Consider the following 72,089-nt stretch of genomic DNA (forward strand, 5'->3'; position numbering starts at 1 on the left):
ATCTTTGAAAAAAAAGGTCTAGTTAGAAAGCACATTCAACTATTCCAAAATTTGGGTTTCATGGTGAACTAAATGTTACAGGATAATTTGTTAAACCTATTTATGGGAACTTTATAGGGAAGCATCCAACATGACGTGCATTTATTTCAACCTTAATTTCTAGATCATGCTTTAATTCTAGAAAGGAAAGTTTTAAGTAAAAATATGGCCACTAGAATACTGGACGTTAATAATTATAGAGAAAATAACTTCCCTCTCATATATGGACAAGGTTGAATCCTTAGAAAATGGATGAAAAAAAAGCAAAGGGACTATGTTTTAGGTTGTGATAGCAAGTAGAGTAAGGGGAATAAATGCAATGAGAATATTTTTCTTTTCATAGACTATGAAGATGAATAATATTATGAAATGGAACCATTATAAGATCTAGAGCAAAAAAAATCCAGCTCCGATAATATCTTGTCATGCATTTTCCAACATCATTACTCCACAAACCTTCAAGATAAAATGATATATCAAAAATAAAAAGGTAGCAATTTTGATTGATTCAAGTGGTACACATAACTTCATCATTACAAATTAGAATAACTTATTAATTCCTTTCTATATCCAACATTAAAATTTCAAGTAATGATTACAAATGGATATACCATAAACCATTTAGGGAAGTGTCATAGTATTAAGATGAATATGTCAGAGTATTTTCTTTACATGATTTACAATCCAAATGAGTGGTGTTGGTGTTGTATTAGGGGTCCAATGGCTACAATCATTAGGAACAATGGTCCTTAATTTTCAATATATTTTCATAGTATTTTCCTTGGAAGGAAATTAAATTGATCTTAGAGGTATCCAAAGGGAATCCAATAAAGTGATAAGCTCTAATAGCATAAAAAAATTAATGAAAAAGGGACACAAATTTGTAATTGCACAATTGTTTTCATTATATGTTCAAGCATCTATATCCTCTAATCTATTGGATGTACAAAACATTATCAACACGCATTCCAAGGTATTTGAAGAGATTCATAACATTATTACCTCTCCTCCATATCATTCCCACACTGTTCATCTGCAACTTGGAAGTGTACCACCTAGCATTAGTCTTTACAAGTATCCATATTCATAGAAGAGTGAGATTGAGCATATGTTACAAGAAATGTTAGAGGTTAACATAATTCAAGATAGCGTCAATGATCTCTCTTCACTAGTGGTGATGGTTATAAAAAATGATGGTTCATAGTCTATGTGTCCACATTACATATAACTCTAAAAAATGAAAATCAAAGATAAGTTTCCTATTCTTTCCATTGATGAATTATTATATGAATTGCATGGAGAAAAATTATTTACTCAGTTTGGTGTCCATTTGAGATATCATAAAATTGGAATGAGGCAAGAAGGCATTCCCAAAACATCCTTTAAAACACATGAAGGCCATTTTGAGTCCTTTGTTATGCCGTTTTCACTTACAAATGCACCTTTAACTTTTTAAATCTTAATGAACTTTATTTTCAAACCCTTTCTTAGAAAATTTGTGGTATTATTTTCTGATGACATACTAATTTACAAAAAATATTTGGAAGAGCATGTAAAACATGTCGAGAAGGTATTAACACTATTGGAGGAGTGACGAATATAAGCAAAGATTTCCAAGTGTTCCTTTCGGGTTCAAGAATTGGAATATTTAGGTCATATTATATCCCATAAGAGTGTCAAAGTGCATCGTAACAAAATAAAAGCTATGAGGAATTAGCCAATCCCAAATACCTTAAGGAAACTTACATGATTCTTAACATTGAAAAAATATTACCAAACGTTTGTCAATAATTATTATTATGTAGTAGCACCTATGAAAAAATTATTGAATAAATAATCATTATATTGGAATAAAGAAGAAACTAAATATTTTGAAAATATTAAATAGGTTATGTGTACACAGCCAATGCTAGCAAGATGTCGATTCACAAAAGCCTTAATTATGGAGTGTGATGCCTTAGACCATATCATTCGTACAATTTTTATGAAATAATAAATGTCCATTAAATTTGGATGTAGCAAACTTAATGGAAAGAACTTACTAAGGCCCATCTATGAAAAAAGAATGTTGGCCATACTACATGCAATTAAGAAATGATGTCCATACCTAATATGTCTAAAGTTTCAAGTAAAAAATGATTATGATAGTTTGAAGTACTTCTTGAAACAATAACTATATTCAAAAGAGTAATGAAAATGGGTTACAAATATGTTGGGTTATGACTTTATAATTATCTACAAAATGGGAAAAGAAAATATCGTGGCAGATGCACTATCCAGGAAAGAAGAAGACATAAGGGTTTTTCTATGCACTATTTCCTTTCCACAATCTGACTAGGTGGAAGAAGCATGGATAGAATGGAAGAAATATGAGAATATATGAAATATAATTCATCAACCATAGGACGATCTTGATGCAGTAGAAAAAGTTATGTTGAAGAATGATTTGTTTTCGTATCAAGATTACTTACATAATAAATTTCAACTCAGATGAAAGGTCCCTTTGGAAACAAAAAATTATTTGATAGGAAGAAATCAGGGGTTATATAAGTGATACCATAGGATGAGGAAATAATTAATTTTGGTGAGTTTTATAGCTCCAAATTACAACCCCTTGGTTCTATTGGGGAAGCAGGTTAAAATGAAGCTTGGAATAGAAGAAAAAGTCCATGGAAACCCTCCAAAAGAATTCATTTTCTCCTCTTCAACACCTCTACTACACTAGAAAAGAGATTTTTTATACCAAAAATGTCTTAGAAAATACATGTGAATGCTCCAACATCTCCACAATAGATTATTGAAGCAATTAGGGTTGAAAGAGCACATTTATAAGGGTCAGTAGTGTAAAAAATGATTGGAATTTGAAGACAAGTATGAAAGGAACATATCAAACATGGTAAAAAAATATCTAAACATATATAATCACTCTCAAAACTCATTCATAAAGAAAGGAATTCCATGGAGAAAAGGGAAAGAAGTAAGAAATAGGTACATGCTTGCAGCATGAGAACCTAGCTCTCCTTGAGATAAGGCATAAGTGAATAGTGAATTTTGATTGTGAGTTGTGGTGAGAGGAGGAACCAGGATCAAGGACTAAGTGGAGTAAAAATTCTATAAGTTTAATTCATTTAATAATAATAATAATAATACCCCCCCACTTACATGTGTTATTCATTCATTGTGGGCATGTTTGTTTTGGCTTTTTTTTGGTATGAATAGTAATGTGTTTTGTAGGTATAAATATCAAGTGGATTAGTTTCCTATTTTGTAGGTTATGGGTGCTACGAGCTACGAGAAAGGATATCCAAGGCTTTAGCCACAAAGAGTATTGGGAATCCACCTTCAAATCAGTGGTACATTCACCATCTTTCCTCTTGTTATTTTTCCAAGTATGCATGTGAATCATTTAGGGTGAAGTAGGTCTCTAACACATTGTCTATCGTAGGTCTTGTGTGGGATTGTGGGAAAAAGTACTTTGTTACTATAAAGTAAATTACATATAAATAGAATTGGAAACTCTATTGGTACGTGAGTCCCAATGGGTTCCATTGTAGTCCTTGAAATCTCATTTATTTATTTTCTTTCTTCACTACAACAAAGAGGGGGGTTTTAAGATAATATTTAAGACAATTTTCGAGTAAATATTCTTAACTTGGACAAATTTTTTTTGTAAGTTTTCTTAAATATTGTCTTTAAGCGAGTGTCTCAAACTATTGTCTTAAAAAATTGTCTCTATAAAGACAATATAGAACACCAGTATTCTATCAGGAGACTATTGTGTCTCTATAGAGACTATATGTATTTAATCCCAGTTATTATCTCTCTAGAGACAATAAAAAACTATGTTTAGAACAAAAAGATAGAATGTGAATATTTATGTTTCTTCCGTGATTAATTCATATTAGGGCACGGTGGAATTGAACCACAACCTCCTACTTGGAAGATATGTGCTCTTCCATTTGGAAAGCACCAAATAAAGAAATGTGTTATGTTGATCATAGAAGATAAAAATCAACAAGCCAAAACTATACCATCATACTAATAAAGAAAAATGATGTTACCTATTGTTGGATGAAGAATTTCAAACAAAAGAAGAAGATTGTACATGGTACTGATTATCAAGTCACCTACCAAGCTAAATTTCACAACATTTAGTAGTCAAACAAAACAATTTCCATGCATGTAGAAAACATTTTCCAAAGAAATACCAGCAAACAATACTCTACTTTTAAAAAACACCAATCTTATTTGCAATGTATATCAATCAATGTGTAAATAAAACACGGCTTTCAATAACGGCTCCAAACAAAGAAATGAATTTGATTTCTTCATTTTATTGGTCATACTCTTTTCTAGTGGCCATAACCTATAATACAATATATTTATGAAATTTTGTAAAAGTCCATAGATAAAACCATGTTATCCTTTCTAGTAAAGATACGATAATAAAAGAAGAAAACAGGAAATCAAATAATTTGTTTGCTAGACCTGAGTTATCCATGGGGTTTGGAGCGGAAATAGGTTCTGGTTCCTTGATGTCAACTACAACAACATCTAATGTAAGGAATTCCTTCACAATAGATGTTGCATGCTCCAAGAAATACGTAACCACCCTCTTTCAATCACAAAAATTTAAAATGTTTTGCAGCAAAACTAGTGTTGTTAAGCGTAGCAATTAAAAATGTTTTTTAAAAAAAATATTAGCGTCTTTCGAGCATATACGTAACTAATAGTACGTCGGGATATAACATTGAGCCCTACCAAATAAAAAATCAACCTAAAAACAAACATAAATTATGAGAGAAATACGCATACACAATAGAGGCTTCATACGACTGTACAAGCTAACTGCAACCGAAACATACCCAACCAAATACTTTTATACAAGTGCTAGTAAAACCCGACACCACGTATCAGAGAATCAACTGCTACCTTTGTTGGACCACTTATTTTAGCTGCCAATAAATTCTCATATTTTCTTGTAGCATCATTGTAACCATATTTGTGATCATCACTGGATAAAAACTGGAGAAGCCGAAAACTCAGGGTTATAATTTAAATCTATTTTAATACATAAAAGTGCATACATCAAATAAATAGAACCTATCATTTTGAAAATCCTGAAAATACTTATTTATAGGATGCAATTCCCACATATTCTTTTGCTAAAATAGTTAACTACAACTTACATTTCTCCCTGAAGACAATATAAAATACACCATAACTTAATCTCAAACTTATAGCGAATATTTCTTTAATATATAAGAAACAATAAAATAATATTAGAAAGAAAAAAAATGGAAACAAGTTTTCAATTCTAAAAGCGAGGAAAGTGACCACTACCCCTAATCCTATGTACCTCCTGACTAATAAAAAAATAGTAATAGATAGATAAATAGTAGAAAGAGATAAATAATAGAGAAAGGATGTGTTTATCTGTAATTTTATTTTAAAATTTTGAGAATATTTTGGAATTTTATCATAAGAGTAAAGTTGAACAATTAATTTCACATCTTAACATCTCATTAATCATATTTTGAAATATTTTTGAAATTTACAATAAAAACCTTAAGTTCAACATATTGAAGGAAAAAATCATTTCACAAACCAGAAGTGTAAACATAAACAACCATTCAAAAGCCTAATTACGACATTGAACCATGGAAAAACTGAAGTGGGTTGCAGAGCTCCAAGGCATTGCACCATCTAGATGAAAATTTCGTTGAGCATAAGGTATGTTTGAAAATTTCATTAAATGTAATGAAAGAGCATAATATTGTTGACTAAACAAATGCTTTAATAGTTATAGCATATCCCAAATTAAAACTTGTTTATATGGACAAAATTATAAATACTTATTACCAAGGTTGCGGGGGAGCACCCCCCCGAACTCACTCCTGAAATGCGCTCCAAGGAGCGCATCAAGAGCAACCTTGAGAGTGCACTCCCGAAATTCTCTCCCTAAAGAAATTTTTGGTCCCTACCAATTCCGGAGTGATAGAGGGAGCTATTGAATATTGGAAACAATAATTTTTTAGTGGGATAACCTAATATTCAAGCCTATGGCCCTAGTATTGATATGTAATTCATGGTAATGTTAAATTCTTAAAGTAAAAGTGGCATTCCCCTTTATCTTTCATTTTCATCATTTTACATAAATTTTTAGCATTACCATTACATGACTCAAGATGTTTGAGAGTGGTTCTAACCTTATTAGATTTCATAAGGATAAAGTAGAATTTTAGATCTCACTCAAAATTCGATAGACTTATGTTTTTTTTAGGATTTCAGGATTGGGGGGGTTGGAATGTTTCCATTAGAGTTTTCCATGTACTACCATATGGAACTCATATTTAATCAAGAGAACCAAGCCCTCTATGTAACTTGATGTTAGTGACATTGGTTTTCGAACTCCTTTATCATGACCCACCTAAAAATGTCCCAACAACTCAGAAAATATTTACTTGATATGCTATATTTATTCTATCTTATGTTAATGCTTACAGGGTGACATTAATGACAAAGATCCCAAGATAGGCAATGATTTTCATGATCTGTAGGTATTTATTGTAACATGATTTTTATGGATACTAGAGGCCATCTAGTGCCTATTTGTCATTGTAATTTCAATTCAGAGATAGATTACACTCGATGTTTTTTGGTTATGTGCACCCTTACATGCTATATAAATGAGAGCTTGTAATTTGTGGACCTATGATTGATGAAGGTTAAAACTACTAGATGAATGGTGTTATCTGGATTAATCCATGTTTATCACTAATTCATCATTCTACATGATTTTATTGACATATATGCATCAAAATATATAAAAATATATATTATATAAAAATCTCTCCCAATCGAAGATATTTTGAAAATGTCACTCCCTGCTATCACTTCCACTCTTGCTTTCCACTTCGACTCCCACTCCCAAGTACCCTAGCTTATTACTGATGGATCTACTAATTCTTTACATAGTATCTATAATAATATATAGATATTCATAAATTATGATCTTACATGATTTGTAGTTCCATTGTTTGATCCTCTGAGTTTCTAATAATGTGTAAATTTGTCCAAAAAGAAACTTAAAATGATGGGATTGATTAACGCCATTTTGGCCTTGTTCAAAATCACTAAGTATACTGATCCAATCAGAGTTACAGAGAAAAGGTCCAATGCCACATTCCTCACCCTGTTGTGATTGGCGTCCATGGATTTACACAATTTCTTTTCATATTATTTGCTACCCTAAATAAACATAGAGACACATATATGCACAAGCACTTCCTATTACACAATGTTCATTACTTTGTGTTGAACAAATTTTGGTAATACCATAATTTGTATTATGCTTATTCAATTTTTCATACAAGCATGGATATTTGACAGAGTAATGTGGTGCCACAATAATATTAAGGAATAAAATGCAATCAAATCACATAAATGGCTGAACCCATCTGTACATTTATAAAATTGGTTCTACCATTGTTAATAGGTGGCACATGACCAATGGGGAGACCAAATCACTACCATATCAGCGAAACCCTACTCTCACAAGTTAATTGGAACATTTATTGCAATATAAAAATCCCTACCACTGACTTTAAGAGTTGTCAATAATTTCAATATATGTGATGAACCCTAGTATTGCAACAACACTCCTACAACTCGTGAGGATACCAACTTAAATTATCAATTCGTGGTTCGTACAAAATTAGAGGTGACAATGTTATATGCATAGTAGGTCAATATCTACTCAAGTCACCTTCAGTCATTTTATCAGATTAAGATATGCAAAGTCCACTCCTCCAACTATCTTACAAGGAAAACTTGCATGAAGATACAAGATTCTTCTCTAATTGTAGGAAGGCAAACATTACCTTAATTGTAGAAATGAAAGTGCCATTCATCAAATGGAAATACTAACTAAAATTGCAGGAAGGGAAAGATTGTACTAATTGTAGAAACGAACCAAACTATTCTACTTGCAAAAAAATTAAATGAATACTCTACTTGCAGAATGTTAATCATTACTCTTCTTGCATAATGGGAAAACTTGCTTGAAAAATGAAACTTGATCTAAAGAGTATGACTATAAAATCTAATGACATAACTATTTAAAAAAATTAGGTCTGATCTATTTTCATTGAAATGTTTACCTTATTATCACCAAGTTCAATATAATTTAGCTTTAGTAACAAAGTCTTTACGTGTTGCATAAAATAACAATCTTTGTGGTTCAAATGTGGAAATATGTCAACCAATTATAATTGTTGTTATGTACTTTCATTGAAGAAAGGATGGGTCTAAAGTGGTACTTATTCTTCCCCAATCATGGATTCAAATATTGGAGGTCATTATTCAATCCTGAAAAGCAAAAATAAAGGGCATGAAGAAAATATGGCCGATTTGAGACAATGCTACAGGATGCTACATGATTACCTTGTTTTGCTATAGGATTGGGTCTGAGAGCTTCTCAAGGTAGGAAACGTGTTATGAAGGTGTGATAAGGTAGATGAGGGTGCATGACTAATGTGTGAGTCCAAGCTTATCACTCCTGATATGCCCATATTGCATAAAAGTACATGCTCAGGGTGTTCCCCGATAACCCTAAAAGGATGATCTCAGTGGCAGAATTTGAGAACAATATGAGGTGTCAAGGAGGATGGTGATGAAAAAATGGATATAGGATGAGTGTATCAATCCTTGCAACTCACTGGTAGTACCTGTAGAGTAACAATCAACCCCCTTTCACTCTTTGAAAACACATCGATCTAGTGACCAAATTGAAAAAAAATTCAATATGGAAAGGATGAGTAGAATTTTATTTAATCTCGAGATAGTCTATCATACAATATGCATCTAAGATATGTGCAAAGGTAGGATCTTAACTAATAGGTTGCACAAAAAAGGTATGCAAGAGAACTATAAATAAAAGCCTAGCAATTTTCAAAGGAAAACCAAACAAATATTTTTCGGTTTCTGTTGTAGACTTCTCACACACCTCGAAAGAGGTGTTATTCAGGACTGCAACCATAAGTTTTGAAATCTAACTTCTATTTAAACAATGAATTATGTGTCACTACTTAAACAATGAAAAAATAAAATCCATAAGACGGACTAGAGTCTCTGGGTCGGGTCCTAACCCAAGGGTCTCATCCCTCTAAAGGTATTTCATATGTAGACCAACGATGAATCTTTCAGTAATAGAAAATGGACTTCAAATACATAATATAAAAATGGAAATAACAGTCTTGAGTACTTGGATCTCAATATCTCTTCCTAACTCAAAAATTCAGAATCCTAATGAACCCTTAGGCCTATTTATTTATACAAAATATCACTGAGGGGCAACACCCTTGGAGGGAGATTTGATTCCATCGAAAACCTCAAAAATAATAGATCTAGTTCCTTTAGATCCTCTCACACACTTATGTTCATCCGCTAGCAGTGGACCTCAAACTGTAGGTGAGTCAAAGGAAAGTAAATGCAAGGGACACGCCTCCTACACTTCCTCCATCTACCTCCAGTGTGCCTCTGCACCATAAATCTACTCCAAAATGTTCTCTTGTGTGCACATAAAGAAAATTAGACCACAAAGTATGACAACAATAATTTAGTCTTCCTACTAAGCACATTATAACCAGAAATATAAATTAATGTGACGAAAGAAAGAATTTGTGGATTAGAGGATAGTAATATGCGGTTTAAAATATACCTATTGATGGGTTCAATCATCATCCCCCTACGGAAAGTGTTTCTGACCCTCTGAGTAACTTTCTCACTGATGTGAAGTTAATGCATGGCCTTGATGGCCTCCCTGGGTATCTCTGATTATGTACCTTCCAATGGATAAAAATATGCATTTTCTTCTATGTATTCCCACTCCCTTCGTTCCTCTTCTAGATATATTCTCTCATGTATTCCCAACAACAAGGGAGCACTAAGTTTGAGCTCCATCCAATTGATCTTCAACTTTTGAATGATTATTTTGTAGAGTGCGGTCATTTCTCGACATTCCTTAATCTTCTGGGGGAGTCATACTCTGATTTGTATACTATGGGGTAGAGCATGCCACCTCCTTTGGAAAGCCTGCAACCTCTCAGTTCGCAAAAACCTAAAGGTATCATCAAAATTAAGGACAACGTTTCTTATGTTTCCATGTAGCGTGGGACCAATTGGATATCAACAAAGATGATGTTGTGGTTACTGATGAGAGCCTTGGGGCTTATTAATTCTTCCCTCATGTATAGTGGCTCACTTTCTTCCTTGGCGATAATGTTATTTACTTCCTCAACCCTTGTTTCCTCATCGATTAACAATGAGGTTAGTGCCATCAATTGTACAACCCCCAATTTTGAGTTGGGGTCCAAAAAATTCATGTCTCTGAGGATCATGTTGTGCATATATAATTCAACCAATTTAGCGCTATCATCAATGCTCCCCTCCTAGAAAAAGTGAATGAACCTCATATAATCCTGAAATGGTAGAGAACCATATTGTGCCAATGTCTTGATTTGAAATTATAGCCATTATTCCTTGAGTAAAAGGTGTAGGTTATGGATGGTTTCCCACCGGATGGCCTCCATGGACAAAGTTTCCATGGTGGAAGTTGTGCATATTTTTCCTTTAGTTTCTCTGATATCCTCTTATTTTCTAACTATAGTCGCTCCTTCATGACAAATTCCTCTAGCCTTATCTCAGCCAATTCCTTACTTGTTCGTTGCACCTTTTCCTCCATGAGGCCCGCATCCTCTACTTTCTTGGATTTTGCAATTTTCATCCATTGGTGAGTTATGTCTCTCTCCTTTTCTAACTCAAAGAAGAGGGCATCTACAAATTTTGTAGGTATAATTCTCCCTCCCTCAATAAATTTGTAATAGGACTGAGGGTTAGGTTGTGGATCAGGATTTTGGAGTCCTTGGGGACCTACTCCTTCCTCTTGTGATGTTGTTTCCTCTTCCTATAGAACTTTTCCTTGATCCTCTAGAAAAATTTCCCCTTCTTGTAACAAATCTATCTTCTTCTGTAGCAACATTATTTTCTACTGTAGCAACTCTATTTTCCCTTGTAGCAGGGAAGATTGTGCTTTGAGTTTCTTATTTGTGACTTCTCTAGTGATGGGAATTCCTATGGGTTTAAAAGGTTGTTTACCCTTGACTTTAGGGGAGGTGACCTCCTCAATTTTTCCTTCACTAGGTCCCAATTCTTTCTCTTGGTGGCTAGATGATTCATCAATTTTTATTGGGACTGTTTAGGAGGTTGATGTTTCCCTTGCATGATTTTGGTTCTCTTTCTACTTTTGAAGTTTAAGGGGGCCTGCTTAGACTGCCTTTTTCTTTGGCTTGATAGTTGTGCTAGGGGTGGCCAAGGTAGCAACCACCTCTTGTTTTCTATGTCCTAGTGAGAGGCTTAGCCACTGCTTCTACTTCCTCTTCTTTGTAGGCCTAGAAGGTTCTTCATCGGTGCCCTCTTTTGCCTTTTCCTTCCATTTCTTCTAAAAATATTCCTCCGACCTCTTCTATATTTTCCTCAACTTATTCCTCTTCCTCTTATATCTCTTATTCTTCTTCTTCTTTCCTACCTACAACACTAGATTTTGGTGACTCTTCTTGCTGGGTTATGTTGAGGGAATTTTTTTTTAATGAAGGCCTCCCTATCTATGTCCCTAAAGTTAGTCCACAACATAGGGATAATGTGTTGGCTTAAGGAATTCATGATAATGATCTTGATAAGGCCATGATGGGAAATGTATTCGTGCTTCCCTTCCCTCACTCTCTGGCTCATTTCAACTATGGACTGAAGGAGGAAATGTGGAACGTTGAGCGTGCTTGTAATTGGAAACTTTGCATGGAACCTCAACTCATAAAGTAGCCTAAATTGATAGCCATACACAACACTCAACCTCCCTTCATATAAGATATATTTAAGGATGTTGTGGGCCACTTCATCCCAACGGTAGGGGAGGCTTTCCCTTATTACTCCATTTTTGTCTTCAACAAGCCTCTCTTTAGAGAGGAAGGATTTTTTCTTGTTTGTGATGGCTATTTTTCTATCTTCCTTTCCCTATCAAAATCCTAAGGGTATAGTGGTCACTCTGCTACTGAGTTCTGAGTTCATATGAATGGCAAGTCCCCTAACAACAATGGTTTCATTGTCCTCTCCCTGAGAATAGAGTGCTATGGAAAATCATGTGTCACCTCATCATCACACCCCTTTAATTTTTCAAAGATACCCATCCACTGATGACTTAGGAAAATGTCTCTAATAGGAGGATGTTGGTGGATTATATTGGTGTTTTTCAGTTCTCTTTGATTAGAAGCTCCCCCCATGCATCCTACTATTTCCTTCTTAAGTTACACCAAGGGGAATTTTCTCGGAAGGATTTTTCCCTGGGCCGTTTAGGGTACCAAGGTACGGTATGGAGGTTAATGCTTATTTCTAGTCAAAGAGATAAAGGAATTATACCCCTTGCTTGAAGAAAAACTACCGCTTCTCCCACCTTTCCTTTATTATGTAATAAAATACATTTTCTAATTAAATTTAACTCTATAGGGGTTTTCTACATGATGTCAATAGTAGGCCTAATTCACTCAACAATTGCATGGAAAACGAGGAGAAAAAGTGCTAGTTACCCCTCTTGGGATCATTTATTTATGTTTGTGGGGGTTTGGAGGAGGGTTCTCGTTGCTTTGGACCCTTCTTCCCCTCTCATCCTAACCCCATAGCACCTCCCTTGCGATCCTGTTGCAATTCTAGTATTCCTATGACCACTATGCCCAATCCTGTAGCACCAGTAAATAAACTATGTAGCTTCTTTGTACCACACTAGGCAGCCCCATGTAGCATCTATCTTCACCTTCAATGCGTTAATGAGTCTCTCTAACTATTTTGTGAATGCGCATCGATACAATTCAAGTCAAGCTTTGGCCTTTTATTTCTTTTTGTGGTAGTGTGATTGACACACTTGATGGTTTGTCCTCTACATGTATTTCCTTTTTTAGCCATTTTCCTCACTCTTCATAATTATCACCTTCCCCGCTTTGAGTTTTCCATGTTGCATGGGTGGTTGAGTAGACTACAATTTTACTATTCGAAGGTGGCTAAGTATATTGGCAATCTCAAACCCATAAAAACTCTATCCTCACTCGTTACAAACATTTTTAACCACAAGGGGAAGCGATGATGGGTGTCATACCTGAGCCTACTTGTGATGTTGAGATGTTGTAGATGCATGCATGTTGCTATTGAACTAGTGGTCGATCAATTACTCTCTGAAGGTCCTATCTTGAATATTTTTTTCTTATGCATAGGTACTCATTTGAGAAAAATAATTTGATGATGTTATTTGATATGTATTTGATTGATGGAGTCTCTCTTTAATACATGTTCTTTCAGTGTTTGATCTGCTACCGCTAGAGTAGGTTGGTAACCTTGCAACTTCCTCTAACAATATAAAATTTCAAACAAGAATTGTATCGAGTACCCATTTCTTTGAGGTGACAAAATATCATTTGATCTTGAAAAGTGTTGATTCAAAATACACGTTTTTTTAAGCATATTTTTTAGGTTTTAAATTTTCTTGTGTATCAAGTATGAACATTTTTTTAAAAATGTCAGTGATTTTCATGCTAATTTTGAAGAGTGTTGATGCAACATCAACCCTTTCTTTAGAGGGCTCATTTTTTAGACTTTAATTTTTCTAATGTATTATGTGTGGATAATGTTTTTTAAATACAGGTGATTTTGATGTGATTTTGAAAAACATCAACAATTTTTTTTTACGACATATTTTGACACTTCAAATTTTGTTATGTCCTAAGTACACATAATTTTGTTTTTAAATGTTGCTTAACCATTTTTCAAGTTGTCTTATTCATCTTCATGTATTTTGTCCTAAGTTATTTATTTTTTTAGGGTTTTCCAAATTTTTGTTTTTTGTTTTCCTTTGTAATATTTTTTTCATAATGAAATTTTTAATCTTTTTGGGAAAGTTTAAAAAAAATAACAAAATAAATATTTTGAGGTTAGGTTTTTTTTTTTTTTTTTTTGTTATTTATATATCCTTAATTAATATTTCCATGCACATAAAATAATTGACACTAAAAAATAATAATTTTAAAAAACTCAATAAAAAAATAGACTTTTTTCATATAGATATAATTTAGAAAATATGTATTTGAGGGATTTTTTTGTTAAAAATGACATGTTAAATAAAATATTTTTATAGAAAAAAGTAAATATTTTTTCGTAAAATAATAGATTTTATGAATTTTACATAAAAAAAATGATTAACTTTGTAATAACAAATTCCAAAAAATTGATTCGATAAAAATTTAAGTAAAAATAATAAGAATAAAATAAAAATACAATTAAATTATTAAAAAAAAACCATTTAAATAAAAAAACATAAAAGAATATATATATATTTATATATATAAAATAAAATAAAATAAAATAAAAATAAGAAAAACATTGTAGTAAGAAAAAAACATTTAAAAAAATAAAAACTATAAACATTAAAAGGAAAACAATTATAAATTTTTGTTTTAAAAAGTTGGAAAAAAATTAAAAACTTAAAAAAAAATTAATAAGAAAGTAAAAATTAAAAAAACATTTAAATACATTGACAAAAAATGAAGAAAAGATTAAAAAATTGTGGCCCCTCGGGCCCCTAGGCGGGTGGGCTCACATGAGCTCCCCCCACCAAGGGGTTGAGCGAGAACTCAGCCTAGGCGGGGCTAATCTAATTCCAAGAGTTGGTCAAGCCCCATTGAGGGGCCTCTGCCACGGGCAACTGGGCTCATGTGAGTTCCACCAGCACAAAGTCAAGGCCCATCGGGCCCTTTGGTGGGCTCATCCAATTCTCGGAATCGGATGAGGTTAACCAAGGGCTCATGTGACACCAATTTCTTTTTATTTTTTATTTTTTATTTTATTTATATATTCTTTATATTTTTTGTTAATTTCTTTTATTTCTTTATTTATAATGTTTTTGGTTTTTTTTTTATTTTATCTCTTAATATTTTTAATTTATGATTTTTTAATGTTTTCATTTTTATTTTTTTCTTAAATTTTTTTTATAATTGTTTTATTTTTAATGTATTTTATTTTTATTATTTTAATGTTTTTTATTTTGATTATTTGAAGACATTTTTGGAAGAAATCACATTGGTAGAACAAGAATGACACGTTTTGAACCAACCAGTTTGGTTCATCATCAGGACTATTTTTTTTTTTTTTTTATTACTTTGAATTTTTTTATCAATTAATTTTATTTTTTATTTCGTTGGTTTTCAATTTTTTTTTTAATTTATCTTAATGATTTGATTTTTTTAACTTTTTTTTTTAATGTTGTATTTGTTTACTTATCTTAATGTTTTTTTGTTTGTTTGTTTGTTTGTTTTTTCCACTTGTTTTTGTTTCTTTTGTTAATTTTTTCTTTAATTATTATTATTATTATTATTATAAATTTTTTCTTTTTATTTTTTCTTTTATCAATTAATTTTGTTTTTATTCTTTTACATTCTTTTATATTTGATTTTTTGTCTTTTTATTTTTTTATTTTTTTGTTCTATTATATATTTTTATTTACTTCTTATTATTTAAAAAAAAAAAGCCTTTTTGTTCATTGTTTTAATTTTTGTTTTCTTTTGTAAGTTTTTGTTTTCAATTTGCTTTCGAAATTTTAAGGTTTTTTGAGGTCATGATATTTTATCTTTAACACCATTATTTAATAATGTTGAAAAGATAAACTAAAAATAAGACGTTATTCCAACATCAACATCTTTCATTTTCAAGGTGTTTTTTGCACAAAAATCCTTGAACCTTGAATCATATAGAAGGGCCCAATCACCCTCTTGGAAGGATCTCTACGTGATGTGTTTGTCATGCCAGACCTTACTTTTTAGTTGAAATACCTCAGTGTACATGAGAGACTGCAATATGAGCTCATCAAATCCATTGAGTTGGAGTAGCTTTTTTTGTTGTCTTGCAATAAGGCCTAAGTCTAACTAAGTTGCCATCCTTAGGGTATTATATTCAAAGTAAATTTATAACATTGCCTTCTTTCGATAGACTAATTCAAATTGGGTAAATCTAGTGGTGATATTCCAAGTGGTATTGTAGGCCCAAGTGGCTTTTATAAGTTAGTCTTCCTAATCTTTTTTTTTGTTGTTAACAACCTTGGAAAACATGTTCTGTGAAGCCTTGTTTGTGACCTCCACTTGGCCATTTTCCATAAGGTGATAGGAAGTGGATTTCTTGTGCTTGATGTGGTGCTTCTCCATGATGTATTCGATTAGATTTGATGTGAAAATTTTCCCTTAATTACTGACCAACTACCTCGAAAAGAGAAATTTGCAAAAGATGTTTTCCTTCAGGAATTCAACCATTTTTTGCTCAGTTTTTTCCTTGACTTCCTTTGCTTTAGCCCATCTGGTTAAGTAATCAGTACACATAATGATGTACTTCTTTTTTCTTGATGGTGGATCAATGGGCCTAATGAAGTCCATGCCCCACTTCTCAAATGGTTCCAAAGTCACTTGAGTTTGCAGGGGCATCTAATCCTTGGGTGTACCTTCTTGCATCTTGATGTAGAGTAGGCCAGTAGTAACTAACTTGTAGAGTATTTAAGGTTGTCCTCTTAATAGCAAAGTGGCCCCCATAAGGTCCATCATGGCATGCTAAAATCATCGTAAATACCTCCTCTTCCCTAACATATCTTCTGAAAATATGATCTGGCCCCAACTTGAGAATATTTCACCTAATCCAGGTGAAAGGGGCGCTCTTTCTAACAATGTTTCTCTTCTCCTCAGAGGATAGATTAGGAGGGAACCTCCTAGCAACCAAGTAATTTGCTATATCAGCAAACCAAGGAGATAACAATGATATGGAAAAGAGGTGCTCATTTGGATGTTGATCATCTACCATCTCCTCATTTCGTATAGGAAAGGTGAGCCTTGAAAAGAAATTTTCAACCACATTCTCTTTTCCTAGCTTAAATAAAATTGCTACAATAATACCAATCCTCATAATGATTCTGCCATTTACATTAGTTTTATTCACTAAATAATTAATGGTTGCATGATCATTGTGAACAAAAGTTTGATATCTAGTTATATAGTGCCTATGCTTATTCAAATAGTGCACCACAATCATGACTTATTTTTTAGTGATTGTATAGTTAATTTTAGCCTTAGAAAGGTTCTTACTAATGAAATATATAACATAAAGTAGTTTGTCTCCCATTTGTCCTAAGGCTTCTCTGACAGATTTATCTGATGTATCTATGTGGATATGGAAATGCATTGCCCAATTCGGACCCCTAACGATGGGTGTAGTGATGAATTTTTCCTTCAGTGCTTCAAAGTCCTCTTGACATTTATTTGTCTAACAAAAAATTGTATTTTTCCAATAATATAAACAAAGGCGAAGCTAGTTTACAAAAGTCCTTAATGAATCTTCTATAATACCCAACCAATCCAAGGAAGTTTACGACATAACTTTATTTTTTATGGGTAGGGACCCTTTCAATGATATCAAATTTGTTGGGGTCAACCTGTATCCCATCCTTAGATATGGAATGGCCCAAGAAAGTCCTTGCATTCATCAAAAAATTGCAATTCTCTAGACTTAATAACAGATTCATTTCAATGCATTTCTTTAATACTTAGATAGATTAGAAAGAGCTTCCTAGAAGCCACATCCATAAGGGGTGAATTCATGCATGTATATCTCAATAGTGTCATGAATAAGGTCAACAAAGATACTCAGAACTTCCCTCTTAAAGGTAGCAGGAGCATTACACAAACTGAATGGAAGGACTCTATAGGAAAAGGTTCCCCAAGGAAATTTGAATGTGGCCTTCTCTTGGTCCTTGGGGTTGATCTATATTTTGTTGTACCCACTAAATCCATCTAGGACTTGGTTAATAAAATGCATAGGGAAATGGCTCTCTATAATCAACATATATCCTCCACTTCCCATTCTTCTTCGGGACTATGATAATAGGGAAAATCCACTCATTGTATGAGATCGGGTATATGAACCCTACATCCAACAATTTTTGCACTTCTTCCCTTACAATGTCCTTAAGGGCGATATTCATCCTCCTCTAGGGTTGGTGCATAGGTATGCATCCTTCCTTGATGTAAATATGTTGAGTAAACATTGAGGGATGCACACCTTTCATTTCCTTATAGTCCAAAGAAAAAACATCAAGGTGTTGCCTCAATATAGTGCATAATTTCTCCTCTTGCTGGACTGAGAGAGAGGGGTTGATCTTTAAATATCTAGATGGGCTAATTTCCACAACCTTGGCATGATCTAGATCGGGGTTGACAGAACATAAACCATTCCATGGATTTCCCTCATATTATTCCAAAGACTCTTCGACCAGTTCATCAATTGGTATGGAAATGGGGCATTTATTTTGTAGTATATGGTCAATAAGGTCATCTTCATTAAGTTGTCTACCTATTACAAGAGTTTCTAGAGTACAAATTGGGTAGAGGGATGCCTGATAAAGTATTTTTCTTCCTCATCCTCTATATACGAGGGAAAGTCATCCTCATTGGAAGGCTGAGCAGGGGGGTATAGTATGAGCTTCTTTGAAAGATGTCCATTATTTATGGTCATGTTGCTAGCCCTACATCTAATGTAGGCATCACAATGGCCAACCAAGGTATTCCTAGTATAATAGGGTAACCATTAAACTTAGTTTTGGGTTGGAAGACAAGGAAATATATGCGATAGTCCTAAGAGTTATTAGAGACCATCACATCGTCACTAACTCCTTCAGGGGATACTCTAGACATGTCTACAAGTTACAATATTGTGGTGTATTTTCTCAAAACTCTTTGTAAAATGAGTTTGAGCATGGTTTCTTTTGTCATAACATTGATTGTAGCCCCAAGTTCAATCAAGGTATTAGAGACCATAATGCAATCAATGTGCACATCCACTATTGGGCTACCAAGACCCAAGTACTTTGGGGAGATCATCCTCCCAAGCATTAGATCAAACAATTGCCCAACAACCTTGATGGTGAGAGTATCTCTTCTTCTTCTCCCAGTCCTCTTTAAGCATTCTTCTTAGATGAGCTTGTTATTGATGGAGACATCATTGATGGCCTCGAGAATGGGTATTTTAACACAAAATTATCATTTCTCCTAAGGCCTAGGGCCTTGGGGCCTCCACTAGTTGATGAATCAGAGTTGCTCCAACCCATTTTTTTCTGTTGGTATAAAACATTTAAGCTTAGATGAAAGGGACATTTGTTTGTTGCATGGTTTTTAGTGGGAATTTATTTATAGGATGCATCTTAGTGCATATATGGAAAAATATAGCTTGTTCCATTTTTGCTTCCTCTTGCTTCCTTTTAATCTGCATATTTTCGATCTATAGGGAAAACATATGCAAAGTTTCAATTTTGAAGTCCTCCAACATGCTCCTTATCTCATGTTTGATGATTGAGGCTGAGGAACAGGAGTTATTCAAGCTTTGGCTACACCTTCCCTTTTTCTTACCAACCCTATAATGGTCCTTGAATACTATATTAATGTCATCATAGGTCAAGTGGTACATGTCTCCTCCAAACAACATATTGAGTGTCTCCATTACATATTCCCTGATCCCTCAGAGAAGTACTAGTTTGAGTGACTCAGGGTCAATAGTACAATTAGCCCTCCTATAGCTAAGTTGAAATATTTCTTCATAGTGCTCTAAGAATTCATATGGACCTAGGGTCATCCTAAATATTTCCTCTTTTTTCTCTTTAGACCTACAATAATCCATGTACTTCTCATTAAAGGATTGTTGCATGTGTTCCCATGTTGTGATGCTGCCTCTAGGTGAGCCCATAAACCAGAACAAGACTGCATCTTTGAGGGTGGATGGAAAGAATTTTAGCTTATGCTTGTCATTGGTATAGTCATAGGTTCTACAGAAAACAAAAATCTCAAACATGAACGTGTGAGGGTCCTCAAAAGTTACACCATGGAGCCGTGGAAGTAAAGTAGGGTTGATATTCTTCATCCTGGCCTCCCCATCAGTCTCTAGGATGGGAAATAACTTATTTTGTCTATTTTTAGCCATGTCTTTGATAGGTGATACAGTATCCTCCTCCCCTATAGTTTTTTCAAAGGCTTCAAGTTTCTCCCCCTAAGGAAGTTCACATCGACCAAAGAAGAATGATGGTTGGATGCTTAAAGGGGTGCGACATTTTAGTAGGAATTTCCCTTGATTATCCCTACTCGTATGAGACATGAAAGAAAAAGCTCTTGTTTTTTTTTATTTTTATTTTCCAAATCAATAGTACCGATGAAAAATAGGAAAAAATAGATAAACAACTTATAAATAGAAACAACACCTAGTTGGAAACCTCTTGGGAAATGACACCAAAAAGTAATGAGCCCTATTATTACAATAAGAATGTTGCAACTCCCAAGGATACCAACTTAAATTATCAACCTGGGATTTGTACAAACTTAGAGGTGACAATGTTATATGCATAGTAGGTCAAGCTCTTCTCATGTCACCTTCAGTCATTGAATAAAATAAAGATATGCAAATACCACTCCTCCAACTATCTTAGAAGGAAAGCTTGCATGAAAAGACAAGAGTCTACTCTAATTGTAGGAAGGTAAACATTATCTTAATTGATGAAATATCAAATGTAAAGGATAACTATAATTGTAGGAAGGGAGAGACTATACTAATTGCAGAAATGAACCATACTATTCTACTTGCAAAAAAATTAAATCAATACTCTCTTGCAAAATTTAAGTCATCACTCTAATTGCATAATGGAAAAAATTGCTTAAAAAAGGAAACTTGATCTAAAGAGTATGACTAGAAAATATAAGGAAATAATTAGAAAAAAAAACTAAGTTTAATCTATTAGCAATCAAGATTCTCCTTTATTACCACTCAGTTCAAGATAATTTATCTTCAGTAATAGAGTCTTTACACATTTCTTAAAAGAACAATCTTTGTGATTCAAATTCAAACTCTAATTCTTGTTTAATACTAGCAGTGAAGGAAGGATGCATATAAATTAGTTCCCGGCCTTTCCCAATCATGGATTCAAAGTCTGGAGGTCATTATTCAATCCAAAAATGAGAAAGTCAAGGCCCTAAAGAAAATATGGCCAAGTTGAGACAATTCTACAGGATGTTAGAGGATTGCCCTGTTTGGCAATAGGATTGGGTTCGAGAGCATCTTGGGGATAGCAAAGGTGTTCTTAAGGTAGGAGGGGGTATATGAGGATGCATGAAGAATTTTTTATGCATTTTTCCAAGATTAGCATCCCTTATAGGCACATCTTGCACAAAAGTACATGTTCACAATGTTCCCCAATAACCTTGAAAAGACGATCTCAGTGGACGAATTTGTGAGTAGTATGAGGTGTCAAGAAGGAGGATGGTGATGAAAAAAAGGATGTAGGATTAGTGCACCAATACCTGAAACTCATTAGTAGTACCTACAGACTAAAAATAAACCCCTTTTTACTCTTGGAAAAAAACATAAATCTTGTGATCAAATTGCAACAAATCAAGATAGAAAGGATGAGTTAAATTTTATTTCATTTGGAGTTACTCTATCCCACAACATGCATATAATCCATGTGAAAAGGCATGATATTAAATTCTAAAATGAAGAAACAGAGTATGTAGGAGAACTGTAAACAGAATCCTAGCATTTTCAAAGGAAAAATAAACAAATATTTTTGGCTTGTTGTTGTATACTCCTCACCCACACTTCCCACAAGAGGGGTGTTACTCTTCCCTGCAACCACAAGTTTTGAAATCTAAATTATGTTTAAAAAAGGAAAAAAGTGGCACTAATATAACCTTGGAAAAATGAAAGACATAAAAGAGACTAGAGCCTCTTGGTTGGGCCCTAACCCAACGGTCTCAGCCCTCCAAGAGTAACTCAGATGTAGACCAACAATAAAAATTTCATTAACATAAAATGAAGTTTAAATACATCATATCAAAATAGAAATGGCAGTCTCAAGTACTTGGATCTCAATAGCTCTTCCTAGCTCCAAAAGTTCGAATCCTTAAGAGCCCTTAGGTCTATTTATTTATATAGAAGATGAATGAGGGGAAACTCCCTTCAAAAGAGGGGTGATTCCCTCCAAAACCTGAAAAATAGTGGATCTAGTTCCCTTAGATCCTCTCAATCACTTGATTACATCAGTTGTTAGATGACCTCGAGCTATAGATTAGTGATTCTAGGGATCACTTCGAGTAAAAAAAAATAAATGCAGGGGACAAGCCACCTACACTTCCTCCAACTTCCTGTAGCATGTTTCTACACCATAAATGTACTAAAAAAATATCTTTTCTCTGCACACAAACCACATTAGGCCATGAAGTATGACAAGCACCCTTCAGTGTTTAGACTAAGAACAATATAGCCAAAAATGTAAATTAACGTGAGGAAAGAAAGAATTTATGGGCTGTAGGATAGAAATATGGGCTTTAAAATATACATATTGATGTGATCCATCAATATGAAAGAATATTTGAAAAAATACCATAGTTATATAATAATGATGCTTGTATATTTAAAATTATAATAACAAAATTATGAAAAAACTAGTTATGCAATATGTACATTGCCTCTGTATCATGGAAGTTTCTCTTCATAACCATGGTGATGATGGTATGTCACAATATATAACCATATTACAAAATATGTCAATCCATGAGACATTCCAAAATAAAATATTAAGATAGAGGCAAGAGGTTTTGAATAATCAAAAGTCTCGAGAGTGTGCACTAATAGAACTAGCCAACTCCAACAGGACATGACAGAAAAGAAGCAAGGCAAACCCAAAAGGTACTGCTAAAAATACCAAGAAAATGGAAGTGATACATTTATAGGAAAACAATAGTGGAAACTCAAGAACATGATTACCTAGTAGGGAATAACATACAACTTAATTATCTGTGAGGACCTATAAATATTGTAAGTCACGTTAGTAAATACACCCTTGAACTCCAACATCTTGTTGATGTAATGACCTCCTTCTTCTGACTTGGAAAAAAATAGATCACTTCCTAGATGAAAGTGAACATTTCTTTGCAGGAGTTCTACTCCACTGAAAACATTTCCATTACATGTACCAAACCAAAACGAGGTAATATATATGAAGATACTTCAATACCTTCAATGGTAAAAGTGCAAGAACAAATTAAAAGAGAACACATACTTACCATGTAGAAATGATATGAAAATAGGGGCCAAAGATTATTAAACCCTAATTTCTTGGTTATTTCATCGAAACTATCTAATATCATATTAGACATCTAAAAGTAGACAAGAAAATTAAGTAATTAGACATGGTTTGTTTCCTTACTAAAACAATTTTTAATCAAAATAGTCGTGAATATCTAATTCTTTTTCAAAGGATTTCTCAAGAGTAATTTATTGATTTTTGTTCGTTAAATAATTTTCCTGGCATGATGTGTTTTGACGTGGACTTGTGAATACTATAGTGGTCTATTTTGATTGAAATTAGTAACAGTTAGAAACTAAACTAAAATTGATGGCCAAAACAAACGACTTGTGTTATTCAATGAAATACAAAGTCGATGAATCATGTCAAATGCTCACAAGATACCATTATTTATCATTTTGTACATATTCGTGATTTGGGCAATGAGTTCTATGACTCATTCATGGCTTGATTTGCCTTAAATGACACACCAATTAGTTTTTTGTAAGTATATGTAAAAAAGCATTACCAACCTTTAATGTTAAGCTGGATCATTCAAGTAGAAGCAACCATTAAATTTACAAAAATGCTTGTCTCAGAACCCTTAATGTTGGGCCACTAATTTGTCATTATAATTATCACTTTTTAATGTCTATTTCATTAATTTATACCATTCTTTATCATGTCATTTATCATAATCTATCATATAATTCCATTTTATAGTTATTTATGTTTGCGTGAGTAAATAATACTTGTTCTCCTTTATTTTTAATAAATTGATTATTATTATGCATGATTTTGCCAATGATAGTTTATTATGAATTTGTTATAACATCAATCACTATTTTAGCCCCAAAGACCTTTTCCAGCTTGCAAATATGATTCCCAGCTCATAATCAAATATTCCAACTAAGAAATTTGTTGGAATAAGAAGTGAGGGTTTTTCATTGGATGTTTCGGACAAATGAAGAAGAATATTGAAAATAAGAGGCATGGGTTTTGTGCAGAACGGAACAAATTAGTTTTTTGATGAGAAGTTTTCCACAATTCTATTTGGATTGAGAGCAATGCAAGGTTCTTCAAATGTTTTTTTCTCAAATTTTTTGTTGCGACCTTTTTCTAGTTTCTTCCAATTGCAAAACCAAATTCAACTTGTTCCCACAGAATGTTGATGGAAAGATCTTTTAGATATGATCTTGCTGATAAATTTGTTTTGTACAATCCAAATTTGTAATGGAAATAATTTTGTAATCAAATTTGTTGTAACTTCCCTTTTATCTCTACGTATTTATATGAAAACAAAGATCAAAGAGGAAGGGGATAATTGGGGGATAATTAGGAGATAGGAGATGGACAATTATTAGATAGGATGTAGGAGATGAGATATAGGAGATGAAAAGTTGTTGAATTAGAGGAAAAGCTAGGAACTTCAATTTTATGTAATTATTTCTCTCATCTATTTGAATCAATGAAGCTTCCATTGAGTTTGACATATGTTACCTGTAATCTGATCTGAGTTATTTTTCAAGGTGGAACTAAGTCTTGGGAAGCTGAGCTCACTACCTTTGACAATGGGCTGCCTTGAACATGTAAATTAGTGTAGTTATGTGTTTGTTTATTTGAATTTCAATTTACATTCCTTAAAGTAGATTTCGTTTGTTTTAACTAAATTGTTGTTTGCTGCATTTTCCCGATTTGTTATTTCAACCAATTTCTCGATTTCATTTAATTTACTACTCTAGATTAGCATTTAAATTATGTTGGGTGCAATAGATTAAATTTCCGATTCAGCAATCTATGGTTTAATTTAGCAATGATTCAAGTTGTGTGATGACCATAATTATTTTTCCTGTCATTTACTTTCTTCTTTTTAAATTTAGTTTTATTATTCAAGTCCTACATTTTATTTCTTGTTGAATGAGCTTGATAATATACAACACAATCATATAGAACTAGCGTTAGTTGTTGGTAATTGTTATGCATATATTTTACTGATTGCCTTGAAATAAAAATATTCTCCTTGGGTTGATAATTAATGTCCAGGTAATTAGTTTTTTACTAAGCAATTAATTTTCCCCAACATTTTGGCATCATTGCCGAGTGATCCCAAAAATATTTTCCTTGTGATGCATTAAGAATTACATATTAAGCTTGCATTTATCCATGGAATTACAAGTGCATAAAAAAAAGAGGAGGAGAAGAATATCAAGTCATGAATAGAAGACACCAGATTGATATCGGAGTTCATCCAGGAGGGACTACATCTCTGGGCCCTGCTCGAGTTAGTGGGGAGGCCCTATTATCATTAGATGGAAAAATAATGAAAATACATCAAAACTCAAAATGACGACCTGATACCTCCAAAATTGTAGAAAGCCCAAAAATTGCATATATATGATGGAGAAATGGATAGCACCATTGAATTCGTGGCCTTAAGAAATGTTGAAACCATATAAAACTTTTCAAAAACTGACAAAGTGAAAATCTGACTCCCTGGAGAAATTTCTCGGATCATGGTTCCAGGTCCCTCTCTGCATTGCTGAAGGTTCCACCTATATAGAAATTCGTACCCACCCCTTGGCTTCCTCCTAGCACACTATGAAAAAAGGAATATATATATTTCTTAGTGGGCAGATTACCCAATGCAGGCTGTTTGGTGCATTGGCTAATTTAAAATTTTTGTTGAGGAGGGGTTGGGTGCTCAAACCCTGCAACTCCCATTTTTAACACATGTCCATTTTATTGTTTAACTACGGGGCGATAGGTCCACTATTTTGTTGGCCTGCACCCCTTTTTCCACCGACATTTTCTGCATTTTAAGGGAGGTGGCGAGGGTGGCGGAGTTGACAGATTGGGGCCCCACCATTAACGCTTCGTTGCTAAGCAGGCTCAGAGGGTGGCGAGGTCATGGCCACCCACCCCTTGTTTTGGTTACAGTGTTTAAGTGAGGGCCAGCGGGGGTCATGGCCCGTCGACCCACAATTAATTATATTTTTATTATTGGATATGGGGGGCGGCGGGGTTGGTGGCCCGCCACCCCAAAATTATTTTTTTTGTTTTATTTAAACAACAATTAGCCATTTTTAAAAATTCAAAAAATGATCGAACGAGACAAATTAAATAGGCCATAAATTCGCCTAGAATCTGGCTGAAGTTGGCCGGAATCTGGTGGCCAGATTTTGTCCAAATTGCTGCATCCTTAAGCTTGCCCAGTCACCCAAGTCAACCCTAAAGTTTGACTACTCCTAACTTTCACATACAGACTCGGTTTGAAAAACTTTTCCAACCACCGCGATCATGATGACGAGATCTTCAACATGAACCTAGTTTGAGCACAATCCAAACACTTTGATTTTTGACCCTTGCTAAGTCCTCTTGGACTTCTGCATGTGTTTGGAGCCACCTAGATCAATCCTCCCCACTGAGGAGCTTTTGGACTCCAAAAGCATTTACACTTAGCACACTATTTGTGTCATCTCCAATCCACACTTTCGATCATCTACATGCGAAACTAGTACATTCTTTGCAATGATGCACACCACAGATGACTTAACAACCCTTCCTTGCCAAGAGTTTATCGCACACACTCCTTAGTAATCAATACCTCAACTACTAATAAAGAAAGGAAAAAATATCATGGTTGCATTTCGAAGTGATAGGAAACCAACATAATAAAGTAGACCAACATGAGTTGGGTGGATTCATTTGTTGAACATGTTCACCTTTTGGCTCCTTTAGCAATGTTTCTAGAGCACGGAGCATCGAACATGGGGTTTGTTGGTGTCCCTCTTTGTTGCAATGACTACAATGATTTTTTTTCCTCCAAACTTTTGGGGCTGCCTTGGGGTGCTTTCCCCTAGTGTTCCTTTGGTAAGTGTTTATGAGGTCCTCACTATTGATGGAATGTGAGGAGGGAATTTCATCGTCTGTAATTCACTAGTTACTAGCTGTATTAGAGCTTTCCCCTATTTCCTTTCTGGCATATCTTAGTCCTGAACGACGTGGCAATTCCTCAACTTCGATGGCATTTATGATGCCTTGGCCTTTGATGCTGAGACCCCTTCCCTGATAGCCCATCTTCTTCAATAGCTTGGATCCAATCCCTTTAGTATGTTTTTCAAAAGAAGTGAATTCGTCATCATGAAAATCCTATGAAATCGGGGAATCACTTTTTACCTCTGGATCATGATGTTGTAGCTTTTCCAAGGCCTCATCCTTGGCTTGTAACTAGCATAGTAGTCTTTTTTTTATTCCCTTGCCTATTGTAGAAGCCTCCTTAGCTCAACATTCTCCACTTGGATGTGGTGTTTCATCTCCTCAAGTTCTTGGAGTCCTGCTGCGGGGAGTGCCCTTTTTGTTATGTTTGTTGAAATCCTTGATTCATGGCTGGAATCAGACCCCAAATCTATGGGTTCTCCTACCACGATCCCAAGGGCTGCAAACTTCGTTTCATCACTGGAATCAGACCCCAAGTCAATGGGCCTACCTCATGCAAATCCTACAGCTACTACCTTCTCATCTTCCTCTGACTTGGAATATTGGTTTTGTTGAATAGTGATGATGACCTTCTTCTTCCCCTTTCCGTCATTTGTTTCAGGTCTCAACTCAGGGTGCAACTTCCAACAATTTTCTTTGTCATGCCCCTCTTTCTCACAATGTGTACAAGAGGGCTTTGCTCCCCTTCTCTTGGCTGCTGAGGTTCTCTTTGGGCGGTCATCTAGTTCATGTGTTCCCCTGTTTTTTAGAAGAATGGACTTTACACTAGCCAAGTCAATGGTAGTAGGTTCAAACAATAATAATGAATGTCTAATGTAACTATGTAATGATCCAATATACTTAGTTACTACTTCAAGTGAGTCAAGTGCAATGCCCAAATTAAGTGCTTGTTTTCTAAACTCCTCGGTAAAGCTTTGAACATCCTGACCTCTACCTTGCCTTAAGTATTGCTAATCCATTAAGGCTTTTTGCTTATAACCCAAGGGATAAAATTGTTCCTTTAATGCAGAAATGAAACTAGGCCATGAGGAAAGAAGATTACCCACACTCTTACTGCTTCACAATTTTCTCTCCCACCAGATGAGAGCAGTGCCTCTCAGTCGAAGAGAGGTCAACTCAATCTTTGCCTCATCCTCTTCGATCTTCTGAATAGTCTAGTAGATATCAATCTACCTAATCTAGTTATTAATCTTTTCTACATTACTTTCACGCTTTTACATGGGAAGATCAAATTTGACATCTAATTTAAAGAAAGGTTTCTTAGATGCACCCCCTGAATTTCTATGATGACGGTGAAGAGAGGAAGAAGAGATTTCACTTATGGAAGGAAAAGGAGGGGGTTCTTCTCCACCATTTCCATGCACTGACCCTTGTTCTTCTAACTTTCTCCCTTCCACTTTCTCTAACCTTGAAAGCAACCGACCAACATTTTCTGCCATTGCATAGAAGGTTTTGCAGAAATTGAGCTCCTATTCATAATAAGCCTCTTCATCTTCCATCTTTCTCCTTCAATGTGCATGCCCCACTTCAGGATCGAAAGACCATAGTTTCCCTTCACCTCTTGAGAGCATGTTTCTTGTTAGCATACAAACATGCAATTCACATCTAGAAAGACCAGCTCTGATATCACGTGATCCCAAAAATCGTTTCCTTGTGATTCATTAAGAATTACATATTAAGCTTGCATTTATCCATGGAATTACAAGTGCATAAAAAAAAAAGAGGAAGAGAAGAATAACAAGTCACACATAGAAGACATTAGATTAATATCGAAGTTCGTCTAGGAGGGACTACATCTCCAGGCCCTGCTCGAATTAGTGGGGGTGCCCTTCTTTCATTAGATGACAAAATAATGAAAATACATCAAAAGTAAAAATGACGACCTTATACCTCCAAAATTGAAGAAAGCCCAAAAATTGCAGATCTCTGATGGAGAAATAGACAACACTAGAGTTCATGGCATCGAGAAATTCTAAAACCATATAAAACTTGTCGAAAATTAACAAAGTGAAAATTTGACCCCTTGGAGAAATTGCTCAGATCATGGTTCTAGCCCCCTCTCTGCACCTCTTAGGGTTCCACCTACATAGAAAGTCGTGCCTACCCCTTGGCTTCCTCCTGGCGCACTATGCGAAAAGGCATATACATTTCTGAGTGGGCAGATTACCCAATGTGGGCCATTGGGTGCATTGGCTAACTTAAAAATTTCGTTGAGGAGGGGTTGGGTGGTCAAACCCCGCCCCTCCCATGTTTAACACATGTTTGTTTTAATGTTTAACTATGAGGTGGTGGGTCCACTATTTTGGTGGCTTCCACCCCTTTTTTCTGTTGACAGTTGCTGCGTATTATGGGAGATGGCGACGGCAGCAGGATTGACAGATCGCGCCCCCACCATTAATTCTTTGTCGCTGAGCATGCTCCCGAGGTGGCGGGGTCATCACCTCCCACCCCTTGTTTTGGTTACGGGATTTAAGGGAGGGCTAGTTGGGGTCATTTCCTGTCAGCCGACAATTAATTATTTTTTTATTATTGGATATGCGGGGGTGGCAAGGTTAGTGGCCCGCCACCCCAGATTTATATTTTTTTTGTTTTATTTAAACAACAATTAGCCACTTTTGAAAATTCTAAAAATGACTGAAGGAGACAAATTAAACAAGCCACAAACTCACCTGGAATTTGGCCCAGGTCGGCAAGAATATGGTGGCCGGATTTTGTCCAAATTGTTGCCTCCTTAAGCCTGCCTAGTCACCCCAGTCAACCCCAAACTTTAACTGCTCCTAACTTTCACATACAGACTCAGGTTCATGAACCATTCACACCACCGCGATCCCGATGAAAATATCTTCAACATGAACCTAGTTCAAGCACAATCCAAACACCTTTAATTTTTACCCTTCCTAAGTCCTCTTGGACTTCTGCATGTGTTTGGAGCCACTTGGATCACCGGGGAGGCTGTCAAATAGCACTACGACATTATTATATGGTTGCAGATGTACACCTGAATTCAGGAGAGCTGGATATTGAAGACGGAAGGTAAGAACCTATGTACGCATCCTAGGGAACTAATGATGGTTCTACCCTTAGTAGTCAGGCTTAGGTCATATAGCATGCACTGATAGAAGTAGAAATTTTAGAGGTAGAATTTTGAAAAGAAAAATTTTCATGATTCCACTCAAGTGATGATGTAAGCACCACCCATTCCACTAATCAATTGACAAGAACATTTGAATATAAGAATAACATCTTATATTATCATGAGAAATGGCTCACATTGCTACTTTTGAATTCCCTAGCAAAGATCTAGGACTGACACAAATGCACATAATTCCCCCATCTACTCTACCAAATTTTCATGGTTTGGCAAACGAAGACCCAGATACATTCTTATTTGACTTTGAAGTACTCTATAGAGGACATGATTATTGTGTTAATGCATAAAGGTTGAAAACTTTTCCTCTTACTTTAAAAGGAGCAGCTTTATGATGGTTTATGAGCCTTGGTGGGAATTTCATTCAAACATGGGAGGACATGAAGAATGTATCCTTGAAAATGTATCAAGACTATTGCAAGTTCAGTGAAGATATTTTTAGTATGATACAAGGGGAAGATGAAAGTTTGGAGGACTATGTAGAGAGATTTCAATACAACCTTCAAAAACCAAAGCATAAGTATTTGGAAAAAGAAATCTTAAAAACAATTCTTAAAGGAATCAAAGATGAATTTTTAGAACTATTCAATCTAATGGTAAAAGTTGATGTTTTTCAGTTATGCATAAGGTATTGAAGAGGAATCTCCAAGGCTGGTAAGAATTCTAGAGAAGTTTATTCTTTCTTTTCGAAATCTAATACAAGAAAAGGAGATGTAGGAGTTGAAATGAATGATTTATTTGAACATTTTACAATTGATTTTATTATCTCTCTAAATTCACAATTGGATGTTTTGCAGGTTCAGAAAAATCAAGAAATTGAGGAAGTATCTTTCCCTCATTTCCAAAAGGAGCAACCCATAGATAGTTGTTCTTTCTTATCTAAGATGAAAGCATTATACAAAATAGATGGAGAAGCTGCTACAACTTCACAACCATGGAAATCGTGGCCTACATGTATGGTTCAAAACACTTCTTCTCCATTTTCTTATTTGCATAATCCATTATGGAATACACCTATGTTAGGGCCACCATACCAATATTAGTATAACCCCCACCAATATTGTCCACAAATTTGGCATGGTTTATCTTATGATTACATGGCCACTTTCCCTCATCTTGTAGCACAAACACATCATCCATATTCTTTACCAGCTCTTCCACAACGTCTTTCTTGTCTATCAAAACTATCCATAGAACCCAATCAAATACATCATCAAAATCCTCCATGCCCTACATAATTTCCTGCTCAACTCATTCCACACCCTCACCATAATAAACCAGTACAACATGCTTACAGTGTTGAACTACAAAACTTACCAACCCTTCCCACGAATTCTATCTCACATGCACCATTGCATAAAAATTATATTGAGATTGAAAATATTTCAAATATTAAAAATTGTAGAAGTTATGGAAGAAAATGAGGTTTCTTCTAGTCTACATCAGCAAGCCATTTTAAAAACTCAAGAACTTCATGATGTGATGGCTATGGGAAATAAAAGAATTAAAGGATATATTGAAGATTGGTTTCAATACATCATTTGTTTGCAGCATCACTCCATACTTCAACAATTTTTGACACCATCTTTTCAAGGGAAGTTGGCTTCTCATACCCTACTATTTATTAACATGCATTTTTCAAATTTGGGTATGTACATATTTGACGTCTTATTTCGAAAATGGCTCCACTGGTACTACTCTTATACATAAGAATATTCATTTTTCAAATAAGAGTATGTTAGTGTAGAAAGTAAAATAAATAAGGACATAAGTAAATATATATATATATATATATATATATATATATATATATATATATATATATATATATATATATATATATATATATATATAATTTTATTTTTTTAATGTAAAAATAGTTGTTTTTGTTGCAATACGTTGTGGAAATCAACATCTGTGGTAGATGTTTTAATTTTTTTATGTATGTAGATGCATTATATTGAAAATAATAGTTGTACAAACACTCATATTCCTTTTTATCACCAATTTGGAAAAATTGCTTGAATATCATACTCTTTTGGCTTTCAAGCTTGATGAAAGTTCTAAAAACACAATCAAGATAGTCATGGTTTGGGGGACCAAAAGGGAATATTTTTAAAACCTGTTTTTATCATAAGTAACCCTTGATGTCTAATTTGGATTTAAAATGAAAAAGTTATGACCGAAACATTGATAGGGTGTCTAGTAGGCAGCGCAGGAACAAAGTTGGGACAGTTGGTTTTTGGAGGCCTAAATGACTATATTTTTAAAACCTGTTTCTATGGTATATTGGCTTATGAATATATTTTACAATCAAATTTGAATCACTCAGTTTCAATATCGTATGAGAAATTTATGACCAACATACTGACTTTCTATCGTAAATCTGCACTTTTAAAATTCTGTTTTTCCAACCGTTCACTTGTGTATTTAACTCATCAAATATTCTTTTATTGAAAACTTTTTTCTATTGGAGATATATACATGAATATACTTTCATTTCCAATTTGAATTAACTCAATCTGTCATCAAACGAAAAATTTATGCTTAAAATATAAATTCTTGGTCTATGTTGGGAAATTGAAAATGATTCTGTTATGGAGGTCGTTCTAAGTAAATTTGACATATCATCTCATGAAATTTTGAAAAACTATTTCTATTGGAGATATCCCTCTGAATTGACTTTCATTTGGATTTGGAATCACTCAAATTTGACAAAAAGCAAAGAAGTTATGATTAAAACACTGTAGGTTAGCATGATTGTCTGGTGCTCTCCCGCAGGTAATAAATTAATTTTACTTTGTCATTTTTTCTGTGGATTTGTTTTACAGAGTAACTACTTGCTATTTTTTTTGCATATTCCCTAGATTAGGGGAGCCCGATCACCTCTCTTTCTCCATGATTTAATGTTTTATTGCAGGTAGACACTCGTTTTTTGCAGGTCCTTGGAGAATGAAGAGGTCAACTTATGTATGAGCGATTCTTGAAAGAAATGTTAATGAAACAACATAATTTCATCCAATAAATTACCAAACAGATTCATAATAGAGGAAATCGAGAATTAATTTCCATTTGAAGATTCATGTCACTGCTGCCAAAGCATTTTTCCAAGAGATCATTTTTTTCCATTGACAGATTGTTGTTCCTGGAGATAGATTGATGTTCCCACAGGAAACAACATCATAACTGTTGTAACTTACTTAATTAATTAATTTATTGTTTTTGAATAAAGTGTTGTTTCTTTTCTGATTTCTCTTATGTTTTTGTGTTCCCTCTTATTTCTTTTTTGTGTGTTTATAATTGTTGTTCAATCAATTGAATAGTTGTAGTTTAGTGAATTCAACAACCTTTGTTCGATAGAATGAACAAATCTGATTTGTTTTTGGGTGTGTTTAATATTTTCTCTTCAATCAATTGAAAAGTTGTTGTTCAACCAATTGAACAACTCCAATTTTTTCTTTTTTGTATTTTGTTGTTCAATCGATTAAACGATTGCTGTTCAATCCATTGAACAACATTAATTTCTATTTTTTTCTTATTTTGTTGTTCAATCAATTGAACGATTGCTATTCAATCCATTGAACAACACTGATTTACTTTTTCATATTTTGATGTTCAATCGATTGAACGATTGCTGTCTAATCCATTGAAAAACACCGATTTCGTTTTTCATATTTTACTGTTCAATCGATTTTGTTGTTCAATCAATTGAACAACACAATTTTTTTTTTGCATGTTTTGTTGTTCAATCAATTGAACGATTGATGTTCAATCAATTGAATGGCACCAATTTATTTTTGTGTGTTTTGTTGTTCAATCAATTGAACAACACAGATTATTTTTATGTGTTTTGTTATTCAAACGATTGAATGATTGTTGTTCAATCAATTGAACATAACAGATTTATTTTTCATGTTTTACTATTCAATCGATTGAACGATTGATGTTTAATCAATTGAACAACACCAATTTTTTGTATGTTTTGTTGTTCAATCGATTGAAAGATTGATGTTCAAACCATTAAACGACACCAATTTCTTCTTGTTTGTTTTATTGTTCAATCGATTGTATGATTGTTGTTGAATCAATTGAAAAACACCGATTTCTTTTCCGTATTTTGTTGTTCAATCGATTGAATGATTGTTGTTCAATTAATTAAACAACACTGATTTTTTTTTATTTTTTGTTGTTCAATCAATTGAACAACTCCAATTCCTTTTTGTATGTTTGTTGTTCAATCAATTGAATTGTTGTTGTTCAATTAATTGAACAATTGTTGTTCAATCGATTCAACAACTGTTGTTTGGTACAACGAACAACTGTGATTTCTTCTTCTTAAGACCAGTAATTGTGGTTCTATCCTCGATCATTTTTAATCAAATTGCTATTCTTCTCTCCCATGTTTTCTTAGCAAGACCATCTATTTGGATTTGGAATTTGTACCCGAGATAAGGGAAAAATAGTAATATTAATACCATTATGACTTGTAAAACCTTTTATGGTTATCCTTATTTTGAAACTGACCTGGTTCATCTATGTAATGACTGGCTGAATATCTTCTTTTTGGACATATCATAAAATGACTTATTATCTTAATACCATGCTGGTTTATCTTTCACACTTTCAATTGATAATTCCTTTTGGTATAATGATATAGGAATAAAAGCATAACTTTCATTGGAATTTTTTTTACTTCTTACGCCATCCCTAACTCTTAAGGATTAAATGAGCTTCCCTACCTTTACAATAAAAATATGGAAACATGGAAATATGAATATACAATTCAAATCTTCTTAAAGACGATAGGGGTCTCATTATGAGTCAGCCTACTATGATCATAAGGGTGTAACAAGTGACATTCCATTATGGCCACCACAACAGGGTAATGACCTTCTATATAGTCAAAATTGTCAGAAGGAGAGGAGGTCTCATCACAAACCGGCCTTATCACTTTGTTATATCCTGGTGAATGGCACTATGATTATCTAGTTACCATGCCAGCATAGTGGTCTCTTTATAGCAATTAGAAAAGAAAACCATCTAAATACTAAATGGAGGACTCTGGCTCATTTTTGGGTTAAAAAGAAACCCTGTCAAGGCTATGAACACCTGCTGGCAGTGGTGGCTCTGCTTGTGGTATTGAAGTGCTATGTTACATTGAAAAATATTCTTTATCCTATTATTTACTATTGATTCATTTCTAAAGGCGAATTTACCATTTGAACAACGTTTATAACTCTACTAATCGATATGCCTGGTAATCTATACTTTTATATTCATTATATGAATATTTTCCAATCAATTGATACCAGCTGTCATTATCATCTATTGTAGGTCATGTTTTCATCACATTTTTCCACATAATGAAATATCTCTTCGCATAATGATCAATCCTCTATTTTATTCCTTTTATGGTCATTTCCCATTTTCGCGACCTATATCGCTCTGACTATTTTTTTCCGTATTTATGCTGCTTTGATTGATTGTCCTGCTGCATTTATGAATCCCCAATGTCCTTTCCCTTTTTCCCATGCTTTATGGTCGTGGACGCCCTTTTCTAATTGGAGGGGGGAAGATATACATTATGGGATAGCATGCACAATAATTACCGAACTCTGCTATAACTTTTTGATTTGACAAAATATGATTATTGCATTTATACAAAATTTTTTATGATTGAAAATCTTTGCATGTGGCTTATCTGTTGTTGTTCAAAACTAAAACTGCGAATTCAAGAAAATTGCATGTAGAGTAGTGAATTGTTTACATGAGAACAACAATTATGGGGGCAACTCTATTCACAAAAGACCCACACTATTTCCATGAACAAAAGAGGCTCAAGCAACTCGCAAACATGAACAATTGTTCAAACAAGATGTGTTTGCATGGCTTCCACTTTTTGCATCACTTTTAGTATTATCTCAGCCTGCATCAACTTCAACAAATGCCAGTCCATACATGTCATTCCACATTTTTTTTTTGGAGGTAAAAGTTGACGTAAACTAGCATAAGTTTTTGATTTATTAAAAATTTAGGAGAATTTCATGAAAATACATTGAGCATTATTTATCATCATTCATCCCACATCTTTACTACTTCCCATTTTTTAGAGATATAGAAGCTTTCAGTCTAGGGGAGCGTTACTTTCATTCATTTATTTATTATAACCATTCCATCATCCATCGATCTTCTTATTCATTCTCAAAACCTCCATTATTCCATGTTGTTTTACACCAAGTGTCGATTTCAACAGATTGTAGCAACCACCTCAATTTGTTTTCTTGCATTATATGAGGGCATGCTAATTCTCCAGTTTGGGGGAAGAATTGCTACACATGATGGATGTTTTCTACTTTCTTTCTCATATAAGGCATACAGTGCAAAAATTGAATTGCGTATATATTTAAAACTATGTACTAAATTCTTGTGATTTTTTGACAACAAAGAGGTATCATTAAAATACACAAACCCAAAAAATTTCAAGTTAAATTAGTTTGTAAAATTTAAAAAATCATGCACTGTCACCTACAGCCATTTTTCTTATATCTCATGATTCGTGCATCAAAACGATCTTATTTTTGGATTAGAGAAGCATTAATATGGTAGAATTTTTCTTGCAAAATTTCAACAAAATCTGGTTTGTAGCTTTTGAGAAAATGGTTAATGAAGTTTGCAATTATTTATATCATATTTTGCTGCAACTTCATATGCATATAGTTGAAAGTCAATGTCAAAATTGTTATGCCTTAATCAACATTGCTAAAATTAAATATTCATTATTTGAGGAAGAACTCATTTGTTCCATCAATTTCATGAGTTGGGATGAACATTTTTGTATTATAGCTTGGTTAATACAAAGGCTTTGGGTTGCATGAGGATCAGTTTGGGGGTATGTTGGGCCACTAATTTGTGATTGTTATTATCAATTTTTAACATCTATTTCATCAATTTACACCACTTTTTGTCATGCCATTTATCATAATCTATCATATAATTCCATTTTATAGTTACTTATGCTCTTGTGAGTAAATAATACATGTTCTCCTTTATTTTTAATAAATTGATTATTATTATGCATGATTTTGCTAATGATGGTTTATTAATGAATTTGTTATAACATCACTCACTATTTTAGCCTCCAATATCCTTTCTAGATTGCAGATATGATTTCCAACTCATAATCAAATATTCCAACTTAGAAATTCATTGGAATAAGAAGTGATAGTTTTGCATTGGACATTTCGGACAAATGAAGGAGAATCTTGAAAATCCGAGACATGGGTTTTGTGCATAACAGACCATGTTAGCTTTGCATTAAGCAGTTTTTTGAAATTCAGTTTGGATTGAGAGAAACACAAGGTTCTTCGAAGGTGATTTTCTCAGATATATTGTTGCTGCAGTTTTCCAAATTCTTCCAATTGCCAAACGAAATTAGACTTGTTCCTATTGAATGTTGATGGAAATATGTTTTAGATATGATCTTGCTGATCAATTTGTTTTGTACAATCCAAATTTTGTAATGGAAATCAGTTTGTAATCAACTTTGTTGTAACCTCCGTTTTCTCTCTGGATATTTAAATGAAAACAAAGATCAAAGAGGAAGGGGATAATTGGGGGATAATTAGGAGATAGGAGATTAACACTTATTAGAAAGGATGTAGGAGATGAGATATAGGATGAGAGATGGGAGATGAACAATTGTTGAATTGGAGGCAAAGCTAAGAACTTCAATTTTATGTAATTATTTCTCTCATATGTTTTAATCAAAGACGATATCCATTGAGTTCTACATCTGTTACCTGTAATCTGATCTGAGTTATTTCTCAAGGCAAAACTGAGCCTTGGGTAGTTGGGACCACTACCTTGGACAAGGTGCTACCTTGAACATGTAAATTAATGTAGTTATGTGTTTGTTTATTTGAATTTCAATTGTCATTCCTTAAAGTAGATTTCCTTTCTTTTAACTAATTTGTTGTTTTCAACATTTTCCACATTTGTTATTTCATCTAATTTCTAGATTTCATTTAATTTACTGCTTTAGGTTAGCATTTGAATTATGTTGGGTGCAACAGATTAAATTTACAATTCAACATTAGCGATGATTCAAGTTGTGTGATTAGCATAATTGCTTTTCCTATCATTTAATTTCTTCTTTCTAAATTTAGTTTCATTATTCAATTCTTACATTTTATTTCTTGTTGAATGAGCTTGATAGTATAGAACACAATCATATAGAACCAGTGTTAGCTATTGGTAATTGTTATGCATATATTTTACTGATTGCCTTGAAATAAAAAGACGCTCCTGAGGTTGATAATTAACATCGAGGCAATTAGTTGTTTTTATTAAGCAATTAATTTTCCCCAACACTTAAGACAATTAAAAAATATGTATGATGTTGGCCTTATAGGCTAAATCATTCCATTAAATTATCCAATGATTTACTTAAAGATAGTTCAATGATGAATTGTATGCTCAAGTACTGCAACCAAAACAAGAATTATAAGCCTAGATTGATCTCGTCTCCATGGAGAGAAACACAAACAATGGAAGATAGGGAAGGGAGATTCAAGTTGCTAAGTAAAATATATAAAAAAAGAAGCAAAAAACCCCAATAAACTCAAATAGGCTTGTAGTGGGAAAGCAAGCAATGAAATCATATGATATAACTTCAAAACAATGAGAGCATCATTGAAGACCTTGGATGGAATTGATAAAGATTCTTGAAAGCATTCAATTAGTGTTGAGTACCACTCCTCACTACTTCTTGTACCCAAGCTATATAACTAGTTCCATATAGACAATATAACTCTACCATCAAAGGACTACCGACACTGTCTTTAAGGAACTCTTGACTGGGAAAGTAAGAAAATAAATTTGATACCATATTCTACCTCCGGATTTTGTTTTACCAACCACTATAGCTGCTAATGTTTACAATTACTCTAGAAACTAATGGAATATAAATTGCACAAATAAAAACAAGCAACACTTTGCTCAATGGCCATGTTACTCAACACTCCAATGGAAAGGAACATGCACACTTCACCCTCGAACACTACCATTGGATAGAAATGATTTTCTTATTGTGGTCTTTACCTAACATTTATATACTATAAAATCGTAACTAGCAATAAAGTGGTACTTTGTTCTTAGTTATTACATACAGGAGAAATGATTCAATTCTCTAAAGATTTTTTTTTATTCCATATCTTTCTCATGTTAATAGATCATAAAACAAATTGCTCTAGAATTCACAAAAGAGAAAAAAGCTTAATTGTAAGTCCACATTAGCTCAACATTAACATAATTTCCAACCACCAATGTGCAGTGAAGCATAATGTGTTAATGTAAATCATGTCAAGGAAGTTGCATAACATCAGTGAACACAAATAGGATTGAATCTAGACACTCTAGCATGGAAAAAAACAAGGACACTCAAATAAGGACAAGATTGTGAAACATTTTTCAATCAAGCTTCTAATTCTATCAATAATTTGACTACAAAATTTTCAAACATGCTCTTGAGATGTGTTATTCTTAGCCATAACTACATTGATAAAACTTACTGCTAAGTTAGCTAAAGGAGTCATAAACATACAAGTAGTGCCATATCCTTCACACTTTAAAGGTGAGTGATTGGAACTATTTGAAACCATTAAAGAAGGATGTTGAATGGTCAAAAGATGAGCAAACATTACACATCCAACATAATATTGTGATTGAACTTGATTCAGGAACCTGGGACAAAATCCCTAGTGTTTGTTGGATCTATCGATTCTTTTTCTTCCTTGGAGACCACAAATTATTCATTTTAGTTCCCTTATGGGCCATTCTCAAATGAATAAAGTGATTCATCTATAAATATTGTAAACACACAATTTCTATTTACATTCGAAAATACTCTTAACAAAAATACAAATTAACAAATTCCCATCATCTCCAAGAATGACACATCTTTAATAGTGCATGAAAAGAGGAAAATGCAACATAAAGCTTGCAAGAATCCACTAGGTATTGTTGAGGTTTGCATGTAACTTTACATTGGTAACGTATGTTTGTTTATGTTCAAAGACATAAATAAAAGGAAAATAACTTAGAATACTAAATATTTTTCTACTTTACGATCCATGATGAGGTACGATGATGGAAGAATGAGTGAAATTCCCAATAACACTATTGAGTTTGTGGTTGCTAGAAAAGCTTCCATAACCACTATACACAAACAATTTCCAAGAGTTTATCCTACTTTTAAACTTCCAAATGTTTAATTAAAGAGAGAGAACATTTATCATGCATGAGGATATCTTTAATCCATAATCCAAGCAAGGAATACCCCACTTGTATAGTTTTCTTCCACTTCAATATTATACTTAAACCACAAGCAGAAATATTAATTCTTTAAATTTAGGCAATATTTGACTAGCCCCCCAAATGAGTGTAACAAAAAACATTACATTGCAGAGACATGAAGAATGGAGCCTCTAATTTGTGGGGTCATATTGATACACAATTTTGATTTTTTTTTTATGCTTCAAGACTGGAGCTCAAAGGTAAATCTATATTTATGACACATTGATGCCCACATTGTGTCCTACTTGATCCAAATTAATTGATTCAATCATTTAAATATATTTTGTTATGGTTTCACTCATTTTAGGTCACAATGTGATTTAAGGCTCCCTTTAAATAACCCTCCACAAAAGGATCAAACAAAGTTTCTCAACGAAATGTGATGCTATTTTTCTTGTCTGTTGGATGGGATTTTGTAGAAATCATTAATTATTTCCATCCACAAGTTGCAAAGCTCAAATTAACCTAACTATGATGTTAAGCTATTTTCTAGCTTGGATAAGATGTTAAATCATTAATAGGCAACTATAAGAGAACAATCTTCAAACATGAAGTGCCACTTCCTAATAGGAGGGGCCTTTGAAAGATGGAGTTATTCAGCCCACAGATGAAAACTCACAACTAAAGACCTCGAGGCCAACTACCTATTGATATGGGTCCTTAACCAAAATGCACCAAAATGCTATTCTTAGATATTAGAAACTACCCCTCCAGCAATATAAATTCAACCCATAAAACTTCATGAGGAGTTAATAAGACATTTTACCTAATCAACCTTCACCTAAAGCATGGGTAGGTTTAGATGACACGGAAGAGAGCGTAGGGGTACTGTCATCAGTTTTTTGCCTCCTTAATACCTACCATACTTCAAGGACCTCTAAAAATATATACAATCCTAGTGTCCAGAAAACATAATCCTTAACTAATTTGGCATTTGCAGGTCTACCCTGACGATTGAAATGGTGATTTTGAGGATTCATGGTTTATCAATTTCTAGAAGGATATGGGAATAGTTGAGTGCCCCTTATCCAACATATCTTAGAAGTACCCAATCCATGAAGAAAATGCCTTTCAAAACCTTATTGGAGTGAACACCCCATCCAACTGAGTGTCCTAGGGTGATGGGATCTATAAATGTGACACAAATCATTTCAAGAATATGATGAGACATAAACTAGGAAAAGTACTTCTTGAATCTAGTCTGTACATAAATGTCTAAAAATAAATTATTTAACTACTTGTTAAATTGAAACCATCAATCAATGAACAACTAAAATGGTGTTTATTTAACTACTACTTTCATCTAATCGTCAACCCATTAACAACTAGAACAACCATTATTTAATTACATATTAATTCTAAACAATCAATCCATTAATAGCTCAAACAACCATTATTGGTAGAAAATACAAGAAGAAGTAGAGAAGAGACATAAGGAGCATGAAAAATCACCAGTAACGTCCCATCATAAGAAGTTCCCAAAACAAGGTCCCGTGAGAAAGCTAATAAATGGGCCAAAACACCCAATTGTTAAAATAAGTAGCTGCAACAACAAGCCCAAACACAATAACTACATCCCTCACAACATAACTCATACACTTCCAAGGATCCTTTTCCCAACAATGCTTTTGAATGATCTCTTGATTTTCTACCAAGGTGAATGGAGGAGGCACACTTGGATCAAAGCCTACTTCGCCATTCTCATTATTTGAAACTAAATTGGGCCTGAGAGGCACTGGAACACCAATCTCCCCTCCTAACCTTACTTGTCTAAACAAAGGACTATAAAGGAAAGCACCAACACCATTACTCTTAGGAAAATACCTCCCCAGACACAGTGAGGGCAAGGATCTTAAACCCACAATAGCAGGAACAACTACTTCAGGAACCATGAGCTTTTGTTTAGAGTAAATTTTTATAGAAGGCATCAATTTCAAAACATAGTAATTATATAATGTTGAAAACACCATTATTGCAATTAATAGTCAATTATTTCTTTCCTATGGATCAATTGGGTTCTCTTATTTTTTAGATAAAAAATGGTAAGAAAATCGAAATCCAAGAAAAACATCTAGGCAATAAATTTAGCTCAAACTAGATCTTTTTAATTCATGTGAGAGATACCAGATGCAAAGAAACAATCAGATTCAACATAAATTAAAAGTGGGGCACACATTAACATAAATGGAAAGACCTAAATTAGATGAGGTGGTGTACAATTTGAATGAGGTGATTCAAAGTTTCCGATTCAAATCATTTCAGTCATACATTACATGCTTTCCTCTTGGAATTTCCCCTCTCTAGCTTCGACCTGCACTTTTGCATATGTTTTCTTGACCAACTTCTATATTTGTACAATAGAGTCCTAACATCTTCAATCTTTTACAATAATATGGTCCCAAAATGCCTTTGATTGGCGAAAAATAACCACATATTAAACTGTAGAATCTGCTTTAAGCCCTATTTGAATTTCTTGAGCGAGAAAAGGTAACATAACTGCAAAATAATTTTTAATTTAAAAAAATTATAATATATTAAATAATTGATACAAAATGATAATTTCATCTCAAATAAATTTCTTAAAACCCCCCATTTATAGTAATAAGTATTTCTTAACTTCTCATTCAAATTGATAGAGTATAGAGGTTGGACAATTACGAGTATGAAATTTGAAATGTTTACATTTCCCTCAACTGATATTTTAAGTGGAAGAATGATTTTTTTAACCAACAAAGATCCCAGCGAAATATACCAAATAGAATATATGACTTAATAATAGAATAAAAATAAAATGATGTAGATATGTTTTAAATTTATATATATTAAATAGACATCGATATTTATAATCCTAAGCATTTGATAAATTTGAAGTTTAAAAGGATTTACGACAATTATAAAGGTAACCAATTTATCACAAATATTTTGCTACTCTTGTATGCGTCACGAACAAATGGTATGGCATAATCTAGTAAAGGTTTTTTAATAAATAATCCTAAATTCCTTTTCCCAATAAATAAGTTCTCATGTTTTAAAATATATGATAAAAAAAATAGATATAACTATTAACAAAGTGGGCACGAGTAGAAATCGACATGTAAATTAATGTACGGTTGCCTTTACTCGTCACATTTTTATGGTAGACAATCATGCTTCCAGCATCATGGTCGAAATTAATACGGGTACAAAAAATCCATTTTCTTGCAATTTCTTCATTTTTATGGTAGACAATCATGCTTCCAGCATCATGGTCGAAATTAATACGGGTACAAAAAATCCATTTTCTTGCAATTTCTTCTGGCAAGTTAAATTGCGTAAGTTTAAAAGCCGCCAGTACTCCATTGAAATGTAATGGTCATCAGAAAATGTAGCTTAGGAACCTAAATGACATTTCTAAAGCCAAGAGTACACTAATCTGAGACATATACAAAATAACAATATAGGTGCAAAACAACACAAAATATTATGCATCTCTTAGCTATGTTATTAACTATTTTATATATTAATATCTTAAATGATAAGCTTGTATTAAACCACCCCAGCTAAAAAGTTCAAGAGAAAAATCAAAAGTAATGATATAGTAAATCACTTTATGAGAGCAACAAATATCATTAATGTATTTTAGGATATGAAACTTGCTAACGCAACATGAAGCACGACTTGATTGCAGTTGTCTCGTCGTATCAATTAGAGAAATTTGTAAGATTTTATGTCATAGTTTATAAATGCTTAAGGTGAATTTGATCCTTTATCCAAGGCTTCATTTCAATGTTTTGGGAAAACTTTTAATTTTGAAGGAAATTTTAATCCATTATGTTTTTTCCCATAGATTTCTGAACATATGGCAAGTATATTTCAAGTTATTTATAGTTCTAGCTTGATGCAAAGTTTTATGTACAATTTTTTTTCACTATTTAATTATTTTCACACAAGGATGATTACCGTTTCCTTCTTACTTATTTTTCCCAATCCAAAATTTCGTTACAATTTGAGATTATTTGGGTTGGTGTTGTTCCTGGTACAAATATGTTGTAGAAACAAAATGTGTACTTGCTGATCTGGTTTAACATTCCTAATTGTGCAGATGGAGTTGTGAGAGGCCATAAGTGGAATCAAATTGTGTCCCGTTCTTTAGTATAAATATATTTTCAAATAATGTTTCCATCGTTTGTCATAAGAAAAAATGGAATTTTTTGAAACCAATATTAGTAGGAATAGTAGATTTATGGGTAACTCAACACCCTTAATGGAAATATTTTCTACAAAAATTTGTTAGCTGAAAAATAAAAGCCAACTATGGCACATATCATACTAAAAATAACTTGAAATATACTTGCCATGTGTTCAGAAATCTATGGGAAGAAACATAGGATGATTTCTCTTGCTTGATAATTGTTTGTGATGTATTTTTACTTCTCTTAATTAACTTATTATTATTTAGTTTATTATTAGTGTTTTATTCATCAAACAACTACCAAATCACAAATAACAACAAGAGAAATGACACAAGATGTAGGTGATCAACAAAGGCTAAAACCTCTCCAACTTGATAGGACAACCCACAAGAATTCTTCTTCTTATGGAATCAGCAATTGATGAATTCCAAGACCTAGAGCTTTGACTAAAACCCCTCCATGACCATGTCAACCTTACCTATTTATCCAAAACAAATGACCTACTTATTTCTTGTCTTCAACTTTTTCTCTAAACCACCTTGGCTACAACTTGGATCTCCCTTCCTGTAATTTCAGTCTTCCTGCAACTTCTGCAATTCTCGGCCCTTAATTTAGAAATCTTAGGCCACACGTGTGAGGGAAAAATGGAGGGTTTTGTCGTCTTCTTTCTTCTCTATGCTTCCTTATTATTTCTATAGAACTTGGTCCTTAAGAAAACCCTTTTCTACACCAACCCTTAGCACTTTTATGATTCTACAACTCAGCTTCCCTGCAGCAGATTGAAGCCCTAATTTCTTTGCACCTAGGGAGAGAAGTAGCCCAAAAAATGTTCAAAAATATTGTCCTTATTTTCTTCCTTTGTTCTCTTCTACTTCACCCACTTTCCTCCTTCATATGATTGAACATTAAGTGAGTGAATTGTATCTGTCAAGTGTTGTTGAAGTCTCCCTCTTATAGGCTTTCTATCCATGGATTTAGATCTACTTGTGACTGACTCTAGGCCGACTTGATTATTGTGTAGGCTGACTTGTTCTCTGAATTATGACTTGGTCTTGGATGGTCCTTTGACTTGACTTTGACTCAAATAAATTCTTTTTACAATATGTATCATGACCAAATGGGTCTTTCATACATGACAATGATTGTTTTGTCTTGTAGACTCAATGATAAGCCATAGGAGCTCACCATGGGGACTTCAATGGGGGAGAAATACCATAACAAGTGCATTCATATTGGGGTATATATATTGAGGAAACAATGACATAATATATTGAGCATATAATAAGGGGTAAATGGGTTTTATCTTGTCACGTATAAAAAATGGAGCTCAAACTTAATGAAAAAATATAAAGGGGTATAAAAATGTCAATGAAAAAGTGGATACCTACAATATCTAGTGAAAATAAGGGGTTTTTTAAATTGGGAAGGTGTATTTAGCTCATATTGGTAAGGGGTTAAATAATTTGATTTTTAGAGGTATTTTTCAATATGTAGTCAAATTAAAGGTATTGTTTAGAATGACATGAATGCACATGATATGTTAGAGGTTCACTGAGTGAAGCCCTTGTGGATCTCACAACGGGAGCTTCACCTAAAAAAAAATTTCCTTTAGAAAGAAACCCATGCCTCAATATCAAGAATAATAAATTTATTTTTGTCGTTACATCAAATACATAAAATCATGATTACATGTCATTATGAAGACTGAACCGAGTTACATATTTCAATGCTCTATCTTAACTAGGGAGGTATTCATCATCCATAGAAGGTACTTGGACATTCTGATAAGAAGAGTCATACTGGTAACCCATTTCTTCAGCATCACATCATCCAACATTTTCACATAGCAAGGCCTTAATTAACATCTCTATCTCTCCACTAGATCAGAGCACAATGTTGGCAAGATCAATGATTTATAGACACAATCATCATTGTATTTCAAGGAACAAACTCCAACCTTGTTTTCACAAGGTACGTCCTTCCAAAGCTATTCTTATCTTGGATTCCCAGTCTTCAAATAATATCGTTCCTCTATGACTACTCTTATTTTGGATGCCCTACCACATCCTCAAAGAGTATTAGATGCTAGATGCTTGCCCAATCCTCCATTATTTCTTCCTAAAGTTAAGGAAAGAATGATGTGTTTATCTATCCTTCTCAACTAGCGAGGATATACCCATTCCTATAAAGGAATGTACCCATTCATATAAAAGGAATGTACCCAAGCTTCATATTATTTATGGACTTGTGTAAGCTCCCTCTAAACCATGGACTTGCTTCAACAACTTTTCTCTCTAGGTGGATATCATGGGACTGTCAAATTATTGTGGGGCTCCTTCTTTCGATGCCATGAAGTTCATTTTCAACATTATGTAGCATTCATCTTTTGTAGGGAATCGACCATCTATTACTATCCTTCACAAGCCACATCAGTGATGTCATACTTCACTCTATCGGAAAGTGATCCTCTAGTCCCCATATCACTTTTCTTCACACTGCTACCTATTCCACATCATGTTTCCTTCAAGATCCTCCATCCAATAATATGATTTCTAGTTGTAGGTGACATTTATAACTGCCTTGTAGTAGCCTTGTATCAACCCATGTAGATGTTGATGAAAAATAAAACATGAACAACAAATCGAAGTTACCTTTTGTGATTTCCTTTCATCATGACATCTTGCTTTTCTGCAACATCAAAATCCTGCATATTCATAAACACATCTCCAAGCCATCATTTATCAAGGGTCTCCTTTCTTTACAGACCTTATCAAGGTCTTCATACTATTTCCAAGGATATGTCACATCAGGTCCTTTTAGTCCTCATATGTTGATTCCTTATCTTATGTTACTATAATTGCATCTTTCATGATCCCTTGTTTCTTTCTTTAGAAATTGCTTCCCAGGAATTTCCATCCATAGTTCCTTCACCTTGATTGTCAACCACCTCATATTCCATATGAGGATATATTATGTTGATTTAATCTAGTCAATATGTGAACCATGCATGTCATGTACCTTGAAAGAAATCATTTTCCTTTGAAAATACTCATGAGGTAAGAGTATTTACCCATACTATCTGCAACTACATGATGACATCACTTTGTCAAACATATCCATACATACCTCTTTTCTTATTTTGGTTATATATACTTCCTTTTACATGATTGAAAGTACTTTAATCATCTTGACCTATTGCATTCCTTCATCATACCATGATTCAAACAATGAAATCCCATCCAAGGTGGAATTCTCAATGAGACGCTTGCTTCTACCAAGAGATGATCCTTCTAGTGAGTATTCCAACAGAGGATCTTGATTATCCTCATCTTGCAAATTCTTCCTTCTAATGATGTATGATGAGCTATACACTAGATGACTTTCTTCTACCCATAAGTACTACTTATGCTTTCAATGAGGTTACCAAGAGCTACTCTATTTTAATGATGATATCCATAGAATTCTACTTCAACTATCTTTCGATATTCTTATGACGATTTCATGTGCTCTTACCTCAATCGCATGCTCTTATAATTCCATCTCCTAAAATGATGCATCCTTTCATGCTTCTAGAGTTTCCTACCATGATAGCTATACTTTTATAAAAACTGAAAAGAGCTTGGTCGAGAAGATTATATCAATCATAGTAGATATATTTTAATTCCTCCTTATTCGTTATCTTCTCTTTAGCTTCTTCCCTTCTTCTTTTGTTGTTGTCCTTATTGATATTTGGACAATACCTCTTGTAGTTCAAATATTCATGATATCCATAGCATTGGATCTTCGACATATTACTCTTGTTCTTTTTTTGAGGACCAAACCTTCCAAATTTTCCTTTCTTCTTAGCCATGGAATCAAATGCTTGTGCTTACTCATTTGATCCTACATCACTTTTTGCCTTTAGCCTAGTTTCTTAAATTTTTCACAATGACCAAATTTCATTGAATGGGGTAGCTTCATTCTTTCCATATATGCTTGATGTAAAGTGGTCCCATTCCTCTAGAGGTGCATTGAGCACTATGGTGGTCATTATCTTGTCAAACATTATTCTCCCAACTCTTGTAGTTGGTCTCTAATTTCTCACACCCTCATAAGTATAAGGCTATTCCTTCTTCTTTTTATATCTTCATATTCTAAAGTTCTTTTATTAATGAGATTACATCTCCTGCACTACTTACGACGAACAATTCTACAAGTTCATCATATATTTATTTTGAATTCTCCAACTTTGATACATAGGGTATGAGGGGATATTTAATGGATTTTATGAGAATCATTTGAGCCCTTACTTCCCATTTCATGTACCTTAGCAGAGCTTGAGCTTCTTCCTTTATAGTTTTTGTGATTGATCCCTTAACATGTTCCACAACTTCATTTGTTATGAACATCAAATTTGTCCTCTTCTTCCATTCAAGAAAATTTGATGACCCAACTAACTTGTTTCTTTCCTTGCAAAAAGACATTTTCATAGATTCAGATGTGTACATAAAGATATTTACTTGTGTATATACTCCTTGATGAAAATATCTTCAACATGTTGCCTTATTGATTTTAATGATGATATTAATAGAGGAGGATGAGTTCTTTGATGAGGATTACCTCCTTCAAAAGTGATTATTCAGGGAGTGGGAGATCACCTTGATTCCTTGATGACGATGGAAACACCTGTTCTTACTTTCTGTTATGTGGAGACTTAAATATGATTAAATTAATATTCCTTTCTTATTTGAGTAGATATAGGGTATTTGAGGTTTCATTCTTCTCTATGTGATGGTTGAGAGAGGTTCCCAAGAATGCTTCAAGTGTACAGTCCTTCTTTAAATGAACTAGGGTTTTTGAGGTCTTCTTTAAAAGCTTCCTTCTTCAAGATGATGATGTAATGCTTGTCCTTGTGATGTCTTTGAGATAAGAGGTACTTCTTGATGATTGCTACTCTTGATGATATTCTACTATTTCATCCCTTGAGTGTCCTTCTTTAAGATTCCTTTCCTTGAATTGTTACCTTAGCTCTAAAACCATGTTAAGAAATCTAGGGGCAACTATACAGGATGATTTCTCTTGCTCAATAACTGTTTGTCATGAATTTTTACTTCACTTAACTAGATTTTTTCTTATTTAGTTTATTATGGTTGTTTTATTCATCAAACAACTACCAAATCAAAAAGAACAATAAGACAAAGGACACAAGATATAGGCGATCAATCAGTGACAAGACCTCTCCAACATGAAAATAAATCCCAAAATAATTCGTCTTCTTATAGAATCTTTAATTGAAAAATTCCAAGACCTAGACCGTTGACCAAAACCCATCCAAGACCAGGTAAACCTTGCTTCTTTAGGCAAAAAATGAGTTTCTTCTTTATTATCTTCAACATTGGCTCTGTTAGTGTCAGTCTTTGCAGCCTTCCATTAGTGATCAAATATGCTCTTACAAAGGTGTTAAGGGTCATTCAAGTCAAATTTTGTCTTGTCACAGGTTCTCAAAGGAAATGTTTTTATCTTTCCTTTGGGCTCACTAAAATTCCACATGGAGGTTTTCTTCCTTTTTGGAGTGTTTGTTGTATTTGTTGTTATAATATTGATGGAATGTGGGAAAAAGTTTAGGTGAAATGGACAAAAATGAAAGAACTTGAAAGGGTTATATAAAACTTAGAAGATGAAATTGATGATTATCGTAAAGAACTGCAGTCACTTGTACATGTGAAAAAGGTGGCCAGGGAGGGTGGAAATGATGAGTTAATATTTATGATGGAAACTACAAAAGATTTGGAAGATGTTACTAATGACACAAGACATGTACTTGTCTAGAACATGGAGAAATCAGATGAGGGTAAAATGGGAGAACTTGTAAAGGTTGCAGGGGGCATGGTGTTGGGAGCTGATTTCGCTGATGATTCCCAAATCGATTTACCATTGCAGAGAGACATGCAGAGTGAAAGTGATGAAGATAAGAATGATGAGATTGCATCCATGTGGAGACAAATGCCATTATCTTTCCAGTGTTACAAGATCAAGTCCACTCAAGAAAAGTTTTTAGCTACTCAGGAGGAAGGTATGCAAGTTTTTAGCCACTGCTTCACTCTGGGAGATTATCTTGGCTATGTTTGCACACAAAGTGGTCTTACTCGATGAAGTATTTAAACAATATTTGAATCCCATTGGTCAAAGGCTTAGAAAGTAGTAAAACATTCCAGGCATGCCCCTAACAAGGACTTGGGGACTATTTTAGGGATCAACAACACTGAATCAATTAATTACAGAAACTCAGAGCAGAGAAACCCTGTAATCAATCTTGTATAGCATCCATGCCTGAAAAAAGACATGAAATCACAACAGATTGATGGGTTTAACTTCTTGCAAAAGAACCTCATAGCTGAAGAACCTGGTGGTTACATTTTCGCACACGTACCAGGAATAAGGAAGACCTTCTTTATGATTAGCTTTATTCAGAGTTTCTTTTTTTGAGTAAGTACCCAGAGGAAAGACCATTGATTGTAGTGTTATCACTCAGATTTTCCTTGAAGTTGTTGGGAGAAGGAAAGGGGTTCGAGATAACCACAAACCAAATTTTAGGTACAGAATCTAGCCAATATGTACCCAGAGAGGGCTCTCTCTTTATGATTTAGCTTGGTTTTGAAAGATATTAGGCTAGTTGTGAAGTTTAGGAGTTTTGTTTGAGTTTGGGTGGTGAGATTCAATAGCAGAGGGGTAACACTAAGTAGCTTAGGCCATTGGGCTAATGGAGTCAAAGAATATGGCTTAACTAGACTTGGTTTCTTAACAAAAGATGGTTTCACGGGGCAAGATTGTCAAACAAGGAACAAATAACAACTTAGAATAGATGGAATGGGCTAAAAATGGGTGAAGGGAAGTTAAGAATCCTTCAGCCTATTTAAAAGAGGGAACTTGAATGATTACTAATAAAGAGAAGTTAAGTATTCTTTAATAAATAATCAAAGTGAATAAACTAGAAAACAGGAGCAATTAAGATTTCACTGTTTATCCTATTTCAGAAGAAAACATAGAGAATAATAACGATTGAAAACAGATTGTAATCAAGCATATTTCGAATTACTCTTTTTCGTTCATCATTCAGATTTCAAACATAGATGATATAAGAAGCAAGGAAAACTTTAAAACATAAGGTATAGAAGACTTATTGATCCGGTGTTTGATTCAAAAAATCTATGGAAAGTCCATTGCATCAATTCTTTATCCAGCAAGCCATACAAAGTTGGTCCAACAACACTTTATTCCAAAATAATCAGTATTACAGCAATGTCTAAGAATCCACCACCCAAACTCAAACAAACCCCTAAACTTCATAACTAGCCTAATTTCTTTCAAAACCAAGCTAAATCATAATGAGAGAGCCCTCTCTAAATACAGATTGGGTAGATTTTGTATCTAAAAGTTGGTTTGTGGTTACCTCAGACCCCTTTCCTCTTCCCAACAACTTCAAGGAAAATCTAAGTGATAATATAGTGGCGACTCCACTGGGGACTAAATAATTTGTTTTTTACTATTGTTTACTTTATAAGCTACAGATGGAGCTTGAAGTTAGCCAAGTAGCCTTTGAACTGCTCTTGCTTTGCAATTGCATAAGTAAATTAATGTTGCTTCAGTCTATCTCTGCTCTAGTTTATGGATTGAACATATGGTTTCAAATACTTGATTAGTCCCTCTTGTCAAATAAGTCTTTAAGAAAGTTCAAATCCCATACCTAAAGCCCCTTAAAGAAACTATAGAAGTTGTATTGTCCAATCCATTTAGAGAAAAAACCAAAACATACCTAGAAACCTGGCTTTAGAAAGGACTCCTTACACCAGAGCTAATCCTGATCCAAATCCACCACCTTTGCTTGAAAACCCTAATCTGATCCCTAGGATTCTTAGGAGACAAGAAAGCGAAGAGAGTTCTACTAGTTCTTGGCCTCTATACAGAACAGGATCATGTCCTGGGAAGCGGATTTACCTTGAGGACAAATCCTTTGATGAGTATTTTGAGAGATCTTTATTTGTCACCTTTTCTAATTCTGGGCTAGCCCACAAAGTTCATGACCCATTATTTATTGAATATTTACAGCTTGAGGTCATCACTTCCCATCTTGACAGACATTTGCAGAATTCCATACAATCTGAGCTTACCTCTAAAGGAACACCAAACCTTTATGTGATCACTACAACCTCTCCAAGTTCATAAACAACAGCTCAAACATCTCAACCTCAAACCACCCCTTCCACCCCTCCATCCACCACTCCAAGACCAACCCCAGTTGTTGTTTCAACCCTATCTACTGCAATGGCAAATAGATATACTCCTATGGTATTACCAGCCAATCTAGGGGCTCTGCCCCAAGATTATCAAAGTAAAATCACTCCTTTCGATGGTTCTGGCACTTACACTACACAACAACATACCAGAAAGATGATAGACTACTTTGAGATATATGAAATTCATACAGATGATGTCAGAATGAGAATATTCGTTCAAAGTTTGACTAGAGAAGTTAGAACCTAGTTTAGAGCCCTCCCTGCAAATAGTATCAATAATCTAGAAGCTCTTTATACAACATTCTTGAACAGATGTGAAAAGAAGAAATATCCTCTCCAAATCTTATCAAAATATGAAAAACTGAAGAGAGGAACACAAGAAACTGTGCAAGATTACTGCACTAGGTTCAATAATGTTTACAATGTTATCCCTCAAAACCACAGACCTCCTCCAGATTTGGCATTGATCAAATTCCCTGATGGATTTGATTCTGATATGGTATACCAACTTAGGGAAAGATCTCCTCGAACTTTAGAAGATATGCAAAGTATAGCTGTCAGTGTTGAAGCCAACCTGATATCCAAATGAGCCAAAGCTAGAAGTGAAAGGAGGATACCATTGAGAGAAGAACCCTCAGCCTTCAAACAGAAACTGGATGCTATTATTAAAGGAATGGATAGGCTAGGAGATAGAGTAGAAACAATTGAAAGGAAATCCCCTTGGGATGGTCAGCCACGCAATACTAGGAGAAATCCAAATTTCAGGAAGAACCAAAACTAGAACACTGGAAAAACTAGTCTTGATCAAAACATTAGGCCCCCATTCCAGGAAAATTATGTTGAAGCCTCAACTTCTGATGAACCATCAAAAGATACCCAAATCAATTTGATGGGACTCAACAATGAACAACAAGTTTTCTTGACCCAAGAGGATCAAGAAGCTCACATTCTTAAACAATTCCAAACTCAGTCAGGTGAATCATTTGACTTCAGGGAGGGATATGATATAGCCATTTATGAAGTCCACAAGCAATATAATCTGAGGAGCAGAAGAATTGATGTCCCTGAAACCAATAAACAGAAAGCTACAAAACAGCCTAACAAAGGTAAGACCAATACCACCCCTGTACATATTCTTTCTAGAACAGATCCTAATCCAGCTAACCCAATTATTGAAGATGTATATGATAATCAACCAAATAACAGACAACTCTCCACTTCTCTTCCTTCCAAAGGAAACGTGGAAGAACCTCCAGAAGTTGATTTGGAAACAACTTCAGCCCATAACCCCACTCCTGAAAAGGAGAAAAACACAAAAAATATAGAACATAAAGAGAACCCAAATGTCCGAAATACAAGAACTCAAACTGAAAAACCTTTTAATCCAGAGACTGAAGTAGGAAAATTCAAAATAGTTGTTCCATTGTCTGAATTAGCTAAACATGATGTCTACCGAAGCCAAATCAATAGATCACTCAAAATTTTTGTTAATGAAGATTCAGTAAATGTTTTTGATGACCAGCCTGAATTAATCTTTGGCCCTGAAGTGAATGGAAAACCAGTAGATGGAGGAATTCCTCCTTTCTACGTAAGTTTGAACATACATGATAAAATACTTCATAATGCTATGTTTGATTCTGATGCATCTCATAACTTAATGCCTAAATCTGTAATGGAGAAATTATACCTAGACATCACCAGGCCATACAAAGACCTCTTTTCTTTTGATTCAAGTCAGGTCAGATGTTTAGGATTAATCAAAGACTTGTGTGTATCACTAGTTCAATATCCTGCCAAAACAATCTTAATGGACATAGTAGTAGCAGATATTCCACCAAAGTATGGCATGTTGTTATCCAGGTCTTGGGGTGCAAAGCTTCAAGGATCTCTACAATTGGACATGTCTTATGCTACTATTTCAGTGTTCGGTCAGCCTAAGAAACTATATAGAGAAACCTTAATGAAATATGTAGTAAGTAGTCAGGAGAAACCTCAAAATTTCCCTATCTACTCAGTACACTCTGATATGGATTCTTTCATTCTTTACAATGCTAAAAGTGATTCCTCAAATGGATTGGAAGTTTTAGCAACAGAACCAAAAGAAATTACAAATGAGGAGTCTAGTGTTCAAATCCAGGAAATCTCTAAGAACAATGAAACATCAGACACCCAAGAGAAACCAGAAGGAAGTAAAAACCCAAATCTCCCTATTAAACAGATTCTGGAAATTCCTAATACCAATTATGAACATGAAATTCTTTGGCACTTAGAATTTGATGGTTCAATTAACAAATTAGGAGCAGGAGCAGGAGTTTGGGTGTACAATCTTGAAAACCATCATGCTGAAGGCCATTCCTACAGATTAAACTTTAGGTGCACCAATAATATGGTAGAGTATGAAGCTCTGTTGCTAGGTCATAAACTAGTCAAAAGATTAGGGGCAATTAGGGTATCTGTCTTAGGAAATTCTGAGTGAATATTTCAACAGATGAAAGGACAGTATTCAACAAATGATCCCAGATTGAAGTATTATAGAGATATAGTGATAGAGATTCTCAATACATTTCTGGAAACTAATCTTGCCAAAATCCCATGAAAACATAAATTTCAAGCTCATAGTCTGGCAATGTTTGCCAACACCTGCAAATTACCATTCGAATCTAATCATCAGTTCACATGTGAGATTAGACACAGACCAGCCATACCTGACAATTTGAAGAACTGGAAAGTGTTTGATAGTGATAAGAAGATTAACAATTTCTTGACCATAGATGAATAATTTTCTTCCATTAACATAGATTTAGATACAGTTAGTGAGTTTGATCAAACAAATAAAATAGAGACAGACATTTCAGAAAAAAGTGCAATTCAAATGCTTCATCCAAGAAAGTTTACCAACCAAGAAATGCAGGAGCTTAAAGAAATGGATATTGATGAAATTATGGAAGGAGAATCTGAAGTTATCAATTTAAAAGACAATCATTTGCCTAAGGGATTAACTCCTTTGGAAGATCTTTTTGATTTCAATGATATTCCAAAGAAACCTAGGATGGAACCATAAAAAGTAGATATTGAGGACTATAATTTGGGAATTGAAGAAAATCCAAAAATGGTAAAGTTATCTAAATCTTTGTCCCCTGACCAAAAACTCGAATATGTTGAACTAATGAGAGAATTCCAGGATGTCTTTGCCTTGATTTATGAAGACCTCAAATCTTATGACACCCCTATAATTCAGCATACAATACCTCTTAAAGAAAATCAGAAACCATTTAAGCAAAAACTCAGAAGAATTAACCCTGTGCTGCTTTCCTTAATTGAAAAAGAAATTAAATGAATGTATGAAGCAGGGATAATTTCTCCTATCAGATTTTTAGAGTGAGTGTCTAATCTAGTAGCTATTAGGAAGAAAACTGGAGAAATCAGATTATGTGTTGATTTAAGAAATGTTAATAAGTTTTTTTGAAGGACAATTACCCTTTACCCAAGATGGATCACATTTTACAAAGGGTAGTAGGTGCTTCTAGGATTTCACTTTTCGATGGGTTCTCAGGCTATAACCAGATTCTAGTTCATCTTGATGACCAGGAAAAAACTACTTTTACAACACCATGGGGCACATTCAAGTATTTCAAAATTCCAATTGGACTTAAAAACACAGGAGCCACCTTCCAAAGAGCAACGGGGATAGCTTTTACAAAAGAAATTCATGATTTTCTGGTTATATACCTAGATTACCTGACTATTTTTTCTAAATCAGGTCAATAGCATCTAGATCATCTTAGACAAGTGTTCCTGAAATATAGAAAATATGGTATTTCTTTAAATCTTAGGAAGTCCTTGTTTGGTCTAGAGGAAGGAAAACTTTCGGGCCATATCATCTCCAAAGATGGCATTAAGATTGATCCTGCTAGAATTGAAGCTATACTGCAAATACCCCACCCTTGAAATGTCAAAGAACTTCAAGCTTTTGTAGGAAAGATTAATTTTCTAAGAAGATTCATATCTAATTTAGCTGAATTAATTAGATGGCTTAATAATATGTTGAAAAAGGATTCAAGTATTAAATGGACAGTTGAAGCCAAACAAGCCTTTGAAGAAATTAAAATGTCTTTGACCAGAACACCAGTCCTTACAAGTCTAAAGTTTGATGGAGACTTCATAATATTTTCATTTGCATCAGAACACACCATAGCAGCTATTTTACTACAAAAGGATGATCAAGGATGTGAAAAAACTATAGCCTTTTTTAGTAAAGCACTTAGGGATGCACCATTAAAATACAAAATCATGGAAAAACAAGCTTTTGCTCTTGTAAAGGCTATTAAAGACTTTAGAGTCTATATATTGTACTCCCATGTAATAGCCTATGTACCGAATGCTATTGTCAAAGAAATCCTAACCCAGGATGGAATTGAAGGCAAAAAAGGTAAATGGATAGCTACTATATTAGAGTATGATATTGAAATAAAACCTACAAAGCTTATAAAAGGACAGGGATTATCCAAGCTCATGACTGAAACAAATTGTCAAGCCCTAGACGTTAATGAACTAGATAATGAACAGGAGATGGCAACTCAACAAATCAGCGAGGCCTTCTTAGATTCACCTTTGTATGACAATATTATTTATGTGATATTAAACCTGTAGGCTCCTTCAGGGTTATCCAGAACAAAGAAAAGGTTTTTAAACATGAAAGCTTCAAAGTTTTTGTATTTTAGATAATGCTCTTTTTTCAAAAAATCATGAAGGTATTCTATTGCATTGTTTATTAAAAGAAGAAGCTGACAAGGTTCTCCAAGAATTTCATGCAGGAGACTGTGGTGGACACCTTTATTGGAAATCAACTATAGACAAGATCCTAAGGGCTAGATTTTATTAGCCAACATTGTTCGCTGATGTAAAGAAATTTGTCACTACTTGCCATAAATATCAAATTTTTGAAGGCAAGAGAGAACTATTACCTTTACCCCTAAGACCAATTTCCATTGAAAAACCCTTCGAACAATGGGGCCTGGACTTCATTGGAGAAATCCATCCTCCCTCTTCTTGCCAACATAAATGGATTCTCACTGCCACAGATTATTTTACCAATGGATAGATGCCATTCCTTCCAGACAAGCCAATGACACAGTAATCATAGGATTCCTAGAAACCAACATATTGTCCATATTTGGTTGTCCTAAGAAAATCATAACTGATAATGCTGTTGCCTTCAAATCCAAGAAAATGATAAGTTTATGTAATAAGTATCATATCACTTTAGGCCATTCCATAGCCTATTACCCTCAAGGTAATGGTCTAGCTGAGTCTTCCAACAAAAGCCTAATTAATATTATTAAGAAATTATGGGAGGAGAACAAGAAAAATTGGCACAAGAAACTTACTAATGCACTATGGGCAGACATACTCATCACCAAGAAATCTATTGTAACTAGTCCTTATGAATTAGTCTATGGCATGGAGACTATATTTCCTTCATCTTTAGGAGTTCTTGTAATGAAGTTACTTTAAGAAGCTCAAGTGGAACCTAATGATATTCAAAGGAGGATAAACCAGACCATCCATCTACAATAGACCAGAGATGAAGTGTATCAGAGATCCCAAGTGTTACAAGAGAAGCTTAAGAAAATATTTGATAAAAGAACCAAGGAAGAAGATTTCTACCTTGGAGACAATGTTTTGAGATGGGATTCGAGAAGAGAGGATAAGGGAAAATAGGGGAAATTTGACTTCTTATGGAAAGGACCTTTTGTTATCCATGCCTTGCAAGGAAACAATACTTACTGTCTCAAAAACTTGGATGGCACAGAAACAAAAGAAAGGCCAGTTAATGATTGGATGTTGAAACATTACTATGATCCTACTTTTTAATGTATTCTGATTTTAACATGTATATACTATATCCTTAGTAATGTCACAGTGTGGATTGGATTGTAACTTGCTGGAGTTGAAGCCTGAAGAGAAGGCCCTAAGCTTCAGAAGTGTTACTGTCATATATACAATAAAGCAACAAGCAGAAGAAGATTTTAGAGCATAGTCAAATCCATTCAGAGGCCATCTGACCTACTATTCTTGACTTTCCATCAGGAAAAGCCATCCCTAGTGGAGTCGCCACTATGTTATCACTCAGATTTTCCTTGAAGTTGTTAGGAAGAGGAAAGGAGTCCGAGGTAACCACAAACCAACTTTTAGATATAGAATCTAGCCAATCTGTATCCAGAGAGGGCTCTCTCTTTATGATTTAGCTTGGTTTTGAAATATATTAGGCTAGTTATGAAGTTTAGGGGTTTTGTTTGAGTTTGGGTGGTGGATTCTTAGACATTGTTGTAATACTAATTATTTTGGAATAAAGTGTTGTTGGACCAACTTTGTATGGCTTGCTGGATAAAGAATTGATGCAAAGGACTTTCCACAGATTTCTTGAATCAAACACCGGATCAATAAGTCTTCCATACCTTATGTTTTAAAGTTTTCCTTGTTCCTTATATCATCTATGTTTCATATCTGGATGATAAATGAAAAAGAGTAATTCGGAATATGCTTGATTGCATTCTATTTTCAATTGCTATTATTCTTTATGTTTTCTTTATAACTAGGATAAACAGTGAAATCTTAATTGCTCTTGTTTTCTAGTTTATTCACTTTGATTATTTATTAAAGAATACTTAACTGCTCTTTATTAGTAATCATTCAGGTTCCCTCTTTTAAATAGGCTGAAGGATTCTTGATTTCCCTTCACCCATTTTGAGCCCATTCCATCTATTCCAAGTTGTTATTTGTTCCCTGTTTGACCATCTTTCCCTGTGAAACCATCTTTTGTTAAGAAACCAAGTCTAGTTAAGCCATCTTCTTTGACTCCATTAGCCCAATGGCCTAAGCTACTCATTGTTACCCCTCTGCTATTGAATCTCACCACCCAAACTCAAATAAAACTCCTAAACTTCACAACTAGCCTAATATCTTTCAAAACCAAGCTAAATCATAAAGAGAGACCCCTCTCTCGGTACAAATTGAGTAGATTCTGTACCTAAAAGTTGGTTTGTGATTACCTCGAACCCCTTTCCTTTTCAAAACAACTTCAAGGAAAATCTGAGTGATAACATGTAGCACCAAAAAACATTTTGGGTTCATGGATGAAAGAGTTTAAAAAATGGGGAGTGGAGGAGATCCCTATTTATAACCTGTATGATGTAACCATTAAGGCAGAAACATTGAGATGTAACCAACTTTAGACATTGAGATAATGGAAAGAGAAACAAAGTATTCTCCTTGTAAGTTATTTACAGTTCTAAATTATAGTTTGTCAAAAATCAGAAAATCAAACGACAAAATGTTGCCACAAATTCTACTAGAGGGACTAGGACTATTAGGTTTAGATGAAGGGAATTTCCCCTAAAATAAGGACACCATATGATCTTCACGTCAGTATGTTTGAGGATTGGTAGTGAATATAAATACTTGTCTATTATTTTTCTTGGTGTGATGTTATCAAAAAAATCCTTATGAAAAAAGAAAAACAAAAAAGAAAAGCATATTGGTGCCGTTGTCGGGGACCGAAAGCTCTATCTTCCTTGGGAAAGAATGACAATGACTTAGATCCAGTTGTTGATGGTGGAAAGAAGTTGAACACAAGAAGTTTGAATCATCTACTTGGCGACTCCATTGTTCAAGATCCTAAGCTTCAAAGTTGAGAGTGACTTCGATGCCAAAGAATTTGGATTTTAGAGCATTGATGGTAATCAACGATGACAGTGTGTGTGGCAAAACCTTTATTTGGTGAAATGTTAGTAAATTTAAGGAATGAATTAGAAGAATTTCATATTGATCAGAATTTCTCAACATCAGTATTTCGTTGTTTGAAATCGAGTCGACTCACACCTGAAAGTAAAAATTATTTTCTTGGTTTAGTTGCTGAAAGATTAGAAAATGAAATTGAACTATTGGATGTTCAAATTGAGTTATGTGATTTCTAAGATCCTAAATAGTTCTTGGAAACTCTCCCTCCTCCCAAAGAAGAAAAGGTAACACTGCCCTTGGATGGTTGGATTGATGGATGTTTTGATTTACAACATGGATGTGACAATCTCTAGCTCAGAGCACATGTTAATGAGTTGGGGCAATAGATAGAATATGGTTTTTATGATCATGTAGCAGCATATATGGAATATTTTCTTAGTTTGAATGACAAACCATATTTCCTTTTACAGATCAAGAGGTATTATGTGTATATGTTGCTGGTAGAATTTCCAATTATGTTCTAGTTCAAGCACCGTCAAACAACATCATCATTACAACAACTGCTTGATTGGTTGATTTGGCACTTTAGTATCACTTGATTAAGTGATTTTGCAATAGATTAGTGTAGGATAAGTGTGCAATAAGATTTTTGGACAAGCATCCTTCAGCATCTAGTTTATAGCTTGCATGTGTGTGTCTTCAGTTTATAAGTGGTTTGATTTCAGAAATAAATATCAATTGAAAACTGTTTGCGAATCCATGCCCAATAAGAAGGCATTGATCTATGAGTTCCCAGAGATTTACGGTTCTTGACACCTCCACGGAGCTATCATCCATAGCTGGAGCCAATCTTAGTGTCAGTCTTTTCAGCCTTCCACCAGTGATGAAATGTGATCTTACAAAGGTGTTAAGGGTCATTGAAGTCAAATTTTGTCTTGTCAGAGGTTCTCAAAGGAAAAAGTTATATCTTTCTGCTGGGCTCACTAAAATTCAACGTGGAGGTTGGCTTCCTTTGTCCAGTGTCTGATGTATTTTCTGTTATAATATTGATGGGATATGGGAAAAAGGTGAGGTGAAATGGACATAAATGAAAGAACTTGAAAGGGTTATAGAGAACTTGGAAGATGGAATGGATGATTACCAGAAAGAACTGTAGTCACTTATAGATGTGAAAAAGGTGGCCAGGTAGGGTGGAAATGATGAGTTAATCTTTGTGGTGAAAACTACAAAATATTTGGAAGATGTTACTAATGACACAAGACATTGCCTTGTCCAGAACATGGAGAAGGCATATGAGAGTAAAATGAGGGAACTTTTAAAGGTTGCAGAGGGCATGGTGTTGGGACCTGATTTTGTTGATGATTCCCAAATGGATTTACCACATAGAGAGATGTGTAGAGTGAAAGTCATGAAGATGATAATTATGAGCTTGCATCCATGGGGAGAGAAATGTCATTATCTTTCTAGTTTTCCAAGATCAAGTCCACTCAAGAAAAGGTTTTAGCTACTCATGAGGAATATATACAACTTTCTAGCTACTCCTTCAGTCTGGAAGATGATCTTGGCTATGTTTGCACACATTGTGGTCTTATTCGATGAAGTATTGAAACAATATTTGAATCCAATTGGTCAAAGGATTGGAAAGCAGAAAAAAATTCCAAGCATACCCCTAACAAGGACTTGGAGAATATTTTAGGGATCAATAACACCGAATCAATTAATTACAAAAGCTTAGAGTAGAGAATCCCTGTACTCAATCTTTTATTGCATCCCTGTCTAAGAAAACACATGAAATCACACCAAATTGATGGGTTTAACTTGTTAAAAAAGAACCTCATAGCTAAAGAACCTCGTGGTCGCATTTTTGCACACGTACCAGCAACAAAGAAGACCTTCCTTATGATTAGCTTTATTCAGAATTTCATTTTTTGACTAAGTACCCAGAAGAAAGACCACTAATTGTCACACCCAAAATCATTTTGGGTTCATGGATGAAAGAGTTTAAAAAATGGGGAGTGAAGGAGATCAGTATTTATACCTTGTATGATGTAACCAATAAGGTAGAAACATTGAGATGTAACCAGCTTCAGACATTGAGATAATGGAAGGAGAAACAAAGTATTATCCTTGTAAGTTATTCACAATTCTTGAGTATAGTTTGTCAAAAATCAGAAAATCAAATGATAGAATGTTGCCACAAATTCTATTGGAGGGAATAGGATTGTTACTTTTAGATGAAGGCAATTTTCCCTGAAATAAGGACACCATATACTCTTCATGTCAGTATGTTTTAGGATTGGTGGTGAATATAATGACTTGAATATTATTTTTCTCAGTGTGATGTTATCAGAAAAATCCCTATGAAATGTTTTCTCTCGAGCATGCCTAAATTGAAATTGGGATTAAATGATAAGATAGGACTTGAAAAGGAATCACAGATTAAAGTCTATCTTAACCAAAATGGCAATCCAATTAGCGAAGTTTCATGAACAAATTCTCCAGCGAGGTCCCTTTTGCCTTACATGACTACATCGACAATGTTTCCACTTTCAAAATTGATTCAGATTTACTTTCATGTAGTTGGTTTAGTTCATAGCATTGGAGGTTTTAGATGGTTTTCTAGTGCCAGTTTTTCCAATGACAAAAATTTAGCATTTGGGACAAAAAGTTGTAATTTTGTACAAATTAAAAATTAGCTTTTAAAGTTAATTTTTCCTCTCGGGTCACTGTGCAGGCCTTAAATTCTATATTCTAAAAACTAATGAGCCCGAGGCTTGATATCCAACTCTTATGTTTCATTTCCAAATCTCCAAGCCACACATGCTACATATTACAAGTCACAACAGACAGGTCAAATCCCAGCAACCGAGTCTAGTGCCAAGCCCATGAAAATTTTAAAAGAGGGCACCGAACAAATGTTGAATCCAAGTGTCCGATTGATTAAATGATAGAGGATTCATTCTATGGTGCTAAATGTTTGATGAAAGATTACATTGTTAATAGGTGGAGGCATAGCTAACTCCAAATATGTTGCAACTACTTTTATTGGCCTCATTTGAAATTTGCGTGAAAAGGAATCTAAACTCAAAGTAACAAATAGAGGAGACTCGTGAAGTGCACAAGATAGATGCATTTGTCCAAAAGGTTTTGGGTATCAATGGTAAGATGTTTTCCAAGAAATGTTATGTAGAGAAGGCTTTAATGAAGAAAACGCATACAATGCATGAATAGAAGATTACTGAAGATGAAATGTTTCGTGTCATACGATCCAGAAAGAGAAGAAACAAATAGTGGAAAAGAATGGTCACAAAGGTTAAAGTAAGTGAGCTTGGTCTGGTGCTCTAACAGGCAAGGTGGTGTGGGAACAATATGCTCAGGTTTCCAACAATCCAGAGAATGACGAATGGGTAAATTTTATTTTACTCGTTTAATTTTAATACATTTTTCTATGGAAGAGAAATGAGAGGTTCATTCATTATCACATCTAGAATGGAGTTAGCCACCTTCTTGCTCTTCTCAATATATAGAGCAAATGTGATCATCTAGAGGAAGCAAACCAGTTGTTCAATTAAATGTCTTAGTTGAAGAGAACTTCTTAGAACGCAGTTATTATTGGTATGTACGACTTGGGTATGAGGAGGATTCCATTTAGTTTTTTTTGGAACTGTAGCGAAAAGAGATGAAACTAATGGATCTTATCTATGTGAATGTTCTAAATGGATTCTCTAAAGTTATGATTATTAAACAAGGTCAAGCTGTTGAACGGTTCTTAAAGGTTTGCTGAGTCTATAAAATTTTTCTTCAGAGGTGATACATAATGCTGGTAATGTTTTAAATCTATGGAAATTGTCGAAAGATTGTAGAAAATCCATGGTTATGGAAAGGATTTTGTTGCAGTGGACTTCTCTAGTGACCAGACACCTTTCCAAGAAGATGAGTGTGCTCATGTCAGAAGTTGTGGGGCGAGGGTGTTGACTCTTGACTAGCATGAAGGATTGAAAAACCAAAACGTACAATGTTGGGGAGGTGAAGAAGATGATGATGGAGATCCTCCTCGCCTTTGGGTTCAAAATGGGAGACCTTATCATGGCACTGCGTATACTAGGAGTGCTAGAAATACTATTGTTGAAAACATAGGGGATAATTTAGCTCCTAAGGTGCTAGTGATGGAGCTCACACCTATGCATCCATTATTTGTTATTGCAAGTGATCGAGTCTTTGAGTTTCTCTCTAGTCAAACAGTGGTTGATATGGTTTCCAAATCCAATGATCCTCATGATGCTTGTGCCAAAATTATTGCTGAATTATACCAATTATTTCTTGAGTATGAAACTTGTACTAATGACATTACAATTATTGTTGTACAGATTAATAGCTCGCAAAATTCTAGGCACAATTGGCAATAAAAGAACATCCAAAGAGCAACAAGATCAGCAAGTTGACCAACAAACTCCAATATTGGTGCAGGCAGGTGCAAGGTGGCAATCAAAAGGCATATTTTGTGGAATATAGTTCCACACTTAAAGGAGCAGATACAGCTATATTAATTCAATTAGAAAACCTTCACTTAATTTGGGTTTACAAAAACAATTTCCTATGATTCTCGAGATAGTTTTGCATTTTAGTTACAAATTATTTCATAATATTACTTTAGGATAGGATTGTTTTATATTTTTAAATTGATTTTTGATTCCTATGTTTCAGGAATCAAAAGAGGTTTGTAATATTGTATATATGTTGTTATTTTAATATGAGTGGGAGTTTGGATGTTGTTATATTGATCACAGGCATTCATGTATTCAAACTTTGGCATGGAATAAATTGGATGAGTCACAGCTATTTTGGTGGGATTCCTATGGCATGGTATTTTGACATTATTTCTTCTTCAATTACATATGCATGAATGTTTCATTCTTTCCATGATCCATTTAACTTCTAAATATGTTTGATTTTCAAGTATAATAAGCAGAATTCATCTTCTATGCTCTGTTTTGGGAAAATCATCATAATTTGTTTCATTTCTTCAATTTAAAAAGAATTCATGATTACCATGCTATTTTTAGCACCTCATCAATCTAAACCATTCCATCAAGATACTACAAAATGTTAAAGTACTTTCCTACCTTGCTGCATCAAATGTCTGCAATTTTGATTTTCCATTCCCCTGACGTAATTCACTCATCTAGCATTCAAATCAAATCAAAACAACCTCTCCAATTTATACCTAGCCTAAAACCCTAATCCATCCAGCCCTCTTGGCTATGATTCTTTGGAGAGAGCCCTCCCCAGACTAGTAGGGCTAGCTACCAAGTGAAAATATTTGTTTGTGGTTACCTCAGTTGGACTCTTCCTCACCCTTGGAGATCCGAAGGAGTGATAACAGGCTCTACACCAACTTGAATGCAACTTCGACCTCCTTTCTTATAATTTAGGTCTCCCTACAGCTTCTATAACTTTCGGCCCTAAATTCAAAAACCCTAGGCCACATGTGTGAGAGAAAAATTGAGATTTTTTTCCTCTTTTCGCTTCACTAGACTTCCTTCTTTTTTCTATAGAACTCTATCCTAAAAAAGACCCTTGTTTACCCCAACTGTTAGCACTTTGGTGAGTTTGTAGCTCGGATTCTTTGCAGTAGATTGAAGTGCTAATTTCTTTGCACGTGTGGGGAGAAGTAGCTAAAAAATAGTTTGTAAATATCATCCTTCTTCTCTTGCTTCATCCACTTGTACATCAGATTTTTCGCCCTTCTTATGATCAAACCTGAAGTGAGTGAATTTTATCTCTTAAATTTGGTTGAAGTCTTCCTTTTATAGCTTTTCTATCCATGGATTTAGGACAACTTGTGACTAACTCTAGGATGACTTAATGCTTGCATAGGTAAACTTGTTCTTTGCATTATGACTTGGTCTTCGAGGGTCCTTTGACTTGAATTTGACTCAAATAAATTCTTTTTACAAGATGTAACATGCCCAAATGGGTCTTTCATACATGAAAATGACTCTTTTGACTTGTAGACTCAATGACAAGCCCTAAGAGCTCACAATGTGAGCTTGACCTAAAAATAAATTTCGATGACAATGAAACCCATGCATGAAGATCAATAATAATAAATTTATTTTTCTCATCACATCCAATACATAAAATCATTATTAAATATGTCATTATGAATACCAAACCTACTTGCATATTTCAACACCATGTACTTTCCAGATCAACACATACATACAAGGACAAAACGATGGGGGAATGTGAAAGGAGACATTTTAGTTAAGGAAGAATATCATTTGTGCATTAATAGCCTTCCTCACAGATTTTTCATTACACCAAATAGTAACAATGATGCTATCTTAATTTGAAAAAATTAACAAAATAATTTTATGTGGTGTTATCTTCCGAAGTCATCACATTCATGTTTTTTCCGAAATCAATGTTTTAAACCAACCTCTATGGTTCATCATCAAGATTAGATCCAAAGCAATTTTAGTGAAGGAAAACTCAAGATTACTAAGTTCCAGAAAGTTATAAATACCAACGGGAAAAAAAATTTTGGAAATAATATACAAGATATAAGTATGTTGAAAATTATACAATTTGATACCTTATAGATAATTTATAGCAAGTTGCAACACTTCTGCAACTATAGTGTTTTTTCTAGAAATGTAAAACCTAAATGATGCTACCACATTAAGATTGCCAATAATCATCATGCTCTACTATCTTGGAATTCGAATTGATATGTTTAATATTGAGACAATATGAAGGTTAGGACCCCAAGGAACTTCGGATAGAGATTGAATTTCATCAATTCAATGCAAGATAAGTAGATTCCACAAAAACAACTACTAAATTCACAAAATCAAGATATAAAATTTCATGAAAAGTGCAGTATTATTGCACATTTTTAGGTAGCAATGATCTATGGAATTTCATGGTGTTAACTCATCAGTAATTTTTTATTGTCGTTTTTATCATTTAAATTTGTGAACTTATTATTGATTCATTTAGTCTATGTGGTTATTCTTGGAATTTACAATTTACATATGTTTAATGGTGTTTTTTGGAGGATAATATTTAATGTTCTTATGTGAATATCTAGGAGTCTGACTTTCAATGAGATGGGAGGTTAAATGATCAATTGTTTGAACACCATCTCATGATCTTCACATTCTGTAATATTATAGGAATATACAATAAATATAAAGATGCCTAATGGGTGAAAATGAAAAATTTGGTTACGCTTTTATGACAAATACCCCCAAAAATTCACAATCTCAATTTTTCAGCGAAACTAATTTTTTTTTTCACCTGAATTTTATAAATTTATTTAGCTGAACTATTATACTAACATTTGGCTGAACTTTTGGCCATTTAGACTAACGTCAGCTATTAAACATTTTTTCCAGAGTTAAAAAAATTGACAAAAAAATAGTTTGGCCAAATAAGTGATTAATTATTTTTCTCTACCGAATTATTTATTCAAGCGATTTTTTTTTTATATGTATGACTGGCCAGACCATATTGTCAAGTTTTCTACTTTGATAATTTTTTATTGTGGTTTGTTGAGCCTCGTGCTATTACTTCTTTTTATTGTGATTGTGGCTGGTTGGGACGAGCGTTGTTACTACTCTGAGTTGTGACTTTGGTTTTTTTTTATATGTATGACGGGCCAGACCCTATTGTCAAGTTTTCTACTTTGATAATTTTTTATTGTGGTTTTTTGAGCCACATACTATTACTTCTTTGTGTTGTGATTCTGGCTGGTTGGGAGCGTTGTTACTACTCTGTGTTTTGATTGTGGTTGGTTGAGCTGAGCATTGTTACTATATCAATTTGTGATTGTGGTTGGTTTGATTCGAGCTGAAGCCAAGTGTTGTGAGGTTCGTATGCAATTTAACTTTTTACAGGAATTTTTTAACGGCCTTGCAAATATTATATTGTTTTGTTTTTACAGTGTGGTGCCTGAGGAATTTTGGTTGGTTGCACTCGTCGTTCGCAGATTTCTCAGCCTCCTTGTCCAGCCTCTTTTTCCAAACCAGGAATGCTGCCCAAGGATCCTTTCTCCCAAATTTTCAAACACATGACCCTATAGAGCCAAACAAGTTTTAAAGCTACTTCCCATCAATAATTTTGTGAAGGTTAAGACAATTTCAGTTTTTTTTGGAATAAACAAAGGCAAAGTTTTAAACCTGCTTCCTATTGATAATTTTATGAAGGTTGAAACAATTTCAGTTTTTTTTGGAATAAACAAACGCAATTATTTTCAGGCTTATTTGTCCTTTAACCTCCGAAGGATATCAGTTGGCCATTTTGTAATTCTACTTATAAGATGACATACTTCTCAAATTATCTTCTCAAAACTTTAATTTTAGTATCATTTAATATTTCCTCATTCACCAATATCTGCTAATTAAAAATAACATTTCATGGAATTGCTAACGAAGAATAATGTGGTGAAATGAAATATTTTCGCAAAATAAACATAAATATCAGACACATTAAATTAGTATTAGACCATTGGCGGTTGCAGAGGAAGAATAAAATTAATGTTTAAAGCATTGCCATCATATAAAACAAACGTTAACTTTTTATATTACTGTTTGCACTTGTGATACCATTTAATCATAATATCAACAACACAATTGACCATTACAAATGTCATAAAAAATTTTGAATAGAGTATATAAATAATAGTATTTGTATTATTTATATCAGTTAAACATACCGATGACATATATATAATTGATGTAGATATTTAGTAAAAGTTTGAATTACCTAGCTATATAACATAGCTATTTAGTAAAATTTATATTACTAGTATTAGTGGAAGTTGGAATCTTAAGCCGAAAATAAGCACATTTGGTCACAACTCATAAGATAATGTGAGCAATCATCATAATAGCTTGATTCATTCATTTTACTTATTTCTCTTCTTCGATGTTGAGCATTCAAACATTATCTTCCTAAAACCTCCCAAACTGTTAAAAAAAATGGTTTCGATGGATAATTTTGAAAAACAATGTGAAATGTAACATAGTTTGTGTGTATCCTGCTTACCATTAACAACAATTTTACATACACATAGAATGCGCCTCGATATTATCTAATTAAATATGTCAGTGCTATGCCTCCCACTTCATCTAATTTCAATACTACATCCAATCGTTTAATCACCCTTTTAAAACCATGTAATATTTCTAATCATGGTCTTCTGCTTTTTGCGAGCGCATCACCTGTTTCGATTTTCCTTGAATAAATAGAATCCAGATATTAAGAAGCTTCCATTCTTAAGAAATAACCTAAAATATGGAAAGAGTAAATGTGGAAAGATTAGAATCAATGCTAGCAACATACACCATCTCCCAAAAACGTGCAACATACACCATAAACGTGCAATATGGAAAGATTAGATTAGATGTGTCTTCTTATAAACGTGCAACATACACCATCTCCCAAAAACTGATGCAATTCATGAAGGATTTCATAATAGGGGATTTGAGATACATATTTCTCACTTATATTTTGTTGGGTGCATGAGATTGAAGTTAATTAGAGTGTTGGCATTTCTTTGTCATCTATTTTTTGTGTTTTAATTTTAATGTTATTGGGTTTCTAATTAGAGTGTTGCCATTTCTTTTCCATCTATTTTTGGTGTTGTAATTTTAATGTTATTGGGTTGACTTGTTCTACCCTGATTTATCTTGTAGAACAAACTTGATGCTTCTTGGTAACATATTTTCCTTTCTTTTGTTGTTATATGTTCATTTATGTTTCCATTTTCATTATGTGTAATTCAATTTGTTTCCCTATTTTCTTGGAACATGGGTCTTATTACCTTCCTAAGATGAAGCCGACCACACTTAATTGAAGGTTATTATACTTTCTCTTTTCAAGTAGTAGTTTCCTTTTGAGAATCTAATTAGATTGTTGGCATTTCTTTGTCATTCATTTTTGGTGTTTTAATTTTAATGTTATTGGGTTGCCAACTATAGTGTTGGCATTTTATTCTCATCTATTTTTAGTGTTCTAATTTTAATGTTATTGGGTTGATTTGTTGTACCTTAATTTATCTTGTTGAAACAAATTGATGCTTCTTGGTAAGATAGTTTCCTTGCTTCTTTTGTTATATGTTCATTTATGTCTCCTTTTCATTATGTGTAATTCACTTTGCTTCCCTATTTTCTTGAAACATGGATCTTATTAGCTTCCTAAGATGAAGTAGAATACACTTAATTGAAGGTTCTTGTACTTGCTATTTTCATGTAATAGTTTCTTTTTGAGATACATGTTTTTCATTACTATTTTGTTTGGTGCATGAGATTGAAGCTAATTAGAGTGTTGATATTTCTATAATGTATTTTTGGTATTTCAATTGTAATATTAGTTTGTTTCTAATTTGTGTGTTGTTATTCCTTTGCCATATATTTTTGGTGTTTTAATTATAATGTTATGAAACCAGCTCACAAAAAGATAGAAAAGATAGATCAATGCCTTAGAATTCAGCCTCTTCAAGGGGGCAGCCTCCTTTGCATTACATAAATTAACAATTCTTGGATGATACAAATGACAAGACCACCTTTCTATATATAGGAGTCTAAGGGGTGATAATATAATCAGAGCCGACATAACAATAATAATGTAAGGGCACAATAATAGCAATAGTGGGCTTATATGGGGTACAATAATAACAATATGGGGATTACAGGGGCACAACAATATAATAAGGGGGTTGTACTAATAACAATAATGGGTTACACTAGTACTATAGGGGCCTCACATGCCCCTCTCCTTCAAAAAGTGTTGTCCTCAACGCTTGAGTAGTTCTTGATGCTTTTGTATAAAATTCTTGTCCTCCCATGTAGAATCTTAAGTGGGTAAGTTCTTCCACTTGATGAGATACCCTGAAATTGATCGATTTTGTAGCTGTTGGGTTCTTGTTTCTGTGACTGCTCCAGGTTCCAATAAGATTTTTCCTTCCTTTTCAAGTTCTGGAAATATTATTTGAATTGGGATATTCTGCAACTTTTGAATGAGTGGCCACACTTCTTTGTCCTTCTTCCATTCATCCCTTGCTTCGTTTATCCAATATGATTGGATAATAGAAATAGCACAAAACAATGCTTCCACATCCTCATCCT

The 72,089-nt window shown here is 33.9% G+C and overlaps 1 pseudogene; it reads right to left on the bottom strand.

Annotated features, from left to right (window-relative positions):
- Window positions 1-22,653: 22,653 nt before the first annotated feature.
- LOC149156573 (omega-3 fatty acid desaturase, chloroplastic-like) lies at window positions 22,654-42,739 on the bottom strand (annotated as a pseudogene).
- Window positions 42,740-72,089: the final 29,350 nt, after the last annotated feature.

The sequence above is a fragment of the Pinus tabuliformis genome, chromosome 9, assembly GCF_031772625.1.
Source record: "Pinus tabuliformis cultivar Carrire ecotype Pingquan chromosome 9, CPIR1, whole genome shotgun sequence".
In the NCBI taxonomy this organism is placed as follows: Eukaryota; Viridiplantae; Streptophyta; class Pinopsida; order Pinales; family Pinaceae; genus Pinus; species Pinus tabuliformis.